This window comes from Mytilus edulis, chromosome 11 (assembly GCF_963676685.1).
Source record: "Mytilus edulis chromosome 11, xbMytEdul2.2, whole genome shotgun sequence".
NCBI classification, from domain to species: domain Eukaryota; kingdom Metazoa; phylum Mollusca; class Bivalvia; order Mytilida; family Mytilidae; genus Mytilus; species Mytilus edulis.
The window spans coordinates 81,327,113-81,395,261 of record NC_092354.1 but is presented as its reverse complement, the minus strand read 5'-3'; the positions used below and the strand labels follow the sequence as shown (position 1 = coordinate 81,395,261).

The 68,149-nt window shown below is 33.2% G+C and overlaps 4 protein-coding genes and 1 long non-coding RNA gene across 5 annotated transcripts in view; 2 read left to right on the top strand and 3 right to left on the bottom strand.

The window, feature by feature from the left end:
• Positions 1-7,744: 7,744 nt before the first annotated feature.
• Positions 7,745-21,327, top strand: LOC139496413 (uncharacterized). The gene is made up of 3 exons (XR_011657651.1): positions 7,745-7,834; positions 8,822-8,911; positions 21,258-21,327. It is a non-coding gene; the product is annotated as an uncharacterized lncRNA (long non-coding RNA).
• Positions 21,328-26,553: 5,226 nt separating this feature from the next.
• On the top strand, positions 26,554-40,270 carry LOC139494650 (uncharacterized). The gene is made up of 9 exons (XM_071282810.1): positions 26,554-26,653; positions 29,288-29,440; positions 30,214-30,750; positions 31,260-31,363; positions 32,437-33,669; positions 34,061-34,091; positions 34,557-34,846; positions 35,287-35,314; positions 39,847-40,270. Exons 1-9 carry the CDS (start codon positions 26,554-26,556, stop codon positions 40,131-40,133), a joined length of 2,763 nt encoding a protein of 920 aa, XP_071138911.1. The 3' UTR covers positions 40,134-40,270.
• Positions 40,271-54,871: 14,601 nt separating this feature from the next.
• On the bottom strand, positions 54,872-58,231 carry LOC139496412 (uncharacterized). Its single transcript, XM_071285005.1, has one exon. It carries the CDS (start codon positions 58,229-58,231, stop codon positions 56,600-56,602), a length of 1,632 nt encoding a protein of 543 aa, XP_071141106.1. The 3' UTR covers positions 54,872-56,599.
• On the bottom strand, positions 55,672-56,517 carry LOC139494648 (uncharacterized). The gene has a single exon (XM_071282809.1). It carries the CDS (start codon positions 56,515-56,517, stop codon positions 55,672-55,674), a length of 846 nt encoding a protein of 281 aa, XP_071138910.1.
• A 9,631-nt stretch (positions 58,232-67,862) lies between the features above and the next one.
• Positions 67,863-68,149, bottom strand: part of LOC139496411 (LDLR chaperone boca-like) — an 11,180-nt gene continuing 10,893 nt past the window's right edge. Inside the window, exon 5 of the mRNA XM_071285003.1 lies at positions 67,863-68,149. This exon is cut by the window's right edge and continues 2,335 nt beyond it. The gene's annotated coding sequence lies outside the window, so the exon portion shown is untranslated.

The window sequence follows — 68,149 nt, the reverse complement described above, 5'->3', positions numbered from 1 at the left end:
GTCAGTTTTTAAGGTTATTTTTCAGGTTTTGATGTCATGGGATGCGCGTGTTACTGTCGTGTCACTCTCACAAAAGCTCTTGAAACATGCCAGGCTCCATTCGCATAAATCCAACGAAATCACCGACAGATTCCCGCTCCAACTCTTGCATCAGTGTACTTTACTGCCTAAACAAAGCGATATTCGATCCATGGCCTAACCCAACAACGTTTGGCGTTTCGCTGGTTCGTATGCTGTTCACGGGCTCGAATTAATGTTAACAGTAAAATTAATAAAATTGAAAATGGAAATGGGGAATGTGTCAAAGAGACAACAACCCGACCACAGAAAAAACAACAGCAGAAGGTCACCAACAAGTCTTCAATGTAGCGAGAAATTCCCGCACCAGGAGGCGTCCTTGACCATATTTTGCTCTTGTTGGAGTCCGGCAAGGCGCATATTTAGCAGGGCCAGGCGTAATCGTTCTGGTGGAATAACCATCCTCTTTAAACGGCAGACTGTATGTTTTTTCCAAACATTGCTTCCCGCCGAATTGTATTTCTCCAAATAAAACGAAAATATGTTGCACGACGAACGTACCACTATCGTACGACAGACAATCAATATTGTGCGAGCATCGGACGACATTTGGTATTCGTGAGACAATCGTATGACTATCACGAGTGTCTTGCGACAGTCCTGAGATTGTCTTACGACCGTCGTGCTACATTCGTATTATTATGTTTTTATTAAAATGGTTTATGTTGGTACCCACGACAATGTGTTTATCGCACGACAGTCCCACGACAGTAGTAAGACACTCTCACGATTGCCACAAGACAGTGACCCGACAAAAAATCGTAGAGCAAAAAAGGTGAATGTCCAATTTTCGTCCCACGACACACGACAGCGCCACGATGCTCAAAATTTCGTGCGACTGTCGTACGACGAAAACAGATCACCCGCGATTTGACAAATGTTTATGTCGTGGAGCTGTATAGATGTGTTGTGAGGTCGTTGTGACCAGGGTTTTAGGGTTTCTTGTCATGGTTATAAAAAACATATAATAACAACATTTCAAACTCAATCGCAAATTTGATATGATTGAACATACATAAATAAATGGTCCGAGACCACAATTATTTCATAGTGCATTTCTTTTAGAACATAAATGAAAATTAAAAAAATCCCACCTGCGCTTTCTCAATGAAATTTTTACGTTTCGTCGTTTGTTTTCTCTTATTTTTGAGTGTAAATTCACATTGCGATAAGACGTGTCACGGTACTTGTCTATTCCAAATTTTGTATTTGGTTTTGATGTTATATTTGTTATTCTCGTGGAATTTTGTCTGATGCTTTGTCCGTTTCTGTGTGTGTTACATTTTAGTGTTGTGTCGTTGTTCTCCTTTTATATTTAATGCGTTTTCCCTCAGTTTTAGTTTGTTACCCCGATTTTGTTTTTTGTCCATGGATTTATGAGTTTTTGACATCGGTATACTACTGTTTCCTTTATTTACAGTGTGTTGTACTACTTTTGGGACAAATTATATCAAAATTTGGGAAAACTTCATCGGCTCTAACTCAAAATATGGACAACTTTATGTTTAGGGTGTCTTGAAATCTTTTGACAGCTTCCGAAGTGCTAATTTTTAACCTTTTTCAGCTGGACCAAATCACTACTTTCATTAAAAATTCGGGACCCAATTTTTTTTACAGTGTAATTTCACCCCCCTTCTTACAATTTGAGGCATGAAACATGGAGAAATAAATTTGGAAGGGGTATGCAAAATTAATGGCAAGTAACCCACTGTCTACACTGGGGACTAGGGACGACAATTGTGGTCTCGGACCAAATAGTATAAAATCTGTGCTGAGTGTTCTTGCGTGGGTTTGTACTGTCTTCCTGTCACGTAGTGTTGTCATTTTAGTGGTACTGTTAACATTGCAATATTGGCGGGACGTTTGGCTAGCCATAAAACCAGGTTCAACCCACTCTCTTTTCTTAAAATGTCCTGTATTAAGTCATGAGTATGGCAGGTGTTAGGAAATAGTCTGTTTTTAGGTAAGTTGGCGTTTGTTTTTGTTGCAGTTCAGTGTTTCTGTTGTTCCGTTGTTTTCCTCTGATATTTGATGTGTTTCCTTCGGTTTTAGTTTGTAATCCGAATTTGTTTTTGTTTAATCAATTTATGACTTTTGAACAGCGGTATAATACTGCTGCCTTTATTTGCTTATATACTTTGTCTATAGAGTGTCTATATGCTATGTGTTTGTTGTTGTTGAAATAGTTATTTGTTTTATAGGGATTAAGATTATATTGACTGCTTCATCCCAGTTTTTGACAATTTTACCTAATATGTCGTTTTTTTCTTCACACAATGTTGTCAATATAATGGAATTCCTTGCAACTGTCATGCACGTGGGAGGTTTAACTAGCTATACCATTTTTTACATACGGAAACTTTATTACCAAATCAGGAATATTAAAGTTGCTTTACTTTTGTTTGTTGTGATTGCGCTTTTGATTTTGCCATTTAATAAAGGACAAAAACTTTCTTGAATATTCATTGGAGTTTTTTATATTTTACTTTTAATTTAAAGCCAAAAAAAGCATTTGGGAAAAAAAAATTTGATGCTTTGAATGATCATCAAAATATACAGAACAAATTTCAAATTAACACATGCAATATATGAATGATGAAATAAGTTAATCATTTAGTTTTGATAAAGATTGAACTAAAAAAAAAGGGTCTGTCTGATTAATGACTTGTAATTGACTTATTCTTTACGGATCGAGGCTTATTTTCTGCAAACAAATATATGCCCCTAAAGGTCCAGTTTTGCCCTCAGCTGTAAAAAAGTAGTTAAATCCCCCGCGAGGTTCAAAAGATATATATAATATTTTAAACAGTAAAAAGTCAAACCTTGAACAGAAATTTGAACAAAAATGATCTTCAATGATCAACATGATTTATACAAAATACAATTGGAAACATTTCAATGTATTGCCCTTTGATATTACCAAGAATTCCAAACTGAAGTGGTTTCAATACAGAATAATACATCGAATGTTAACCACGAATGAACCTCATTTCAAAATAAAGTAAACTATATCAACAAATGTATTGTTTGGTGTGAAAGAGTCGAAACAATAAAACATATATTCTGGACTTATATTATCAAATTATGGGAAAACCTTAACTCCTAGATATTTGAAAAGATAGAAATATAACATACTTTAAATATAGATTTGGTATTATTTTGCATTATAATAAAAACCGATTTCAATGGCCACACGAAACTTAATCATTCTGTTGACAAAATTCTATATTTATAGAAGCAAGTTAGTATTCAAACAAACCAATATGTTAGCGCTAAAATTTAAAAAAAAGTTATTAATAGAAAAATATATATTTTTTAAAAATGAAAGACTTAGTAGGACAGATAAATACTTGAACCCCTTGACTCCTTAATGTCATAACCTGGAAACAAAGATTAACAATAGACACCATTCGTTGTGTAAATGAAGAATATGTGATATCGATCTTAGAAGCCTTTGTCTTGAAATCATCTATGATGTATCAAACTATTTTAGCGGTTTTTATTTAATCTATTGTATATCTCTTCCCTATGTATTATATTATGCATACAATGTTTAGCAAGACATTTCGATTTAAAATGACAACCACTGAACAACACGCTCCTGACTTAGGAAAGGTGCATAAAAATGCAGCGGGTTCAATCATTTTAACAGGCGCCAACCTTCACCCTAACCTGAGACAGTAGTGTAACATTACAAAATAAAAAGACACTCTGTAGATTATCAATTGAAATGGCTTAACGCGATAAAAAAGACATTTAAACAAAAACATAACATACACTGAGCGAATAAGGTTGATCTATAACACAATATAAAGACCATTTTAAAACGAAGTTACCTATATAAAGCATTGTTAACTCTCTTTTCTTCTATGAGTTTAGAATTTTTTTTTTCTATATTTGAAGTCATACATTCAGATTTATTATGTCCAAAAAAAAGACCTAACCTTTTAACAATATCATTGCTCCAGCTTATATTTTCAAAAATATTAAGCGATTGCGTGATTTCATCATTAGATCAGAGAATTAATGCCCTATCGTCGGCTTACTGACTCATTGTAAGGCTTTATGTTTTTCCGTCCTGTCAGGGTTTTTTTTTAACAAGCTAAAAATTTCAGCTGCAAACACAAATTACATGGCACTTAAATGACACCCTTTAACGAACTCCTCTAAAAAATTGATATACATCCATAGCTTGAAATACATGCCTTAATATCTGCAAACAAAGTTTTGACCTATCCAAGCAAAGAATTTGCAATACCAAATTGATACATGAATTCCCACTCTATGCAATCTAAGGCTTTTGAAAAGTCTGGAAATAGTATTATCCATCTATTTTTATTAGTCGCGATAATATAGTCCCTTAAACTTTGTTCACACATAGTTCACCGTTTATTTATTTGTGACAATTTAAACTGTTTAACATAATCGACAATAAAATAACATAAACTAACATTTCAACAAATAATGCATTGTAATTAGAATTACAATTACGGTATAGATGACCTCATCTAATGTGACCGTTGAGGTAAAATATGTATGATCCTAAAGTGAATCAAACCCTGTTAACATGCATATTGGTATTGATTAAACTGTCTGATCACAGTGTCGCTGCTATTTTATTTAATAACAGAATGAAACTCCTCTCAATTTGGCCAGAAACAAAGAAGTTGCTGAAATTTTAATTTATAGTGGTGTCGATGTTAACAGCCGAGATAGCAATGTGAGTATGTACCATGGTGTAAGTTAATGATAGCTTAATGGGACAGTTAACATATCAAATCGTCGTCGACTGATATTACGGGCTTATTCTAAGATATAAGGTAACCATAAACGTTTCCCCAGTTTAAGCAGACCAAACGATTACCAATGTCATTTTTGAAACTTAAATATTTTAGTAGAAAACACGATTTTACCAATGTATCACGCATATTGAATGAGTGTATTGTTCTCTTAGTTTGATTATACTTCTTAGGTGGTAGCGTTGATACTGAAAAAAAAAATCAGTATTTCAATTTAACTATTGTGAGTTTTATTCAAAATTAACAAACAACAAGAGTGCGTCTGTCGACCCTCATCTATAAGAAATACAAAAAAATATAAAGATGAAAAAGAAGATGTGGTATGATTGTAAACAAGAGACCAAAATGACACACACATTAACAACTATAGGTCACCGTACGGCCTTCAACAATGAACAAAGCCCATACTGCATAGTCAGCTATAAAAGGCCCCGAAATGACAATTCAAACGAGAAAACTAACGGCCTTATTGATATAAAAAAAAATGAACGAAAAACAAATATGTGACACAGGTTTAGTCTAACAATATTTTTTTCTGAATAACAGTTCAAACTGGACTATAATATAATATTGTATAATATTGCTGATGGAATATGTATATCATTGTTCAATGTTTAAGTTCTTTTTGCCTGTACTGATTTGGGTGTGACTGTTCTGTGTTGGACTTAGCTTTATTTATTCGGGTTTAGTTTTCTGTAATTAGTTAACACTTCAGTTTCATTATATATATCTGTTTCATATTCATTTGATAAAATTTACTGTTTGCAATAGCATGTATTGTTCTATATAATAAGAATTTTCTGATCCCGGGCATAAAAACGATGCCGTATTTGGCACAACCTTTTCAACTTTTGATCTTCAGTGCTGTACAACTTTGTACTTTTTTCACTTTCGATCTTTTATATCTGGGCGTCAATGGTGAGTCTTGTGTGGACGAGGCACGTTTTTGGCGTATTGAATTTTAAACCTGATGCTTTTTTTATCTATTAATCATGTTTTTCTTTGTCTAATATGTTCTCCTATTTATTTGTATTGTAGTCCTGTAATATTATGTTGTCATTTCAATGTTATATTTAACTTTGCCATTAAAGTGCGAGGTTTGGCAGGCCACAAAACCAGGTATAACCCACCATTTTTATTCCCCTTTAAAAAAGTCCTGTACCAAGTCAGGAAGATGGCCATTGTTATATTATTGTTCGTTTCTGTGTGTGTTGCATTTTAATGTTGTGTCGTTTGTTTTTTTCTTATTTTTGAGATATACAGATAAGACGTGGCACGGTACTTGTCTATCCCAAATTCATGTATTTGGTTTTGATGTTATATTTGTTATTCTCGTGGTATTTTGTCTGATGCTTGGTCCGTTTCTGTGTGTGTTGCGTTTCGGTGTTGTGTCGTTGTTCTTCTCTTATATTTAATGCGATTCCCTCGGTTTCAGCTTGTTGCCCCGATTTTGTTTTTTGTCCATGGATTTATGAGTTTTGAACAGCGGTATACTACTGTTGTCTTTATTTACCACATTCCAATCAAAAAAAGGTTTGGAAATATCGGTTGGTAATTACCTTGGTATCTGGATTGAACGCCATGGTAGCCGGACGAAGTCCCCGTGGAGACTGGTGTACACTCGCTTTTATACATCTGTCCGCCCTACTAAGTCTTGTGCTCCTATAATGATTGTAGGCAAATTATTTAATGCTGATTGGATGCTAATCTCAGGTCATTCGGTCACTGACGTAAAAAAACTTGCTGATGAAGTGTAATTAACATAACTGATAATCAACGGTATCTTTTCATTTTTGTTATTATTAGTCCGACTCGTTTCTCAAAAAGACAAAATAAAAAGTTAATCAATAAAAAGTCGCGTGAATAGTATAAAACATTTTGCGAGCGTGGTAGTTGGCATTGTTAGTATTGAAAAAACACATCATTAGTGCAATGAATTTTCGGTTGGCGTGGATGGGAGGAAAAGGGCATAACGTGAAACAGTAAATTATTATTCTTTATATCAGCAGTTTTCCTTGTCATTTTTCCATCAGCACTTCGCTTAACACTTGACAGATGAAATGTTTACTATTATCATTCAAACTACAGGTGCTCTACTGATGGTAGCTGTTTTTATGACCATTATTTCTCATAATGCACACGTCTTCTTCATGATGTACTGCTCGTCTACAATGCTATTCAGATACTTAAGTAGTTTGGCCTTCCAACTGTTTTGTACAAAATCTAAACCTGGTACAACATGTATGTTGATATCACCGTAGTCCAATGGAAAGTTACAGTAAACATCTTAAACATCTAACTAGTTTGTGATGTCAATTTTTTAATCAAAATATCTAACTTTACCATTGTCTATCTGAACCAAGTTAGGAATATGACAGTTGTTTTCCATTCGTTTGATGGGTTTGATCTTTTCCTTTTGAACTTTCCGTGGAGTTTTTTTTGTTATTTTACTCTTTTCCATGATTTTACATACATCTACTAGTAGGTTTTTAATGAATCTGACACTTTTGGTCGCTGTATTCAACCGATTTAAAACTACAAGCTCATTGTGTTTATGATTATATAGTTCTTACACTGAGTTTTCCGTTTATTTATTCATGACAATTTAAAACGGTTAAAAATAATCAACAAATGTTTGCTATTTACTAATAACTAATCAATTTCCTTTAGTCTAGAATTTAACTGTATTGTAGGACCTTTTGTCTGATTTTAAAAATATACCTTAAATATTCGAATGAACTCTCGCCGCGATATAGCCCTTTTGTACTAATTCGGTGTAAAGCATACATCAATTAATCAATCAATCTACTAAGAACAACATATTGGTACTGAATAGATTGTCTGATAAGGTATTTATTTTCTAACAGAATAAAACTCCTCTTCATTTGGTTAGAAACAAAGAAGTTGCTCAAATTTTAATTCAACATGGAGCCGACATTCACAGTAGAGATAGATATGTGAGTAAATATTACATAGTCATCAATTATCAGTCTAAAAGATAACTTAATAGGACAGGGAACACAATATACACCTTTTGATATATATATAATGATGCTTAGTCTTAAGACAATAACGTCCTCAAAAACATTTTCACTGATTTTAACAGTAGAGATACAAATGACAGTATGTACTACGTAGTAAGGAATGCTAAGTCTAAAAGATAACTTCATGTGACATGGAACACACCTAAAACTCCTTGATATATACTATGGTGCTCGTCTAAAGATAATAACGAACCCCAAAACATGTAATAGGGTGTCAATAGTAGAGGTAGAAAGATGAGTTTGAATTACTTATTTAGTAATGATCTGTCTGAATTAATGATACCTTCATGGCACAGGGAACATATCAAATCCTCGTCGATTGATATTATGTTGCTTAGTCTGAAAGATAAGGTAACTATAAACGTTTCCCTAATATACGCAGACCATACGATTACAATTGTTATTTTTTAAACTTAAAATAAGTTTATACATGTAGATGACATGAATCTATCGATGAATTAAGTATATCATATAATTCATTGTAATTGTTCTTTCCACCAATACATGTATGTGTCTGAATCTTTTGTATTTTCCTAGTAACTTTTGTATCTTACACGTATAAAGCAGAACTATCAGTTTGATTGTACATCTTTTGTTGTAGCGTTGATATTGAAAAAATAAACAATAAATTCAATTCGACTACGCCTTGTATTATTCAAAATCAAAATCTTACAACAGTCCCTTTGTCATTCCTAGTCTATAAGAAATACAAGAACGAACATTTGAAGCTTTATACATATTACCAATCTTTCTCAAATTGCTCGTTCATAAATTTAGCAATGACATAGAAACAAAGATTTTAACTCATGACCCGACAACTATCAAATATTGTTAACCGTCAAATTGGTACTGATTGATTTCATTTAATGCAGTTTGTTTGCTTGTTATATTTTATAATAGAAACAAACTCCGCTCCATGTGTCCCAGGACATAGACATTGCTGAAATATTTATTCAGAATAAAGCCGATGTTAACAGTAGAGATAGCAATGTGAGTATGTATTAGTTTATAAGTTATAGTTGGTTTAAATCAAAGCCTAATGGCTAAGGGAAAATTTAAATAATCATCAATTTATATGTTGGTGCCTAGTCTTAAAATTTGAGGTAAACATAGCATGCTGTTCGGTGTGATCCAAGGCTCCGTGTTGAAGGCCGTACCTTGACCAATAATGGTTTACTTTGATAAATTGTTATTTGAATGGGAGTTGTCTCATTGGCACTCATACCACATCTTCCTATATCTATCAATCTTTCACTTACATACACAGACCAGACCATCTCGAATCTCCTTTTTAATACTTAAATTTGTTACTGGAGAACATTATTTTAGCCATATATCACGTATATCTAATGCGTGTAAAGTTCAACAATGTGTGTCTCAATCCTTTGGTTATTCCCAATTACGCATTGTAACTTACACCTTTTCAATTTGAGCAGAAATTATATTATTACTATACATCTGTTGCTACCACGTTGATATTGAAACATCACTATTTCAATTTCAAAAATGTTTGCATTACTTGAAAAGGGACCTTCTGTCATTCATTGTCCTTCAATATATTTACTGGCCCCATATATACCATATTACCGTAAATTCCATATGGGGTGAGAGCGAAGCTCGAATCCCCATATTGAATATACTGACCCCATATATACCGTATTATGTCACTAGCACACTATGTAACGAATTTATCCTACGACTATCTTAACGTGTACAATTTAGACTTGTGATCTATCAAAATGAGCAAGCCGGTCTTTAAGAAACTACTTCCATTGATCCTACAAGAATAGCCAACGATAACAACTTGTTAGGTTTAAATGTGTTTAATGAATTTATTTCAATCTTAATCATCAATTTCTTCGTCTGTTGAAATCTTCAAAGATTTTTTCTCAGTTCCGTTTTTTTTTTATAAAGGGACGTAACACCACTAACCGTGTATGAAATAAGCCCCGCATCCCTTCTACCTCTTATGGTATATAAAGGGACGTAGCTCCACTACTAACCGTGTATGAAATAAGCCCCGCCTACCTACTAACCTAATATCAAATATACACGGTCTTCACGCGGACGCTTTTAACCAATCACATTCCTAGAAATGTATAGGAGGTAAGATAATAATTCATACGCTCCTATACTATTCTTATATTAATTCATATGCTTTTTAGAATTTCTGTTTTCATCAAATTTGAAAGTTAACTAGTTTCATCTGAAAAGGGACAATACATATACTTGGCGTTGACAACAAGGCCACATTGCAAGCGAAAAGTTTTATATTCCCACGGGCCTTTTAACTGATTGCAAAAAGTGTAAACACAATATTTGTCCATCTCTTTTCCATTGAACGGCATAACACATTTCATTTTATCTGTTGTCTGACTTTTCTTATTCCGTTTGCTTCATTTCCATTTTAACTTTATTGATATTATCTTAATTCTGTGATTTTTTCTATGTGTTTGCTTTGTTCCGGTCTTTCATTTTCGCCACGTTGTCTTCCTTGCTGTTTTATATGTGTTGACTTTCTCTCTCTCTGATTTTGATTTTGATTTGTTTATGTACTTCTATTTTTTTACATTATATCCTTGTTTGCATGTTTATTTTTCCTTAATTCAAATGACGTCATTTTATGTTGAATCTTTAGTTTTATTGGAGCCACCAGTTTTACCTATTTTCAAAGCAGATTCTGACAACATCTGTCCACCAACCAATTGCTTTTCGATGATGTTTCGCAATTCAAATGTGAACATAGATTTATAAGTTTTTTGTTATTGTTCCTCATGAATTGGCGCTTGTAAAACGTATCACTTTACACATTGTTGATTATTTTTTTTCACTCAATATAATTATACAAGTACGTAAAATGAAAAAAGCAACTTGATTCAATCCTGATCGAACCCTACATTCCTGTTATGACTCAATTATGCGTCAGATAGAGGAGCGAAACCAACAATTAAACAAAACGAATATTGATTAAGGAGATGTGGTATGATTGCAAATTGGTCAATTTTCCTCAATAGACCAAATTACGCAGATGTATGCAACTATAAGTTACCATACAGCATTCAACAATGAGGAAAACTCAAACCTTATTTGAAGCTATAAGAGAACAGACATGACACAATGTAAAACAATTCAAACGATTAAACAAGCGGCCTGATTTATTTACAAGTTTCAATGTACGTAATATACCCAACGGTTAAGATTTATTCCAAATATGATATTTACAGTTAATGATATAGATAAACTCATTATAGATAGCAGGATTGAAATTTGATAATAACGCCAGACGCGCGTTTCGTCTACAAAAAACTTATCAGTGACGCTCGATGCAAACAATATTGAAAAGGCCAAATAAAGTACAAAGTTGAAGATCATTGAGGACCAAACGTTCCTAAAAGTAGTCCACATAAACGTATTTCACTGTTGATAACACCTCATCTACAATATAAAATCACATTATAATATTTAAATCTGGAAGGTTTATGACTCTGTTTTTATATACTCATTGCAAACTATGTTTTTTGGGGGTTTTTCCAGTTATATATATTTATTGAAATCTTTACATTTGTTAGTTTAAAAAATCGATTACCGGTACCTTATCCCGGCCTCGTTAACATTAGTAATGACATTTATACCTACAGGAGTTAGTGGTTGTTAGTAATATTTATTAAATATCTATATAATATACCGGTATAAACACATGTAAGTTAAATGCTAACACATAAGATGGTTCAACATACACTGTGTCTAAACCACACCGGCAAAATTTGTTCGGACTCGATGGTATCTAACATCCGGCACAATGACGGAACATTAATAGACAGAAGAAAGCTAGGTTTCTCCTTATTTTCCTATTTTTTTATGATATCGAAGAATATATATACATATACAACTATTTTCTATTGTGATATGCAATATTGTCTACAACCGTTCTATATTAACGGAGAAATAAGTAAAAATGCACGTCAAAATGACGAATTGAGTGAACCTTGCCTCGAAATTGTTTAATTTCTCGTTAAATTGTTCACATTGTACGGAAAGAAAGGTACGGGAAGATAGATACTGACACGGAGATTGCAAAACTTGTTTTTATGAACATCTCAATACTTATATTTCTGAGTATGGAACGAAAGAAATGGGTCATGTCAAAATGGAACTGGCCGGTTTCGTCAATGTTTACCACCCGGTTTGGTCATAGATTTCACAATACATAACCCGGTTTGGTCAAATAAAAAAAATCATAATCGCATTGCATTATTATTGATAATTTAACTTCAGTGTTAAAAAGAAGTTTTGTGACCGGTCGTTGGGAAACAAGTTCTTTCACAGGACAACGGCTTAGTATTTACTAGTATATGATTAATCTCAGATTAAAATAAATAATAACGGCAAACACTAGAATTCCTACTCTTATAGAACACAAATAATTTTTATTTTACTTTGCATTCAAACATTTTTAACAGCAGAATAGATAGAATTGAAGGTTATAACGCAAATTGAGGTTAAAGCTCTCAAATATGCGTTTTCTATATGAATTATGGAAAATATGTTTAAACGTGAAATTAGAGTTAAACTTTGCGGTCTTAAAAAATCGAAACACACAATTGATATGTGATTTTCTCGTACAATAGGATGGACACCTTTATAAGTAATCTAATCATTCTATGTATGGAATCTTTTCTATGATCGTTAAAAATAAATCTTCTTAAGGATAAACGTTGATGATAAGACAAATGTATATATGCATGCATAATCGACATGGGAAATGAATGTTTATAGGAAGAAAAGGATTACAACTACCATGCATCAAAGGTGGGGTCGGGGGGGTGGGGGGTGCAATCTATACGTCTTCTAGATTCGCCACTTATCTTATGAAGTATATACCGAATTAAAATATTGTAAGAAATAAGAAAACAGGGACACCCGCGAAATCGGATTATGTGAGTTTGATTATGTTTATTATAAACATTCTCATTGATATTTTTAAACAAGCGACGACACTAAGTGATTCGAATTCATAGCGTTTTGAACTATTTGTATAAAGCTGCATATGTCAAAAGTTAGAAGGTTTGACTGTAACATATACAAGTATGGAACACAGATCTAACGATTTTTTTCCCAATTTGCCATGTCCATTGCCCTTGCCCTTGACCTCATTTCTATATCATTTTTCCTTTGGCCACAGACTTTCATCATAAATTGAATTTCGACCATTTAAGCATTTGTGACATGTCAGTGCGTACATGTAAATATAAATAATATGTCTTATTTTTTTTATTGAAAAAAAACCGCCAGTGAAGTTGTTTGCTATGTCCGATCCGATTCGAGAAATTTGAAAATTTTCAGTTGTTACACATTTTTTTTTTAAATTCAAGAACGGTGTAATTTTGTTTGGAATTCTTGATTGTTTTTGGCTCACTTGACCCAACAGGAAAAGTTTTTTTTTCATCACTTGACACCGGTCGACCGTCGTTCATTATCTTTCAATACAATTTTTTACATACATGTTCACATCTAAAATTACTAGGCTGCATTTAACAACCTTAATTGAAATCATGTCTTTTTTTAATTATAATTAGGGTATCTAGTTTTAAAAAGTTTACTGTGACACCGCTTGTCAACCACGATGGCCTTCGTGGCTAAGAAATAAACAAAGGGGGGCATGCAAGTGCATGATGTCAATTATTTAAAAAAACAGCCGTAGACATAGACAATTTGAAAGGGCCAGATGATTATCTTCAAAATATTGAGCTCTAACATTTGTCCAATTACTATAAAATTCTCACATTTGTTCTTAAAGGAGTTATTGCACTGCCCATAAATGACGAATTTGAAGTTCTTTTTGTCAATTTCTATCTATTATTTTCAAACATATATATATAAGTCATATAGCAAAAATGACGTAGGAAGTCGAGAAGATATACAAATAAATCGACTTGGCCGATATCCTAATAAAACTTATTGACCTTTAATTAAGAGTTTTTTTTCATTTCATTGCGTTTTAACACGCCCGTCACAATTTTGACAGGACGTATTATTGTATAAATCCGTCCGTCCGTCTGTCCTTCCTTCCATCCGTCCGTTCCTCCATCTATCAGTCATTCTGTCCGTCCGTCCGTCTGTCTATCCGTCTATCCTTCTGTCCAGCGTAAACATGTTGCACCGTAACTTGAGAACAGCTTATTTAGTTTTCATGAAACTTAACAAAGTTATTTCTTCAAATGGTCAAACGATCTGTAAACTTTTTAGTGAAAATCAAATTAAATCTTTTTTAAGTGACAGAACTTTGTAAGTAAAACAGGAGTGAATTTTTTTTTAACATGTCGCGCCATATCTCAAAACGATTTATCATTATTGCATCAAACTTTACACACTACTTAGTTATATAAATCTTAACTTCTGCATACTTTTTGGTGATGTTTTAAATTTTGTTTATTAAGCGTTATTTAAGTTTTCTTTGTAAAAAAAAAGGGGGGGTCACATACTGCGATGTATCTCAAAACCTATATAAAATATCATAATGTTAATGTTAAAAAAATAATTAGATATCAGTGTTTGCTATTGAGTATTTATATTCAGTTTAAAATTAGTTTGAAGATCAGTGAAATAACGGATACGACTTTCATAAGGAAAATGTGTAGTACTATAATTACCTATGTGAATAAATGTAAACACACTAAGTTTACTTTATAATAAATATATATTTTAATTCTTTCGAAAGAAAATGTTCAGATTCGTGTTAACGTTGCTTTTCATAAATTGTTGGTTTTAAAAAAATATAAAAAACCATATTATATATATAGACGAAACCGGGTGTTGTGTAGTAAACAACAATGACGAAACCGGTGTATTTTAATTTGACATGACCCATTTCTTTCGTTTCATACACAGAAATACAAGTATTGAGATGCTCATAATGACTAGTTTTGCAATATTTGTGTCAGTATCTATCTTCCCGTACCTTTCTTTCCGTACAATATGAACAATTTAACGAGAAATTAAACAATTTCGAGGCAAGGTTCACTCAATTCGTCATTTTGACATGCATTTTTACTTATTTCTTCGTTAATATAGAACGGTTGTAGAAAATATTGCATATCACAATAGAAAATAGTTGTATATATATATTTATTCTTCGATATCATTAAAAAAATAAGAAAATAAGGAGAAACCTATCTTTCTTCTATCTATTTATGTTCCGTCATTGTGCCGGATGTTAAATACCATTGAGTCCGATCAAATTTTGCCGGTGTGGTCTAGACACGTAGACATATATGTCTAATATAACAAACAAAAACAAAACTATTTTTCAAAAATGAGCTTTTTAGTTTCGGATTTTTTGGAATCAACGAAGATGATAAGTCAAGAGTAATTTCATTTCTTTTTTTCTTTTTCTTCTCTCTTCCCTCTTTTGTGTTAATGCAATGAATGTTCAAATGATTTTATCAAACTTTAACCCATCCTCCCTCCCAATAAAAAAATTGAAAAAAATAGTAAAGTAAAATAACTAAGACAAACTTTAAAACACACTGAAAGTAATAAAAAAGAAGACAAAAAGGAAAGGGTAAACATTTATGAATAGATAAATAAATATCAGGAAATACCAATGTAAAGAGGTAAAAAGAAAAAAAAGAAATGAGAACCACTTGCATTCACTTTCAGTTTATTTCAGTCTCTCATACACACATACAACTCTTAGTTACATACACACATGCATTACTTACTTATGTACATTATTATTGTTTATAATTATATGCATCAAAATATAAACAAAAATTAATTTAAAAACACAGATTAATATCACACTCTATAGTGGAAATATATATTGTAATGGGGTCCAAAATTTTTCATATACATCATATACATCAACATTAATTTTTTTCTTTGCAACATAATATCCACATGACTGATATTGTTTTATTCTATTTTTAAAACCAAAAATATTAGGAGTAAGTTGCTTAAACTTACATTTGTATATATATTTTTTTGCTACTATAAATAACAGATTTATGAATAAGCTTTCTGAATAGAAACCAAGGAATATCTGCTTTTTACTGATGGCAAAATCCCTGCTAAACAATCTTATTTGCTGAAAAAAATGAGGACCAAAATTGAGACGTTATTGGACAATCATAGAAAAAATGTACAAAAGTTTCGTCATCAAGATTACAAAAAGTACATAAACTAGAATCTTTCTTCTTTATTCTATACAAAGAGTTTGTAGGAATTATTTGGTGCAGTATTTTGTATTGAAAACTTTTTCAGTAGATATATTTGCAAGACTTCCTTAGTAGCATACAATTATTTTGCCAAATTTCAATTTCTGAGTCTATCAGTTGCTCCCATTTCAGATTTTTTTTTAAGGGATTGTTGAAATATATGATCAATTAGACTCTTATACACAAATTTTGGTTTCTCATTATTAATAATCTGATTACAAAAAGGGTCAGAGATGTTGCCGTTTTTTAATCACAGTATTCTTTTATGTCGTCTTTAGTATATTTTGGAATATTGGAGATTAGACTGTAATATTCGAAAAATTATTTGTTAGAATCTTTTGTCTAATTTCTTGAGATGTAAAGAAATCTTTGTTTTAACCATTTACAAGGTCTTCTACATACTGTACACCAAAGTCCTTCCATTGCATATAAATAGTGTAATCTGAAATAGGCACAACATTTAAAATATCTAGCGATGATTTATCATGTGTACAAGCCTTAGTATTAGGCTTTGCAGTATGATAGCAAAAAAAAAAGTTTTCCAAAAAGCATCTTTAACATAGCCGTGAATTTCTAGCAGTTTTTCTTTTTGTAACGAAAAGACTCTGTCACCACAAAATTTGGTTAATTCAGACTGTAATAATGTCTACCATAATCCCTCTAAATTCAAAAGAAGTCTTCTAACCCAGCTTATTTTTAGATATGTACTAAAAGATGACAAATGTACCATGTTCAAACCTCACTGCATAAAATCTCCAATTAGTGTATTGCGTTTCATACGTTCTAATTTCCCATTCCAAATAAAGTAATGAAAGAGTGTCTTGATTTTCTTTGTGAAATTTATATCTAACATAGCTTGTAAATCTAATGAAAAATTTATTTCTAAAAGTTTGAAATTTGACTTAAATGACACTGGTGATAATGTATAAAACACATTAGATTGGTTTCACAGTATTGGCGTAATCTATGAAGAGTATTTAAAAATTCATTTAAAAAATGAAAAAAAAAACACAACCAAAAATGTATCAACGATTATCTTACTTCAAGTAATTTTTTTATGGAATTTAATAGTTAATATAAGCAAAGCAGAGTTTAACTGCAGTGGATGCAGAGATCATATATAGGCAACCGTACAGCCTTCAACACTCCGTATAGTCAGCTACAAAAGACCACCATGCACTATGTGAAAAAAAACGAAAAAACTAACGGACTATTTTACAAAAAAACAAATATGACACATATGTATACAACGACAACAATTAAACTTCATGCTCCTGACTTGGGGCAGGTACATAAAGAAAGTGCACGTGGCGGAGTTTAACATGTATGTGAGCGAACATCGGACTGTAACAGTTATGTAACAGCACAACACGAGAAAAAAATGTAAACTAGACAAAGTGATGCCCCGCACTCCACTCATTTAACCCCAAAAAGGACAATGTTCAATTTTTCTCCCAAAAGAGGAAAAATAATAAAAAGAAAAAACCCTGACCACATGCGCAGCTTCAATACATGTACAAACAGCTAGCAGAGTGATAAACTCCTAGCATTCAAACTGTAGGAGGAGTTATCTGGAAACGCCCTACTTATGCAAGTAAATTTCCCAAAAATGACAAAGTTCAACTTTCTCCCAAAAGACCACATATTCATAAAAATTAAACCCTGACCACAGGCAGAACACCTTCAATATATGTACAAACAGATAGTAAAGAGAAAACTTCCTAGGATTCAAACTGTTGGAGGAGTTATGCGGAATAAATATATACCCAAAATGGGACGGAAAGACGGACGGACGGACAGAGGTTAAACACTATGCCCCCAACTTTCAGTTGCTGTAAAGTTGCGATGGCTTAAAAAACAGTTAAATTAGCTGACTCAATAGATCGGTATGACTGGGTAATTTAAATCCATCGGGGGTGATCTCGGGTTCCCCAGAAAGATAAGGAGATTCTGCTCAACGTGTGGCACCCGTCGTTTTATTCGCGAAATTACAAACCGAGTGATTTGGTTTTATTTGGAAGTTCACATTCGAGTGAAAGATAGAGGTATTATGGTTACGACAACTGTAACATGTTCGTCGTCCCATGTGAAGCAGATATTCTATAAAGTTTATTTTTCAATTAGTGCGAGATAGATCACAGAATTCAATTGATTAAAAATAAAAGATTGATATTCGTATATATGTTCAAATGATCATAAACGCTAAAAAAAAATCGGAGAATTCTTATTTTATAGTATTGATGCTTTTTCGCTAAGTCAGAGCCCCCCTCCCCTGACTTTCCTGTGATTAAAGTGTGAGTTGATTTGAAGTGTCTCATTTGTTAACAAAAAAATATTAGTCTTTTGATTTGTGTCTGCGACATCAATGTAGCGGCAGTGAGATACAATAACGTCGTCGAAAGTGGCGTCATTTCGGGACCCTTTATAACTTACTATAGGGTATGGGTTTTGCTCATTGTTGAAAACCATAGTTTTGTTTTAGTTAAATAAAACCGAATTAAACTGTTTTGACATGATAAATTTATTACCTCCATGAAGTGTTTTAAAACTTGTATAGGAGTTTTTCCTCAATATCAAGAAAAAGCATCTACAGAAAAAAAAATCAAATCTTTTGACCGATGAATGTACAGCCGATCAACATTACGCTTTTACACTGAAAGCAGCAATATCAGGCGAGACACAGCGTTCCGTGGACTATTTAAAAAAATATTATAATACTGCTTCTATTTGAGAACTTCGGATCAAATAACAGAACCAAGTGGTTTGGGGATATCCCAATTATATCCGAAATACTGTAAAAATTATAGGATTTTATTATTTTATTATTGTCTGCCGTTCCCCTTTTTCATACCAAATAACTTTGAACAACCACTCGAACTTTAATTTGAACTTTAAATTTGGCGATACCCATCCAAAGCATATTAAACAAAAGTGTGTGACTCAAACTCGAAGTCCAACTCGAAACTTAATGCTAATTAGAACTTCAATTCTAAGCATGACTTGAATTCGAAAACTAATTCAAAGTTTAACTCAAACAGTAACCCGAACTTTAATTTGAACACTTATTAGATGGATGGCCACATGCATTCAAGGCACATACAACATGGATATCTATCTAAAAATAGAACAGGTTTTTCCGAATTGGTCAAGTGGTTTTACCTCATCAGGTAATGGGGTAACCACATCAAAGAATGACAGGACCACATCAAAGAATGACAAGACCACATCAAATAATGAAACAAACACATCAATTTGTGTAAAATCGTCAAATTTTGCAACATCATTAAGTAATGTTAAAACCATATAAAGAATAGACAAATCATCTTTACGAAATAACAAAACCACATCATGTAATGAAACAACTACATTACGTTGAAATATGTTAAATGTCCTTCGAAGTTAACCAAAGCTACATTAGAGTAAGGAATATTGAGAAATGTGTATTACCATACAAATATATCATGCTTACAAGGGGTATTTGCCCACAATACAGGGTGGAGAGGTACAAATTTCCAGAACCGTTAGTTCATACTTATTCTTTGTTGTGTTACTTATTATGAACTGTTGCAAAATAACAAATATAAAGCTTGGTTGCTGATCTTTGTAATTGATGCAAGAAAATTCATCGGCAAAATATTACTCAAGTGTCGTCTTCAACCATTGTTTGCGTAAATTGGACTTTGATTAAACTCCATATAAGGAATTGTATACAGTTTGTCCACTTGTGAGTTGATGTAGGTCATATCTTGTATTCTCCGGAAACTGATAAGAAGTACAAATTATAATACAAAAATATGTTGACGCCATATTATTGATAATAAATATGTGACGTAAGAGCAAATCAAGAAGAATCATGCTTATAGAAAAGTCAATAAAAAATTTTAAAACAACGAAACAGTACTCGTTACATAGCTGAACGCTTTTTTTTATTTGACAATCTTAATGTATTTCTTATACTGGGGGACGTTCCGTCCCCGGGGGTATCACCAGTTCAGTAGTTAACACTTCGGTGTTGACATGAATATCATTAAATTATGGTCATTTTTATAAATTTCCTGTTTACAAAACTTTGAATTTATCGGAAAACTAAGGATTTTCTTATCCCAGGCATAGATTACCTTAGCAGTATTTGGCACAACTTTTCGGAATTTTAGATCTTCAATGCTCTTCAACTTTGTACTTGTTTGGCTTTATAAATATTTTGATATGAGCGTCACTGATGAGTCTTATGAAGACGAAACGCGCGTCTGGCGTACTAAATTATAATCCTGGTACCTTGGATAACTAATTATATTTGCACTGCAGATGGTTCAAACTCTTTCAACAACATAATTGGAAATATGTAAACCCTCTCAAGGATGTACTTACCAGGTGAAATTTTAAAATCTAGAATTCAAAATTGATACTATAAGTCAGAAGAGCATAAGTTAAGGAACAACATTAGCTAAAAATATTAATAGGTTATAGGGTTTCTTTTCGGGATAAATAAAAAAGAAAACAAAATGGCGGTAATTTTTACCCTATATTTGTATTGGTAGTATTTTGGTCTCAAATTTAAAGAAAAGTCATCTAGAATCTGCTTAAATTTTTGTTAATGACCTTTTGTGATGTATTGAAGTCTTATATCAAAAGAAAAATGGGTGATATGGGGCAAAATAATATACCCTGTATCGAAGAAAAAAGTCAAATTTTTAAGCAGATCGATCATTTCACCAAAATTTCTGAAACTCAGCTAAGTACAGCCTTAATTCATTTTACTATTGTAGTGTTTTTACTTCATTTTGACCTTTAACCTTAGATGTTAAGATACCAATTGTTTCCATGCAGCAGGTTTTTAACATAAGTTGATGAAAAACTAATGCATAATCAATATTTGCCAAACCTGATAATCATGTAAAACCCACGTCTTATGAAATATATGGACGAAAAACATGTGATTTGACAAATCAATCTGTTGATGTTGCAAACACCATTGTAAAAACGGAAGACAGTGTTTGTATATAACATGAACACATCTAACTAGTGACGATTGCTCTTTCAATCAAAATAATCAAGATACAAAAAGGAAGCAAAACGTGGAAGACATATTTACGCTAGCAGTATATATGATTTTATTATAGGGAATTAAACCGTTGGACTGTGTGGAAGAAAACTACAAAAAAAATCATTGGTTCATGGACAAAAAAAAGGTAATTCAACGTTAATGATAAAGTCAATAATTGGTATTTTTTAGTAAGTTTGTTAATTATCAGCAGTTTTTAATTTTCTGTTTAACTTTGCAGAACTATAACACATCTGATATCATGGAATTATCCAAATATATTTTGTTCTTTGTTTTAATGCAAACTTAACAAAAGCCGATACAGATTAGATGTTATCTAACCAACATTCAGATTTATACCAACATTCAGATTTATACCAACATACTTAAAACTTTACAAAATATTTCCTCTTTATGGAAAACCTTGCGTGAAATACCAAAGGGAGAATCGAAATGTATAGGTCGAGAAAAAAACGACCAAATCAGCCAGGTGGTTTAAGATACCAAAGTGATAGGACAGACTGACAAATTCTGGGGAAGATTCCAAAGGAAGAATCAAAACGTATAGTTCAAGGACAGACCAACAAAATCATGAAGAAAAGAAAAACTAAAGATATGAATTTAACTTAATACAGCGAGTATTATAGAAGTTTAAGCATATTCTGTATCACATTTGGAACTCGTCGTCAGGTCCGGTGTTTAATGTCATTATTGGATGTCACATTTGAGGTAAAGGTATTGATTTTGTTGACTTTTATAACGGACGTTTCCTCATTTCTTTTACTTGATAGTTCTTTGTTTTTAATTATTCATAATGAAACATTCTCTTTCTTTAAATGATCAAGGATGTTCCAAGGCTCTGTGTTGAAGATCGTATTTTGACCTATATTTTTTAACAATGTGACTAAAACTGGGGATAATCTCATGTGCTCCGGAGGAGTAGGCAGTGCCTCGCAACATGTCACACCCGTATTGGCATTATAGTCTATTAGTCTGTAATAAGGTTAAACTGATAAGTTTAATAAATATTTAACAACATCGTATTCCCCAAGATTTTTGAGAATACAACAAAAATGGGTATTTAGTACTTCTTAATTAATTACGTCTTCACATATGTGTGAGTCGAGCGTGGACAAATGCATGTCTAGTGTACTAAAGCAGAAGTCTGATATATTTAAAGAAGTTGTACTAGTTTACTCCTGATGATATTTATCATTTTAAGTCTGACTGAAGATATTATTTTTTCGATTGGGAGTTATGCTTTTTTAGGGTGATTCGGCTTTACATCAAGCAGCGAACCGAGGAGACTATCGTGCTGTGAAAACTTTGATTAGTTTAGGTGCCAATGTGTTGGCTCGAAATATTGAGGTAAGCCGTTTTTGACTTTCGTTAAAATATAACATACTATTTAAGATTTGATCTCAGTGTTTCTCCTGCTGCGCAAATATGTATATTTATATGCGTGTGTGGATGTTTTTAGCTTTAGGTTGGATTGTTTAAGTTGGCACCTACTGTAAGACAAACAGCCATCTGTTCGGAAATCAATCACTACCATTAATTGTCATGAAGTTAAAATGACGACGATTACTTTGCTTAGTCATTTGAATGTTGGCATTTTCGGCTTTATTGTCAATTCATATATCATTGTATATAAACTATTGTTTTTTAATATAACCATCTGGGTGCCATCTCTAATCCGTTATGTGTCAGCTTCGTACGGTAAATATACAGGCAACTAAATTACCGATATTTAAATACAATCGTAAGCTTTACCAAATAGAAATCAAACTAACAAACACAATACTGAGAGAATCGCACGAACTACTTAAGGAACGAAACCGGTAGCGTCAACAGTTTGTGTGTTTGCAACATCGATCGAACCGTTTCCATTGCAACACAAATGTATTGCTACCATACTGTTGTGTAGCCTGTAGTGTAAATACAATATGTATCAATACAAATATCATTTTATTACAGGGCATGATACCTTATGATTTGGCAGTAAGAGAAAAAATCAGCTTAAATCAGCAGAATGAGAAATTCAGTAGTTTCAGAGACACAGTACATTATCTAAAGGTATATGATATATTTCGTTCCGAAATTATACTTTCGTGTTTATAGAATCGCTTAAAATCTAAATATGTTCAATTGGATATATATTTCATACTAATTTATGCACAGCAGATACTGGTAGATATGAGATCTAGAATTGTTGTAAACAATCATTGCCTACATATGTATGAATGTCGATAATAAGTTTCCATGTTTACTGATTGTTTATACAAGTACCGCGCCATTTAGGTATCGCATACTACTGTCAACTTACTATTTTTTAAATGACTTCATATGCTAAGGTCGTGTAAATGCGAGTTTTACCATTCAAATATTGAAGAAAAATGAGTTTCGATATTAGACACTTTGAACATCAGATGATTATATAATACTTGTAAGTCAACTTACAAAATATCGATCTTTTGATCATGACATTAACAGAAGGAACCTTTTCCTCGAGTATATAAACACAAGGCAAAAACTCCTTTGTTGATGCAAGAGTTCAACGACCTGATGTAATCATTATTCGCCTTCTCTTTGCGTTTGACTTAGCTGAACAATATTAATGAAATAAAATATAACAACTATGATTTATCCTGTAGTATACTAACAAGGAATATACGACTTTATACATATACTGCTACAGGATATATTCTTTTGCTAACATCCCTTAGCATATATATGAGCAAACGGGACTAGCATAAATCAATGTGATGTCAAATGTTGGAATGTCGTATTTCATATCAATATTGTGCGAATATCATAGGTCTTGTAAAAAACTAAATGTTCCACTACATAGATGACATACTTTACGTGTTGATTAGTTCTTAGTTTAATATGTTGTGTCATGTGTACTTTCATTTGTCTGTTTGTATTTTTCATTTGTCTGTTTGTATTTTTCATTTGTAGCCATTGCGTTGTCAGTTAATTTTTTATCTATGAGTCTGACTCTCCCTCTGGTATCTTTAGCCCCTCTTTTACTGAAAGTTAAGAGACTATTTTTTTACGACATGCATGTATATTCCAATGAAAAAAAAACATAATAAAATAATTCTCCCTCATATCTTTACTAACATCGGGTCGGTTGATAAAAAGACTTAAAGACTAAAGATTGAATTGATTTCATTTTTTTTCAAATTGAGTAATTTCCGTTCATGATTAGCAACATTCCAGCAACATCTGCATCTGGAGTTTACATTTCACAGTTGACAATGATATGTCAGTGCTTACATTTTCTTTCAGTTCCTTGATAAAAGAGGGACGAAAGATACCAAAGGGACAGTAAAACTCATAAATTTAAAATATACTGACAACGCCATGGCTAAAAAGGAAAAAGACACACAGACAAACAATAGTACATATGACACAACATAGAAAATTAAAGAACAAGCAACACGAACCCCACCAAAAACAAGGGGTGATCTCAAGTGCTCCGGAAGGGTAAGCAGATCTTGCTCAACATGTGGCACCCGTCGTGTTGTTTATGTGATAACAAATCCGGTAAATAGTCTAAAAAGGTAGGTCACATTCATGAAAGGGAAGGGAGTTGTAGTTACGACGTAATGAACATATCCGATATCATTTGTGAAACGGTTATTCCATAACGGACAACCAACTCGTGATGGCGTCCGTAATTTTTACGAAGGGATGATTTCAACTTCGCCATTTGGAACTCTTGATTTAATAGCTTCCTTGTGAGCAGCAACACTCTATCAAGAAAATCATGATAGGGAATACCGTATCAATTGGGAAATATATACCCTGTATGCAGGTGCTGCTGGAATGTTGCTCCTTAGAAATGGAAAATTCACAATTGGAAAGGTGAAATTATATCGTTTGTCGTAAGGTTTTGTTTTCAATCGACCCTCATTGTCAATTTCTAGATGTAAGTCAAGATATGAGGCCGACTTAACTGTATCTGTAGTATCCTTTATCTATAGTTCGATAGGATAGATAGGTTCCACATAGTCACCAAATTTTGAATTATTTAGTGAAAGAACATCATCTATCTAGCGGAAAGTAGAGTTAAATGATACTTGTATCTACGTTGGTCATTCTTTTTTATGAAGCAATGCAATACCAACTCTTTAAATTTGTCTTTTAGTTTGGAATGTTGAATACTTGTGTAAAGAGTAGAAAAGTCAAATGTGTTAATACTATTACAAGATGAATGAGAGTTAGATTGTATGTATTCGAAAACATCTTTGGAATTTTTAAGTACCTACATCTGATTTACGCAACCTCTAGAATAGGCAGTTTCACAATAACTTTGAAGCCCGTCTTTGATTGCTGATAAAACAGATGTTAATAATTTAGAAAGGGGTTTCATGGAGCACTTGGAAACCCAGCAATATATCGTTGTTTGTAAGGACACTTATGTAGTTTTGGTATCCAATACAGTGATGGAAGATCCAGTTCTTCATCTTTGGTTGATATTTCAAAGGAAAATAGAACAGACCTATGATTATCCAGGATTTCCCCTTTGGCAAGTGTCGTGAGGGTATATGTTGAGTTTCCAAGTGAATTGTCAATACCTAATTCGTATATCAAGCAGTTAGTGTAATGAGTTTTACACACAAAAACGATGTTGTTTGGGGTTTTATCTGCGGGGACAACAACATATTTGTCATGGAGGTAGGATAGTTTTTTTGCAACATTTGGGTCTTTAAAGATTGACGTAGCATGGGCATTGATAGACCCATTCAGTTTCTTAATTATGATTTGTCTCAACGACCTCACTGCCGTACTCCATTCGGAAAGAGTGTCTACGTCTTCCTTCTCGCGCTTAGTCCATTGCCTGGCAAAATCCTCGACTGAATCCATCAAGAGACGTGTTATCAAAAATGTTGAGGCCATAAAGGGGGTTACTTATTTAAACGTGGACTTTTCATCAAATGTTCTTTATGAATAAACTGTTGATAGTTGTACGGAATCCATAATTATTTAGATGTTTGCAATTTCTTCCTTCTTCCATTGATTCTGATATTACGCTATGCAAAATGATGTTTACTTCCATAAAAAAAAATACGACAGGAGAAGCTAGGGACATATGTACTGTTGATCCTTTCGGGACACCTCTATTTTGGTGGGGTTAGATCTGCTGATTTTTTTTATATATTCCTATTTTAGGTTTTGTTATCATTCTGGCCAATGTCTTATTATTTTTTTTTCGGGAGGCATATTTCATATTAATCCATACTGTGCAGTCTCGTGAACAAATTAATATTTGGTTTTTGACTAAATTTGATTATAACATTTGGTTGGTTATATGTATTATCTTGAAACATAATTTGAAGGATATAATCAAATATATATAGGACAAAATGAATGCGTTAGATAAAAAGAGTGTAACTAAGAAGAAACCAACAGATTCTAGTGAGAAGTCCAACTTGTCATATACAGGACAGCCCGAATCAGAAATTGGTAAGTAAAGTGAGTAACTATGGTCTGTTCTCAAAACATCACATAAGTTATGTAGACGAAACGCGCGTCTGGCGTACTAAATATAATCCTGGTACCTTTGATAACTATTAAAAGAAGACTCTGTATCAATTAACTCATCATAGATACCAGGACTAAAGTTTGTATACACGCCAGACGCGCGTTTCGTCTACAAAAGACTCATCAGTGACCGTCGAATCCAAAAAAGTTAAAAGTCACAATAAAGTACGAAGTTGAAGAGCATTGAGGACCAAAATTCCTAAAAGTTTTGCCAAATTCAGGTCATCTATGCCTGAGGTAGAAAAGCCTTAGTATTTCAAAAAATCAATATTTTGTAAACAGTTAATTTATAAATGTAACCATATCAATAATAATTCATGTCAGCACAAAAAGTGCTGACTACTGGGCTGGTGATACCCTCGGGGAAATAAATCTCCACCAGCAGTGGCATCGACCCAGTGGTTGTAAATAATTTCATCATAGATACCATGACTAAATTTGCCAGACTCGCGTTTCGTCTACAAAAGACTCACCAGTGACGCTCGATCAAAAGATTCCAAATTTTCCGAATGCATCTAATTAACACTTTATTTTTTTGGCTTTGAATGAAAAGGAACGATTAAATATAGATTGTGCGTATCGTTATTATAACATATATTATTCATTTTGATTTGACTTCGTTTTATTTCTTTTCGTTTCGTTGAATCCTATTTCGTTTCATTTGGTTTTTTTCTGGCTGCTTTCGTTTGTTTGCGTTCCGCTTTGTTTCTTTTCCTCTCGTTTTCATTTCGTTTCTTTTCTATTTCGATTTGCACCAGAACTATTATCCCTTTTTAAATTGACGATTGCTTTATTTCAATGTTTATTTGTATTATGAAATTGGTGAATGCATTTTTATTTTGTCTATACTCGATAATCATTCGACCTTTTTTTTCAATTCATTTTTTGTCAGACAAGAATATTCAACTTCCTTGGTTGGTTGATGGTGGAGAGTTCCATGCTATGCTGTCACGTGGAGAATTTCAATCTTACGAGCACCGTTTGAGTTTAGGTAGAAAAATCATCATCATCATCATCATCATCATCATCATCATCATCATCATCATCATCATCATCATCATCATCATCATCATCATCATCATCATCATCATCATCATCATCATCATCATCATCATCATCATCATCATCATCATCATCATCATCATCATCATCATCATCATCATCATCATCATCATCATCATCATCATCATCATCATCATCATCATCATCATCATCATCATCATCATCATCATCATCATCATCATCATCATCATCATCATCATCATCATCATCATCATCATCATCATCATCATCATCATCATCATCATCATCATCATCATCATCATCATCATCATCATCATCATCATCATCATCATCATCATCATCATCATCATCATCATCATCATCATCATCATCATCATCATCATCATCATCATCATCATCATCATCATCATCATCATCATCATCATCATCATCATCATCATCATCATCATCATCATCATCATCATCATCATCATCATCATCATCATCATCATCATCATCATCATCATCATCATCATCATCATCATCATCATCATCATCGTTATGGTTGGCTATGCAAGGCCTCGACATGTCTAATGTAGGCTAGTTCAAAGCCATATAAAACTAATATATACGACATGTTTCTTAAACAGAACACATACAAAGGGTGTGTTAGTGTAAAGGCATCCCCCTTTTGTACGAGTAATGCTTTTAATTGTTATCACATGGTGAGAACCCCCTTTGTCATGGGTTGGACCCCCTCTTAGAAATGGCCGAATCCGCCTCTGGGTGACATCATTTGTCTTTAACAATACAAACATTAATATTTATCTTATGAATAATACTTAGTCAAAATGAATACGATATATGTTTAATGTAGATTACAAATAAATTAACATGTATGTTATTTGGACAAGTTTTAAAAAAAATATATAGATGCTAAATATTCTTTTTCCCTTTTTGGAATTTCCTGAAATATGTTTTTTATTTCATGTCTTGAAACAACTTGTAGTGAACACTATTAGTAATCTCTTGTGCTCATGCTATTAAAAACAAAAATTTCTAAAGTTATGAATAACAACTGACTTGTGTTTTGGGATATAGAAACCCCGCTCGTCGCACTCTGTGGTCAACATCCATAGCTATGTGTTAAAAAAGGTCTATTCAATTAACACTTGTTGCAGAAATAGAAACTATGAAGTAAACCAATAGAACTGGGGTGTAAGTGAAGAGTCATTGATGTAAAAACATTTTGTTTTTATATAAGCTTGTTTTATTTATCTTTTAATTGCACTGGTTACAAATTTCACGGAAGTTCACCGCGAACCAGTTAACAAATGTTAAAGATAACTAGTAAGGACCCAAAAACCAAATGCGTACTCAAAATGAACCAGAAGGTATTATAAATAAAATTTCGAAAGATCAACATTTACTTGTCGTGGAATATTAGTGTGTAATATTGACTGAAGATTGCGAACCTGCTGACATATTCTTTTTATACATATCTTTAATATATTCATTGGTACTATTATAACTGGTAATTTATTTCATAAATAGGTGGTCCCTGTAAAGCAGGAAAAAGTACTCTAGCAAGTGTTCTTATCGGCGAAGAAATTCCTCTTAAGTGGAATTCGACAGATGGACTAGTCATCTACTTTGGCAGGAATGGTATTGATATTGAAAGGAAGAAAATGGTTCCACTTCAAGAGGGTGTGTTTGACATAAGATTCATCAAGTTTATTTGTTGACCTTTTTTTGTAATTGCGTCACGTAGATTTGTCAATGTTTTAATTCCATTTTATTATACACCTACATAGAGAAATAATACTGTAAGCGTCTCCAGGTATCTATACATTCCAATAGTCGAAATATCACAACAAAAGATAAAGTGGTAAACATGATAACGAATGACACTCAAACTAATAATTTATCACTCAATGGTTAGCCTTACATGATCAACAACAAGAATTCACTGTGCGCCCTTCAACAATGACAAAAACTGATATCGTACAATAAGTCAACGGAATGACAAAATCTCACACATTTTAAAATCCAAGGACCGGATCTTTATACTACTGATTCATCTCCCTTATACTACAACAATACGCAGGAACAAGGTTATTGCGAGGAGATTAATTCATTTTGATACTAAGTCTAGACAGATTTCAAAATGGTAGTATTGAGAAGACGTTATCGACACGCAACTACACAAGCAATGTTATAATCGCATTGTTTTAACGCGTTACTAAAACAACAAATGTGACTGTTAGCAGCGTTTATGTTAGAGGGGATAATATCTAATGGACTTCAAATGGTATATTATTATAAGGGCTTTACAATCCAGATTGTTTTCACAGTTTACAAATGTAGATTGATGATCAAAGAAACTTACCAGTAAAAAACATGATGACTGTATCTGTGTTGTATGATTTGAAATTTGGTCTTTGTTTTTTCGATTTATTTAAATTGAACAACTGCTTTAGGTGAACGGGGACATGAGATTTTGGCAAAAATTCTTCGAGGTGAGCCTAATGTCAGTACGACATACGAGCAGATTACTAGACAGGAAACAGCAAGCATTGTGAGAAAGGTCAACACAGATGTTGAAACAGAATTAACATCTAAATCATCAACCAAATATACACAAGACGACAACGAGACAACTAAATTTTCGAATGACCCGTGTGCAACTAAAACTTATGTTTCCATGACTAAATCTCACCTGGAACATCATAGTTCAGACATGTGGAGCAAAAGTATACCACCAGCGGTCGACGAGATTCAAATTTTGGATTTTCAGAAACTGCAACTTCAATCGGAAATTCTAGAAGAAGTGAGAAACGGGCAATACAGAATTAAAATAGCACCATCTGACCTTATCGATTTCGGTGGACAAAAATCATATGATATGACTCATCAACTGTTCATACAACACCGGGGATCTTTTTTACTGATGTTTGATGGTAGATTTGGTTTACATAAACACCTGCACGAATATCCAGAGGGGGTTACGGCTGCATGTAAGTAAAACCTATCAGTAGCTAATACTTAATATAATCATACATCTGAAGATTGATATAAAGTATATATTACTCTTGTTGTTAATGAGGCTTTTTAAATGTTCTCCAATATTATACTCTTAGAAGAATATAAAGCTGACATATATCCAACAATGTTCTTGCATGGGTTTTGTTTCAGAATTAAAATTTTCATAAATGAAATCATGCGAACAAGGTTAACTGGTTTTTGAGAACAGTTTTGTTTTCAGAAAAGAGTCGTTGTAAACAGAAAAGCGAACAAGGAACATGGTAAATGCTGAGTCATTCAAATACGGATTTCAGTTCGGTCAATATACAATACGTTGGTGTATTCATATGTTCTTTAGTGATTCATTTTATAAATTTTCGAAGTTTTATTGGATTATCTATCTATTCATTTATTTATAAATTGTAATCCTCGCTTTTAAGTGTGGCAATATTATGACTTGAAGTCATTTGAGGTCGGTTATTAGTTTCACATTTCATTTCAGCAATACTTAAACACTGGGTTGATTCCATTTTATCCTACACTGAAGAGACTGAAGACATTATGCCAATGATTATGTTTGCAGCAACACATCGGGACCAGTGTAAGGTAAAATAAAATAACAGTCTATAGATTATTCCTAGCGTGAACACCATGTAATATTGGTATTTTAAAACGTTCACACATATATCTATCAAGTATCAAAGTATAAGTTGGCAACAGGTTTATGTATACTAGCTATAGGTCTATATATATACTGGTTATATATCTACATTAGCAGTGCTGACATTACATCACCTTAACCAAAAGTAATGTATGATAACAATAAGAAAATTTGAGACAAGAATTGATATTCAACTAAAGGATTAAAGTAAAATCACGTAAATAAATAGTTTCTAATGTAAGTGATATAGGTCTACTTAAATGTTTGTAATGATAAGTAGGTTGACTATTATTACTCTCGAGATACGGTCAAATATCTTAATATAAATGAATAGTAAATTAACAGACTTTCCTTTCGTGACCATTTTGACTGTGTCTGTATTCGCATGACATCTGATTGATTCACAACCTTTTAGCCGTATTTGGCACACTTTTTTTTTAATTTTGGGTCCTCGATGCTCTTCAACTTTATACTTTTTTGGCTTTATAACTATTTTCATTTGAGCGTCACTGATGAGTCTTATGTAGACGAAACGCGCGTCTGACGTATTAAATTATAATCCTGGTATCTTTGATAACTATTATCCTGTACACCCATCTGCTATTTTTCGTGTTCGAGTTTCATTGAATGTCTCAGTCGTTTTCACTAGGATTGTTTATCTTAAATTGATCTGCGAAATTTAAAAGCCAGTAAAATGTTGTTGCTTCTTATTTATACTTAGTTATTACTATACAATGTGGTAATCTACTGTATTTACAGAATACATTTGGATAAACATATGTAGTTCTATCGTGCATTCATTTAATAGCGTTTAACCTGCAAAATTGTCATATTATTTTATTCATCATACTGTAAGAAAACTTTCCAAAAGAGAACAACAGTTATTAACTCTTAATTCTATGACATTTCTTCAAACACATGGCAATTCCCTTGTTCAAACAGCCACGCTAAAGCCAGTTGGTACTGGTGCACTGGTAACAATGTTTGCTATTCGAATTGGTTTTCATTGTCCTTTCAGAAAGACGTTGAAAAGATGAAAGAAGATTTCATCTGTGAGATTAAACATATGTTCTGCAATCACGAGAAAATACATCACATACACCTGGATACTGTGTATTTTATCAATGGAATTGATAAAAATGACCCCGAAATACAACACATGACAGATCAAGTTGTCCTGTTTGCAATGCAGCAATCGTCTTGGGGCCAGCGACGACCTATGCAATGGGTACCTTTGGAGTTGCAAATCTCCAATATGAGAATGAAAAATGTAAACATCATTACAAAGGAAGACCTACGAAATGTCAATAAGCTGAATGACGACTTGGCCTTAGAAGAAGATCAGCTGAACGACTTCCTTTTAGTCCAACACTCCCTTGGTAAACTGATGTATTACAATCTCCATGGCTTAGACAACTGCATCATCATTCACCCTCCTGCACTGGTTAACATTTTGAGGTCATTTGTGACGGATGAGAAGTTCTTTCCAGCAGACCAAAATCTTAAATTCATACTGGAATCATTGGCACAGACAGGTAAGATCTATCGAACAGACCTTCTGAAGCTATGGCAACAAGAGCATTTCCATCAATACATGCAAGATGATTCCATTAAAGAATTTGTCATACAGCTTCTAGTCCATTTGGATATTCTGATAGTCCCTAAGGCGTTAACAATTTCGTCTACTTGTGTGTACCTTGTACCATGCATGATCAAGACCCCGCGACCAGACTTCAATAACCTTCAACATCATGGAGAACGAACAATTTGTCTGGAATATGCATTAGCCCAAAACTCCATTCCAAGTGCTCTTGCTTACAAAGTAATTGGGGCAGCAATAATAAATTGGCCATTGAAAGAAGAAAATGGAAAACCGTGTCTATACCACAAGGCTGCGGTGATGAACGTCAGTGAGGATGATGAACTCAGTATATGGTTAGAAGACAATCGAGTAATGGTATCCTTGACAAACCAGAAATCATTACTCTATATCTCACCGGATGTTGCTGCAAGCATACAGGAATGTTTGACCAAGAACATGGAGTCTGCTCTTCTCTTCTATTTTAACAGTTTCGGTAAGAAAATCAAACCAACAAAAGTATCAGAACTATACACATTGGTGCTAGGTGTTCCATGTGGCACAGGTGTATGTTTCAAATCTGTAGAAGAGGTCAATGAAGCAGATTATTGGACATGTGACAAGGAAAAAAAGCATGAAACAAAATATTTACTATACTGGATCTTTGATAAGGTAGGACAATACAAGTACCATAACACACTGTAAGGCTTCATGTTTATATCAATTACGTCTAATGTAATGAAATTAAACTTTAATGACGCAAGTATTCATATTAAGGTCAAATATATTCAATCAAAATTAAAACGTGTATAAAAGTTTATCATACTAGTTACAGGCTCTACATATTGCTTTGATACTAGAAGATCTATTAGTTGAGCCCTCGGAATTAACATTATATCATTCGGGAAATAAGATTATCTGCTGTATACCTTTCACTAAACGTCTACCTCGATTTCGTTATATACATGTTTTTTCACATCTTTTCTGTAATAGTAACACTACACAAAAGTGTGCACATGTTTTTTAATTTATTACAACTAGATAATGATCTTATTTTTTTCAGTCCCAAAAGACGTGTGCATTTGAATGTAAAGGTAAGTATAGAAAACACAATTGCATCCGGTTATACATAACTAAACGATAAATATATAAGAACAAACAAAACAAATGTGAATGCCGGAGAAAAGTTTAAAAAATCCTGCTTACTTAAAACACCAATCACAATTGTTATAGCTAAATTGTTGTTCTTAAGTTCTCTCTTTGACACATTCCCCATTGCCATTTTCAATTTTATGAGTAATTGAAAATAATAATGAAGATGTTATTTGAATAAGTCATAATCTTTCTAAATTGACTTTCTACATTCAGATTTTATGCTTTCATTTTTATAACTTCAATGATACAAACACTTTGACAACTAGAAATGTTGCTATGCACTGCTTGTAAAGCTTATAATTACTTCAAACTTGTTATTCATATAACCGGTTGAGTAAGTTCATTGTGTTGAATCAATATGTGCCCTTCCTACCACTGTCTACAACACATGTTACATTTTGCAGGTCTGAGTTACAGTGAATTGAGAACAGAACCAAGTGATAAGCATCTGGTAAGACTCGGAGGTCAGATTGGAATAAAGTCATTTCAAGAATTGTATTTACAATTGGGAATGACAACAAGGCAATGGGAAAACACTTTAGACATGTATGGAAGTCATAGTCGTGAAGGGATAATAGTAATGGCACTTGTGAAATGGAAGGAAACTAAGTTATCGGACCTTGAAGACCCTTCCTTGAAAGATCTTGCCAATGCATTGGAAAAAGTGAATTTGGATAACCATGTTATTTGTCAGGTACAGGATATGTGTGTTGATTTTTTTCAATTATATTTCATTTGTTTACACGTTTTTATACTTATGGAACGTTAACTATGTCGAAGCACCTGCTGACATGCCTAAATGTAGTTTCCACAGAAATCTAAACATTGTATATTGATAACATTACTGCTTGGTAATCATTGACACACTGGTGAAATGTCAACATTGAATGTTAGTCCAAACTTACCACAAACCATCAATATAGTAAAGATAAGTTAAACAGCTTAAGTTTTTTACAAGTCAACAAGTGAGATGGATTGAACCACCCTGCAATTCTCCAACGATGTTTTATGAGTGTAAATATGCGGCGAAAATTTTAACAAATTGACATATCTGTATTCAAATGATTGAAATGATACGTATCACTCAGCTACATAGTGTCTGTCGTTATTAATATATCTATTGTATTTTGTCAGGTTTTCAGAGAAGAAACTAAGTTACTAGGTGAGAACTTTTTAGAAAAACAAAATAAAAGTTGGCTTTTTTTCTGGGCTAAATCGTTGGTTTTTTATTCGCAAATATATCAGTAACTGTTGTACTTTTTTCTTATTTATGTTAAGTAAAATAATAAGACGTCTTAAACACTTGTATTATAATTATTAAGTTTCCCAAACAAAGTTTGGAGACTTATTGTTTTTGCTCAGTTCTTATTATTTTTATTCTTCTTCTTCTTCCTCTTCTTCCTCCGCCACTTTAAAAATGAACTTGCCAGCAGCATTTCTCCAAAACCGCTTGTCAGATTGACTTAGGATTTCATAAAATGGTAAACTAATATGTCTAGGTGAGTCATCAATCTTTCGTTTGTGCATTGGGGTCAATTAAAGGGTATTTTCTAAAATTTTGAAATGAACATAACTTGAAAAATGTAAGTGATAGATACATGCAGTCTTCAGAAATGATTACAGCACAATAAAACAAATCACATGAAATATAGGGGAAGTCCCTGGGGGTTCATCCCCACTCCCTTCAATTTGAAAATATGCTTTTATCTTGTAAACGGTCCAGATCCCCACCCCTAAACCATATATATTCTTCAATGGGACGATAAAACAAATCAAATGAAATGAAAGTGAGGTCCCCGGGGGTCATCCCCACCCTGTTCAATTTGAAAATGTGCTATTATCTTGTAAATGGTCCAGATCCCAACCCCTAAACCCTATATATTCTTGTCGGGGACAATAAAACAAATGAAATGAAATAAAAGGGAAGTCCCTAGGGGGTCACCCCACCCCCTCTTGTTTGAAAACTTGTAAATAGTCAACATCCCCACCCCTAAACCATATATACCCTTGTATGGGACAATAAAACTAATCAAATGAAATTAAAGGGAAGTTCCTGGGGGTCGCCCCACCTAGTTCAATTTGAGAATGTCCTACCATCTTGTAAACGGTCTAGATCCCCACCCCTAAACCATATATATTCTTGTATGGGACAATAAAGCTAATCAAATGAAATTAAAGGGAAGTTCCTGGGGGTCGCCCCACCCTGTTCAATTTGAGAATGTGCTATTATCTTGTAAACGGTGCAGATCCCCACCCCTAAACCATATATATTCTTGTAGGGGACAATAAAACAAATCAAATGAAATGTAGGTAAAGTCCCTGGGGTCACCACCACCCCTCCTGTTTGAATACTTGTAAATGGTGGAGATCCCTACTCGTAAGCCATATATATTCTTGTATGGGACAAAATATCAAATCAAATGAACATGGGACCATATGAATGGCGAGTTATGGGAGCTTTGTTTGGGAGACTTCGTAACAGCATCCTGTTACAATTACTTCTTGTTTGTCTCAGCGTTCTTATTTTTAAAAAAATATGCTTACTTATACGTAAAGGAACACATTCAAGATGAAGACACAATGAAAGTACATTTTTTGCAGTATATTTTATCATCGACATATCTTTCGATTAACGCATCATGCCATTGTAAGAGACAGATAACTCATATTCTAAGTAGCAATTAAATATACCGACAATGCATGATATTTCATAACCTATCATGATATCAGTTCAAATATAGCCTCTCGTTTTCATTCATGAAAATAGATTATTCATCGAAACACTTACTTTAATGAAATAAGATTGGAACTTTTAACATTTAGTTAAGGTAGCACAATACAAAAGCAAGTAAATTTTATCAAAATTTCATTTTCAGCTGTTTTTGTTACTTTTTTATATCCCAAAACCACAGAAGAAAAACTTACTTACATATCATTTGCGTATTTTGCACTGTTAATGATTTTTGGTGATAATTAGTTTTATAAACAAGTGCATGTGTCTGACTAATACAAAATAAGAGCATGTAAATAAGGCCGTTAGTTTTCTCGTTTGAATTGTTTTACATTGTCTTATCTGGGCCTTTTATAGCTGACTATGCGGTATGGACTTTTCTCATTGTTGAAGGCCGTACGGTGACCTATAGTTGTTAATGTTTGTGTCATTTTGGTCTTTTGTAGATAGTTGTCTCATTGGCAATCATACCACATCTTCTTTTTTTATATGTAAGCAGTACTTTGTGTTTAATCAATATAATCATTTGATAACTTTATGACCACTGACCAACAATAAAAATAACAGTTATGAAAAAAGAGGTGGATTATGAATTTATGGAAAAAATGAAGATATTGATTTCCAAATAAAAATAAATTTCCAAATTGGAGCTGCCAGGAGAAAAAAAATCTATTTGGAGATATAGCGGGAATCAAAATGTAAATGTACAGATATTAAACAAATATAATTGCACAACAATTAATGTTTCTGATGTTTAAACTAGAATTTCCCGAGGTAAATGTTTAAATATTAAATCTTTTAAAAAAGAAAATACAAATTAAATAATTCATTATCACACTGAAAAACTGAAAACAAAAATCTACTTTGCGTAAGACACAAAATTGTCATTGTATACAATCATAGATATAATAGTCACTATTATATCTATGATACAATAATAAATCTAAAAATCCCCCATAATGATCCTCTAGACTGACCAACTGATAATTGTGCATGTTTTGTGTACACATGCATAACTTACTTTGTGTACCAACGCAAAAAACAAAATATGTTATTTTGTTTGCTAAATGAATAAAATCCATATTGAAAAAATTAAATGCAATGTGTAATTAAACTTCAGAGATCATTAATAGTAAAGGTTTATCATGGTTGGCGGAGTTATGACAATATCAGTAGCAACTGACTTACAGCAAGGTCAATAATGATATAACATCTCCCGCCAGATCTGATTTTTGATGCATAGAGTGTGCATTTTCTTTATATATTTAGAATTGCTGAAATGAAATGCTTTCTTACTGGTCAAAACATTATTGATTTATGATTAGAAGCCAATCCTGAAGTATCCGTATGGTGCATGTGTGATCTTTTTTGAAATGAGGTTGCAAACTTCATTGAAGGTTTATGAGAAAATGAAATACAATAGGAAAAATCTAAGCCACGGTTTTGGAGGTCAAACTGTGTTGTTCGTGAATCTATAAAATATTTTGGGATGCTATGAATAACAAAGGAGCAAGTTTCATTCAAGTGTGGACATCACAATATAGCAACTAATTAAATGATAAATAATAATGTAATAATTATGTCATAATGAGATTATCAGCATTTGAAAGATTAATCTTTTTTCTGTCTTACCTCTGGATGAATGAAATTACATGAGGTTAAAGTTGTCTTATTGGGGATGAAAAAAATCTTTGTATTGTGCTACCTTAATAACACAACATCATTTCATGTTATATTTGTGTATATTTGTTTACTGACACAACTTCGCCGTGCATTTTTTACTTTGCAGCATTCTAGTATGGCACGCCGTTATTATATTTATTCAATTTCGAGATATCTTATTTAGTTAAATAAGATATCTCATAATGACAAAATGAGATATCTTATATATTAATTGAGATATCTGATTTATTAAATAAGATATCTTATATATTAAATAAGATATCTTATTAAAATGTTTATAAAGATATCTTATTAAATATATAAGATATCTTATTTAAAATATAAGATATCTCTATTAATTTATAAGATATCTTATTAACTATATTAGATATCTTTTATATACTTAATAATAAAGATATCTTATTTACTTAATAAGATATCTCCATAAGTTAATAAGATATCTCTATTAGTTTATAAGATATCTCTATTAATTAATAAGATATCTCTATTAATTAATAAGATATCTCTATTAGTTTATAAGATATCTCTATTAATTAATAAGATATCTTATAAAGTATGTATTTAAAAGATATCTTTATAAAGAAGTAAGATATCTTAAATACTTTATAAGATATCTTATTAATTAATAGAGATATCTTATTAACTTATAGAGATATATTATAGACTAATAGAGATATATTATAAACTTTTAGAGATATATTATTAACTTATAGAGATATCTTATTAACTTATAGAGATATCTTATAAACTAATAGAGATATCTTATAAACTTTTAGAGATATCTTATTAACTTATAGAGATATCTTATTTAATTGGTTATAAAGATATCTTATTTAATATATAAGATATCTCCATAAGTTAATAAGATATCTCTATTAGTTTATAAGATATCTCTATTAATTAATAAGATATCTTATAAAGTATGTATTTAAAAGATATATTTATAAAGAAGTAAGATATCTTATATACTTTATAAGATATCTTATATACTTTATAAGATATCTTATATACTTTATAAGATATCTTATATACTTTATAAGATATCTTATTAATTAATAGAGATATCTTATTAACTTATAGAGATATCTTATAACCTAATAGAGATATCTTATAAACTAATAGAGATATCTTATTTACTTTCAAATTAAATAAGATATCTTATAAAAATTAAAGATTTCTTAATACTTAATAAGATATCTTGTTAGATACTAATAGCTTAATAAAAGTGAAGTGAATGTATTAATGCGGTTCTATAAATTAATTTGATTCAATTTTGTCAGACATTGCAGACTTCGCTCTCCAGCAAACCCCAAGTGACGGAGTTTTGAAAGAGTTATCATACAAGGTAGGAAACTGTGCGCTTCAGTTAGGAATAGAACTGGGAGTGAGCTTTGATGAAATTGAGAACAGTTTATTCAAATTTCCAAAAGATTTACCTGGTTTAATAGAAGATGTATTAATGAAATGGAAGGCAACTTCAAAAATAAAGACATTCCATAGTTTGATGCTGGCACTTAAACGCGTACACGGAAGAGGGGTGAATTATTTACAGAAAATGTCAAAGTAACATAAACAACACATGTCCAGCATGAGGTTTCTGTAGAATTAAGACAACATATTAGACTTTGCTTTGCTTTCTAATTTTGAATTATTATTTCAATTATAATATATATAAAGTTTTATAATGTATTTTATATATATAACTGTAATATGTTCTCTTTATTGCCCTACTCATTCTGATTCTTATATTATTCATAACTAGTATACGTCTTCAGAACGACTCTAACATCAAGCTATACTCGTGAAAAAATATAGGGTCGACATGTGTGTAATTCATATTACCTAACATATCAACAGAAAAATGTTTTGGTATTTTCTTCGAAAAAATGCCTGTATCAAGTCAGGAATCTGACAGGTTTTTCCAGTCGTTCCATTGGTTTATATATTGCTTATGTAAGTTTTTATGGACTTTCGCTTTTGGAACTTTTTTTTGGAGGTTTGTTTTTGTTTGTTAACTTGAAATCGTGTTGCTTATACAAGCAGATGAAATGTTGCCATTAGATTAAGTTGTTGCTAACGTATCTTTTCGTCCGACAAATATGTTGTTCTTTCAGCAAACAAGCGTAAACACTATTGTTTCATATGCAAACAACATTCTTATTTTGATAAATGACAAATGAACTTGGAATTCACGTGCAAATAAAAGGAATCCAACTTATACACAAACTTCATGCATGAGAATTTTAAATTTGGACATCATAATCGCTTTTCTTGAGTAATCTTCATCAGAAAAGCCCAAATTTTAAAATCTTAAAATGTAAACAGTAAATACTTCAAAGTATATATATGACCAACATATACGTTTAAAGATCAGTTCTATACGTATAGTCAACTTTACATGGGCAGTGTTCCAGCTAGGCCGTTTTCAGAGGGCGCGGCGCCCGCCCTTTTCCGAGTGGCGCCCTGTGCCCTTTTTACAGTTTCCAGGGCGCCCTGCCTTTTTTGAAGATCGATTGCATATTAATTTGCGTATTGATATGATACGCTAATTACTAAATTTTACCTGGGGAAAAGATTATGACTTTGTTTACCACCCCAAGCTAATCAATGGTTACAACTGGTGTCATAATCTGTTGTTATAGGTAATCCGTTGATCGGATGGGTCATTATGATCATCAACATTAATTCGTTCAAATAGAATCGGTCAGTCGGCAATTATCTTTGAAGAAATGTGCATACAACAACTTGGGCACAATTTGCGATGTTTACCGTAGTTTCATGGAAGAAACGTAATGACAGAAAGTTGGAAAACCATTATAAACTCGTTGAAGACATTGTTTTACTTGTTTTCTGTAAAATAAACAGAAAATTCAGACGTATTTGTCATTGACTGCCTTCATTTTTGATACGAAAATAACAAATTCATCCGCCATATTGTGATCATATTTACATCATATTTACGTACTGTTTATAATCCTCCAAAGAAGGAGCACACCCGAATAAAGAAAGATAACTCAATCTGATTTTTTTTCCTAGCATTAAGTAACCCATTTACATATTCTAAAATGTGTCTCCATACTTCTTGCTTAAGAATATATATGTTTAGGTATTTATTTTGAGTTATGGGAAAAGTTAAAGAGGGTCTTAGTAGCAGTGTTGGTAGGGTGCCTTGGTCATCTTTTTCTGTAGTCTTTATTTTTGATACTATTTTTCACTGTTGCTTTATATCCTAAAATTGTGAATTTACTGAGCACAGCTGTTTTGTGCTGTATTGCCATCAAGCACAGCAGGGGTAGAAAGGTGAAACTGGTAAAATGTGGTAGACCATAGAAACAGTATGAAACAGATCTCCTTTCAAAACATACTGCATATAAAGTTCAACTGTGCCAAGCAATGATAAAAAAACTTGTGTGACAAGCTGCTTGACAAGTTTTTCAGCCTTAAAAGTAGAAAGATAGAGTTCTATATGGGCTAAAGATGTTGTTCTTGTATAACCTGTGATTCAACGAATAAACACAAATGTTTGATTAACATCTTTTATTAAAATATGCCCTTTTCATATTATCATATCGCGCGTTAAATGCCCTTTTTCAGGATTGGCACCCTGCCCTTTTGAAAACCTAGCTGGAACACTGATGGGGGCGTTCGAAACTTTGAAATCACTTCTTATTCTATTAACGGAGTATTTCACAAATGAGGAGATGTACAAAATATTACATCTGTCCTTAAAACATAAACATAAAATATTCATAAATGTTTCCTAAAAACAATGTATATCGTCTTCGATTGTTGCTGTCAATGTTAATATGTAATGTTGACTGCCAAACCTGAGGCCAGTTATCAGTGAAATACATAACAACGTTAGATTAATCCCGCTTCATTTTCATGTTTTCGTCTTAGATCCTCGTCTGTTGTCTATTTTTCTTAACATTTTCGGAGTTTTCAAAGTATTTCTTTTTTCACAAAAAATCAAATAATATAAATTGTTTTTAGTATTTGTCACTCATGTAGCGACAATGTGATAGTATTCATTTCAATTTCTGTTTAAGACAGAAGTCGATTGTTTTCCTTAACCTGACTCATAATTTTAAACCACAACAAAAATATATAAATAACAAAGTATCTTTAAAACAAACTTCAGCTTTAGACCTGTCATACTTGTCTTTTTCAGCGGAACTTTATTATTTGTAAAAACCCGTATTATCATAATGACAATAAAACATAGTTCACACTCAAAATCATGGAAAGAGAACGTCACGTTTTGTGTAAATTCCATGCGGTGTGCATATCTGTAATGTGTTTATCCAAAGTGTCAGTTGTTTTACAGTATCCATTGCATCCGGCGTGTATGTCCATATTTTATTTATCTAAAGTATATTACAGTATCCATTGCATCCGGCGTGTATGTCCATATTTTATTTATCTAAAGTATATTACAGTATCCATTGCATCCGGCGTGTATGTCCATATTTTATTTATCTAAAGTATATTACAGTATCCATTGCATCCGGCGTGTATGTCCATATTTTATTTATCCAAAGTATATTACAGTATCCATTGCATCCGGCGTGTATGTCCATATTTTATTTATCCAAAGTATATTACAGTATGCATCGCATCAAAATCTAAATCATGGCAAGAAATGCAGATATTTCGTAAACAAAAACTCGAAACTGGAATCTGTATAATCAAAATACAGGTGTTGATGTGATGTTTCTAGATAGAAGTGGGTGAAAATGAAATCAACTCTTTTGTCGTAACGTTTTGTTCTTAGGGATGTATTCTTCCGACGTTTCAGTCTCGTTGAAATTTCGTTCTGGAAGTATTTCAAAAACATGTGATACAAGTGGAAAATATCAAACATAACTCTGTGAAAAAATTGTGTATTTACAATGAATATTTTTTGAGTAATCCAGTTTTCAAATTTTACGACCAATCAAGTTGGTATGTTTAGCCAAAATTTTGAGAAAATGGGTGAGGGATACACCAAATGATTTTACAATACTCATGTACATCCCATATCATTCTTGTTGTTTCAAATTTCTTAGATTTGTATTTTTCTCAATCATTTATAACAAAAAAGTTGAAATAATATGCATTTTGTTCTTCAACATTTAAAACTGAGAAAAATCACAAATTTACAAAATTGAGAATATGGTAGATTCGACACAAAAAAAGCATCAAAATATGATAAAACTTTCTTATATTAACACCTACCTATAGGTTTTTTTAAGTTAGATTTATTCAGATTGGTCCACTTCATCTTTATTAAAAGTATGAAAAAAAGTTTAATTGTGGAACTGTGATTTTTTTCACGATAGTAGCCCAAAAAAAGGTAACAATTGATGAAAAGGGGAAAATTATCAAAATCGGGTATTTTCAAAGAGTCGTAGCAAAAAAAAAGTGCACCACCATATGATATTTTCTTCACCAATTATTATCAAAAACAAAATAGATATTTTTACCGATGAATACAATACTCTACGGTGTTAAATGTATATCCTCATTCGTTTTATACTGAAATATCTGTTTATTTCCTTAACTATGTTAACAAGTACTTTGTATTCATTGCATCATAATGCATTGGCACACATATTTGCCTTACTTATCTAATGTGATTTATTCATTGATGTCCAGTGGGGTTTTTTGCTAGAATATTATACAATTACTGTCTTTTGATGAGGTAAATATTATACAATTACTGTCTTTTGATGAGGTAAATATTATACAATTACTGTCTTTTGATGAGGTAAATATTATACAATTACTGTCTTTTGATGAGGTAAATATGTAGTTTTATTGCCAACGGCGGAAGTGAATATCAATGTTTCAAAAGTCAATTAAACCACATATTTACCGAAACAAAAGACAGTAATTGTTTTATTCCATCTTCCGAGAGAAATTTATGTAATGGCAATTATTTACGAAACCAAATTGTACATCAAACGTTATTTACCAAAATTATGCACGTAAAAGCACGCGACGTTTTGCACGGTGAATATACTTTTTCCGCAGGTGAATATTATACAATTACTGTCTTTTGATTCGGTAAATATGCAGTTTTATCATATGTTTAGTAGTAAATACAGTAGTTTTGCATATGTGATAAATAGCCTGCTGTTTAATCCATATCGCGCAACTTTGATGCGCACCCTTTATCGCATACCCTTTATCACACCCCTACCCTTTATCGCATACCCTTTATCACACCCCTACCCTTTATCACACCCCTACTTTTTTTTTTTTTTTTTTTTTTTTTTACATAAAGTCAGTTTTGGTTTTTTTTTTGCTTCAGAAAAATTTTCCTCAAAATAGGTAAATTTTTTGAATGACGTCATTGTTTGGTATGGGACGTCACAAACGTCGAGTTTTCATATTGTATGTGACGTCACGAACGTCAAGTTTTCATATTTTTGGCACACTAAAATGCAACTATGAAAAATACATCACACACAAATTAATACAATAATTATAAACAAAATATTTTTAAAACAACAGCACGCAAATTGTAAGGTAACCCAGGTGCTTCGGATAAGTAATTGAGCAGTTCTTTTAAGGCCTTTGAAACAAGACAAAAGTAGAACTGAAGGTAATCCAGTGCTATGGATCAGAAAACAGTTCATATAATATAATACTCTTCTGTTGAAATATATGATAAAGTGTATAATACATGGCAAAATCCGTATCACATGCCGTATCACCCTCGACCAATATCATCCCTCGGGCCTAAAGGCCCTTGGGCTGATATTGATGTCTCGGGATGATACGACATATGATACGGATTTTGCCATGTATTATTCTCTATATAATAATAATAATTAAAGGAGTAGTGGTATGATTTTTTGGTAAATTATATTATCCTTTGCAAAAATAAATAAATATAAATAATAATTTATTTTATTAAAGTGTCACATACTCGTCTACTGATGTTTATACATACAGATAATATATAATATACATTTCACAATAGTAAACATCATTCTGTTCCTTTATAATCAATAGAAACTTTATAAAAAGTAAGAAGAAAAAACAACAGTTAAAGGATACAGATAAATGTACTTACGTTGGATCTTAGTTTTATTTACTTGGATGTCTTCTCCTGCAAACGGAACTCGTCAGAAACATAGCAGAATCTTCAGTTTGTTGAAGGAGGCTATTATCCGACAGAAACAGAAAGGTGCAGTGGCGTTTACTTTGAATATGACGTCATCACTTAAATAGCGTCACAACTAAAAGCCCTAACAACGGAACCAAAATCGGAAACGTTACGGTATTTCCGTATCTTTTTTTAACATGAATAAATTCGTACAGACTTCGTCCCCTTTCAAAGGTAATGCCTGCCTCATATCAAATATTGCACATTAGTTCTACCAATACAAACAAGACAAATTAAATCTAGTACATAATAAAAGAAGAAATTTTGCTATTGTAAATTTTAGGGATGTCGACAATTACGTTGCTACAACGTTTTAATTACGTGATATATTTGATCGATGTACAGTACATATATTGCAATTATTTTTTTATTATTTTTTTTTATTATAACGATGTATTATTGATGACAAAAACATGGTTCCTCTTTTATAATAGCGTAAAAATCAACTTAATATTTTATCGACCAAAAATATGACGACGTTGCTATAACGTCACAGATACGTGACAGATGCGTCGCAATATGACATTGCAACAACGTAATATAAACGTTATTAAAAACAATAATAACGTTGTCCTGACGTCGGTTCTACGTCGTATCTGACGTGACGTAAAATTACATTCTCACAACGTTGCAACAACGTCGCACTAACGTAACGTCAGTCATGACCTTCTAGCGACCAATACATAACGTCGCAAGGACGTCATGTGTTTCCTGGGAACCCAGTGCTATGGATCAGAAAACAGTTCATATAATATAATACTCTTTTGTTGAAATATATGATAAAGTGTATAATACATGGCAAAATCCGTATCACATGCCGTATCACCCTCGACCAATATCATCCCTCGGGCCTAAAGGCCCTTGGGCTGATATTGATGTCTCGGGATGATACGACATATGATACGGATTTTGCCATGTATTATTCTCTATTTATTGACTTTTGAAAAATGATATTCACTGAGGCCGACGGTCAATTAAACCCCATATTCACCGAAACAAAAGACAGTAATTGTTTTATTCCATATTCCGAGAGAAGAAAATGTATTTGATGACAAACATGTACCAAAACAAATTGTACATGAAAATTTTTACCATAACGTTGCATTTTAATGCGCGTGACGTTTAACTCGGTGAATAACACTTTCTCAGGTGAATATGCTGTTTTATTCAAAATCCTATTCATATAGAAAAACCTACTAAAATTTAATCAATATGGAATAATATACTTTGTTATTTTATTAGTTTTGCTTTTGCTTATGCATTTTTGTACTATTTCCGTAAATAAAAAGATTGCATACAATCATATGATGCTGTATTGTTGGGTTTTCTTTTATAATTTTTACACTTTTTTTTGTTTACCAATCGGACAACTTTGGGTTCAAGTATGGCTAATGTGTTGATTCTACTTACAAACGCTACAGTTACCAGAGTTGTTTGCAAACAACAGTTACAAGATGTTTAAAAAATATATTCGGAAACTCAAGGAAAAAGATGAAACAATATCTATTTGAGATACATCTTACAAGAAAACTAATAAACCATTGTTTCCTAATACATGTAAAAGGACGTTTGAAATCATCCCTGGCAAGTCTACACAGACTACCTTGATCTCTTTGACCATTATGACATATTTGTGCTACGGGTGACCATGGATAGCTTGAATTCGCTCTTGTTTCCCATTCCAGACTTATAACCGCATTAGACATACAAATGTTACCAATTGTGCAGTTATACTCTTCCGACTCATTTGAGATCACTCCATCTTTGTAGTTATTGCCAACCTTTTGAATTTTTCTGTTGTTATTTGTTTGTTTGGTTGGTGTTTCTCGCTTATTCTATCTTAAGTAATGGTGAGCACCACACCAGACTAACTTTTCATATAGTGCCATCTGTAAATAGAATACAAACTTGATAAATGTGTTGCCTGCGGAGCTTATTTGTGAACTGTTCTCCATCGTGAACACCTAAAAAATGAAAGACAACGGTGTATAAATACTTGAATACTTATAGCCTTTATGAACAAATGACACCTTATTGGTTACTTAAAGGCCTGTATGAACAAATGAGACTGTATGAACAAATGAGACCTACTTGAATACTTAAAGACGTGAATGAACAAATGAGAGCTATAATAAATTGTCAAATCCACTTAAGGTAAATAATATGAATCAATAGTTTATCGATATTCATATCTAGTGCATATATATACTGATCATACAAACCAAGGTATAAAAAATGAAGGATTCGAACAGGTACGCGTCTCTTGCTATGCTTGTATTACCCACATTCCGATTCCACACTTGATACGGTGCTTTTTGTCCGCGATTTGCTTTTTGTCCGCTTTTGCTTTTTGTCCGATTATTTTGCTTTTTGTCCGATACTTTTGCTTTTTGTCCGTTGCTTTTTGTCCGTTTTGCTTTTTGTCCGATAATTTTGCTTTTTGTCCGATACTTTTGCTTTTTGTCCGTTGCTTTTTGTCCGTTTTGCTTTTTGTCCGATAATTTTGCTTTTTGTCCGACACTTTTGCTTTTTGTCCGTTGCTTTTTGTCCGTTTTGCTTTTTAGCTCACCTGGACCATAGGACTAAGTGAGCTTTTCTCATTTTCTCATTATTCGTCGTCGTCATTAATTTTTACACAAATCTTCTCTTCTGAAACTACTGGCAAAATTAAAGCAAACATGGCCAAAATCATCCTTAGGGTATTTAGTTTCAAAAAAGTATCCGATGACCCCGCCCAATAATTAAGATGGCCGCAATGTCTAAAAGAAGAGCATCGCATAAAATGTAGATTTTGGCTTATATATCTGAAACAAAACCATAGAGACAATCTAACAAGGGATAAGAACACTTCGCCTCATAAAATAATGTGGACCAGTCAGAACTTTTCATGTGGAACAATATGAGCTCTTAATTTTAAAAAAAGTGGGACAATCGGGAATAAGCCCTACAGACTTGAGCAATTCTAAAATAAACACTGTTGATGTATTTCTTTTAAATTTTCTATTAAAAAGTGTTTTACATTTACGAATGCACTATATTGTATCTGTATCTAAAATATTAAACGCATTTATTTCGTGATAGAAATTAAGTAAATGCCATTTTATTACTTTTCCCCCTCTTTTCGAGTTTGTCAAACAAAAATAAACTACTTTGTTGAAAATGCTGTTGTGTTAACCAAAGTTTCCTTAATCTTATTACTTGAATAACCTCGAACTTCCTCGTCATTTGGATATAGTTGCTAAATAATTCCGAAATGTATGGATTAATACAGTTTATCTAAATAAATAGCTACACATGTATAACGTAAACTTTGTGATAGTGTTCCAAAAATGAAGTTTGTTTGTTTGTTATATTTGTAATATTTGTAATGTTTAAGAAAAATAAAGTTGTTGGAAATATGACGAAAATATTACCAGACTTAAAAAAGTTTTTTTTTAACTGAAATGTTGCAAAATATTTTGGAGCGACTGTCAATCGGCCATTCGCATATAAGTGCAAATGGTGACTATATATTATTAGCGGGAAGAAGAAACTGTGCGTTTAAGCAATAACATGTCGTAAATGTGTGCACTTCCACATGTAGCAAACGCCGACACCATTTAACATAATGATAAAACTATTCAAACGAGAAAACCATTGATTTACAAAACACTATACGACAAACAAATACAGAAACAAACAACAACTATTGAATTACAGATTGAAACTCCGTTCCTGACTTATTCGTATGATTATCATATATAATATTTAGCGCGGTTAAACATCAATTTAGAATTTCAATAACGAAACCATCACTCAAGGATTATTTGATTTGATAAATTTCTAAACTATTCTAAAGTTTCGAGCATCTGATGAGTTAAGCCTTTTTCAACTGATTTTTATAGTTCGTTCTTATGTTGTACTGTTATACCACTGTCCCAGGTTAGGGGGAGGGTTGGGATCCCGCTAATATGTTTAACTCCGGCACATTATTTAAATCTGTGCCTGTCCCAAGTCAGGAGCCTGTATATTCAGTGGTTGTCGTTTGTTTATGTGTTACATATTTGTTTTTTCATTTATTTTTTTGACATAAATAAGGCCGTTAGTTTTCTCGTTTGAATTGTTTTACATTGTCTTATCGGGGCCTTTTATAGCTGACTATGCTGTATGGGCTTTCCTCATTGTTGAAGGCCGTACGGTGACCTAATGCTGTTAATGTCTGTGTCATTTTGGTCTTTTGTGGATAGTTGTCTCATTTGCAATAATACCACATCTTCTTTTTTATAAGAATGCCAACTCCTCACACGTACAATTATTACTTCATTTTGTTTTTTTCACTCATCTAATTATTATATTTATTTTAATTCAATATTGTATCCATATAAATGTATATGAACGCTTACATATATATAATTATTGCGATATCATATATAAGAGAGAGGCAAAGTGTACCAAATGATAATCACACTAAAAAGGGTTGAAACAAACCAACAAAGCCGCAGCTGAATGAAAAACAACAAGATACACAACAGTCCACAAAACAAATGGTCCGAGAACACAATTAATTCTTAGTGCATTTCTTTTAGAACATAAATGAAAATTAAAAAAATCCCACCTGCGCTTTCTCAATGACACTTTTACAGTGTGTTGTACTAATTTTGGGACAAATTATATCAAAATTATAGAAAACTTCATCGCGTCTAACTCAAAATATGGACAATTTTGTGTTTAGGGTGTCTTGAAATCTTTTGACAGCTTCCGAAGTGCTAATTTTTAACGTTTTTGAGCTGGACCAAATCACTACTTTCCTGTAAAATTCTGGACCCAAATTTTTTTACAGTGTAATTTCACCCCCCCCCCCCCTCCCCCTACTTACAATGTGAGGCATTAAACAAGGAGAAATAAATTTGGAAGGGGTATAAAAATTATTGGCAAGTAACCCACTGTTATCACTAGGGACTAATAACGAAAATCAAGGGACGACAATTGTGGTCTCGGACGAAATCATTGAAATTTAAAATCTGAGCAACAAGAACCAATGCAACTGTGATGATGTATGGTTAATTGGAAGATAATCCTGCTCCGTCCATTAAGTTAAAGTCATGTATTAAACTCAAACTCTCGAACACGTTGTCTTGGAAGATCTTTATTCCAAGGGGGTCCTTAATAGTTGCTTTTTGATAATCCTATAAGGAGTTTATAATTTAACTCCTTGCGAACACTTTCATAAGGAACGAAAATTCCCATCTGCATCTTTTTGAAAAGATTGCAAATATTGTTTAAATTAAATAGGGTATCCAATTTCAAACCCAGCGTCTCGGAAAATCTCATTTTAGGGCACTAGACAATGATTAAATGTAGTAATTCGATAATAATACATGGATTTCTCGCGAAAACATCGTTAAGGCGAAATTTAAAGTTTGTCTTGGCTGATTGAAGAAATTTCACAATAGAAACTGAAACGCAAAAACGCAAAAACGCATAAAGATGTTTATTCAGGACAATAACTTATATAAAACAACAGCAGAAATACATATAATGTATCACCAATGGAGGTTGTAAAATACTGTAGGTGATACTTAAACGTAATGTTCTATTTATTTTTTTTGTCGTTAAGGGGACTGGAGGGTCTTAATCCATTATTTTTTAAATATACATGTAGGATTTTGCTTGTTTTTCTATAGATGAACTTTTATCATATACTAAATAGAAAAATCAAATAAAAACATGGGGTTATCGTTCACTTAAGCTCACAATCTGCCCTCGAAAGAAGCAACCATTTTGTTAAGGTACTTTTTTTAAGTTGAACTAATAGGAGAAATAGAGATATATATATATATCGAAATAAAAAAAGAACTAAATTACAGAAATCGATTTAATTTTACAACTGTTTAGTTTACGTAAAGCATATTTGAAAAATATCTATAGGTCACCGATGAGTTGAAAAAGACATTTTAATTCTAATGCCAAAACAAAATGTCATTATTGCACTAAAGGGAGACAATTTGGAGCTTTTACAGTGATATAAACATTTGAAAAATAAATCTGAGGCCAAAATCATTCGATTTTTTGGGTTGATTTTTGAGCCAATTCATCAAGTTATAACTAATAGTGTCATAAATAAAATTTGAAATGAAAACAAAAATGATAAAATTTTTGCTGAAATTACCCTCGAGCCTCCGAAAGAGCAAGTATTGCACCAAAAAAAAGGAATCATCCTTTAACGGAAACAACTCTTGAAATCATCGGCTATTCGTCGATGACTAAAGGCTATTTATTTCTGAAATCTAAATTTTGTTTTGCTGTTCTGAGTGTTCAAGATGTTACATGCAGCTAAAATATTGGTAAAACATTTGAAAAAATACTGATCTGTATAAAATTTACACAAAAGTAAACGAATGAAAGCCACTGGAATGCAGTCCAGGACTCGGATAAATAAGCACATTTAAACAAGAGTGCACACACTGAAATGTCTCGCCTACTTTACTCATCATTAACATTATGTTGATAGCCCTAAGTATAAAGATTTATTACAACTGCCACATAAACTTAACATTAACCAAGATAGCTAAACAAAGACCAAATGAATTATGAAAATGAGGTAAAGGTCAGACGAACCATACCAGGCAGACACGAACAGCTAACAATTCTTCGATACAACAAATATACTTGACCTATTACTTATAGTTTAAGAAAAACAGACCAAAACACAAAAACTTAACACTGTGCAATGAACCGTGAAATTGAGGTCATGGTCAAATAAAACCTGGGAGACATATATATAGATCATAAGATATTTTCATGCACCAAATATAGTGACCTTTGGCATATAATATTAGATAAAAAGACCAAAACTCAAAAACTGAACTTTGACCACTGAACCATGAAAATGAGGTCAAGGTCAGATGATATCTTCCCGCTAGACATGTACACCTTACAATCATTCCATACAACAAATATTGTAGACTCATTGCATAAAGTATGAGAAAAACAGACCAAGACAGAAAAATTTAACTATAACCACTGAACCGTGAAAATGAGGTCAAGGTCAGATGAAACCTGCCAGTTGGACATGTGCACCTTACAGTCCTTCCATACACCGAATATACTAGCCCTGTTGCTTATAGTATCTGAGATGTGGACTTGACCACCAAAACTTATTCTAACCTTTGTTTACTGATCCACGAAATGAAGTCGAGGTCAAGTGAAAACTGTCAAGGTACGCACATACCAAATACAGTTATCCTATTACTTATAATAAGAGAGAATTCAACATTACAAAAATTCTGAACTTTTTTTTCAAGTGATCACTGAACCATGAAAATGAGGTCAAGGACATTGGACATGTGACTGACAGAAACTTCGTAACATGAGGCATCTATATACAGAGTATGAAGCATCCAATTCTTCCACCTTCTAAAATATTAAGCTTTTCAGAAGTTAACTTACGCCGCCGCCGCCGCCGCCGCCGCCGCCGGATCACTATTCATATGTCGAGCTTTCTGCAACAAAAGTTACAGGCTCGACTAAAATGACAGGTTATATGAACTGAGTGGCAATAAAAGCACAAGTCTAACACTTGCTTTTTAAAAAATTAAAATCTTTATTTAAAATGGTCATCTTTAAACAAACAAAAATTGAATATGAAAATTTACAATTCCAACAATAGATCGATATTAAACAGAAATGTTTCATTATCATTTTTCGGCTACAATTGGTATATAAACCATCCAAATGTCAAAATATCAACATAGAGTATTTACAAAGAATGTTTCTGTTATGTTGTGCAACTAAATCTCTACAGCAAATGGTAGTGACAACACTAGATGTTAATTAGGATCCAGCGAAAAGCCAGGCTTTTGTCCACGAAGGTAGCAAATTGTCGGTGTGACTATCGCTAACGGCTTTTGGTAACACACGATATGGTTGTTGGTCATGTTGTTATCACCAAGGGAAAGTCATCGTGCTCTTAATTTCCACACAAACTGATATAGCTCCAAAGGTTTAACAATGAACACCAATGGACACTCATGTCAATTGGAATGCCACGCGGAATCAATATCGGAGATGTTAAAGACAAATGCATCGGTCATGCTGGGCTTTTGTTGCTTAATGTCTAAATGGACATGGCCTATATTTAAAAGATCCTTTTGCGGAATTTGTGGATTATTTGGTCAACTGTATACAGTCTACGAGCAATTGCATCCTGGGAAAAGCCTCATTAGATAAACCCCAATTTGTTTGTAATTTTTGTAATTGGTTGTCAGAAAGACCTGGCATATAGTCTTATATTTATTGAACTTACTTACTTACAATAAGGGATAAGCCAGCGAGTAAGTCAGCAAAGGGTTAGGGAAGTACCTTGGTATATAAAAAAGTCGAAATAAACAATTGCCGGCTGGCCAAGAGATTCTCCACGTGGGGTATGATGCCAGAGGTAGAAGTTATGGCAAGCCGTTCTCGTCAAAACTATGTTTAAACCATTTTTCGAAAAATTTACACACTGAGAATTACAACAAAGCACACTGAGATTTAAAAACTTTAAAACGCACACTGAGAATTGAAAATTACACACTGAGAATTAAAAATTACACACTGAGATTTCATAAAGACGCACTGAGATTACAAAAATGAAAAACGCACACTGAGAATTGAAAATTACACACTGAGAATTGAAAATTACACACTGAGATTTCAAAAAGACACACTGAGAATAAATAAACTGAAAACACACACTGAGACTTTGAAATTACACACTGAGAATTTAAAATTACACACTGAGATTTGTGCGCACTTTTTATGCGCACATATCTAATTAGCATACTTAATCTGAATCTATTACAAGCTTAAAGCAACAAGGGGACAGTACTCGTTAGTCCTTCGATTTGGTTCCAAATTATTAATAAAAAAAACTTTAGAAATATAAGAACAAGAAAAATACCCACTTACTCTTATTACAAAATATAATCAAATGCGGAAAAACTTTATTAAAATTATAAGAAAACATTGGAACCATCTGCAAAATAATGCAGTGAAATTTTGACTCAAGTGTCTATTATAGCATTTAAACGTAACAAAAATATAAAAGATTAACCATCGAAATCAGGGAAACAGTTGGAAGACTTTTGAAAAGGGACCCATTTTACTATGAACTTCATATAAAACGAGTACTGGGTGCAACAATTTATTACAAGTATCAAATAAACACAATTACACATATAACATTAGAGCAATGAATATAAAGCATGTCTTAAAAAGCAAAAAGGCATAATATAAGCTAACTGCTATAAGTAGAATATGAAAACTACTACCCCATATGAGCTGTTATAGAGCTCTGCTTAGTAAATAATCACATGAAAACATTACTGTTTAAAAAATACATTAAGCAATATAATATTACTACAAAGAAAATTGAAGCTTCCCAAATATAAGGCATGAGCTAATTCAGCTCAGAACTGGTCAAAACGCACTATTAAAGCTAAGAAGAAGCAAAGCAAGCTACCAGCCAATAATACTATTGGTGTGGGTGGGAGGGTTATAAAAATTGCTTTGAATTTTGCCATCCAAAATAAGGCCTGGACGCAGCCATGCTACATTTTAACAATTAAACAACAACCCAAAGCTGGAATGGACCCGACTCGATCTCCGTAAAAGCGAATTTACCCAAAATTCTACTTTACTATGAACTTCATATAAAACGAGTACTGGGTGCAACAATTTATTACAAGTATCAAATAAACACAATTACACATATAACATTAGAGCAATGAATATAAAGCATGTCTTAAAAAGCAAAAAGGCATAATATAAGCTAACTGCTATAAGTAGAATATGAAAACTACTACCCCAGGATCCAAAGGGAAAGATAGAAAAAAAAAATATATATATATATAAAAATAAAAATAAGAATAAAAGTATAAAAATTGTCAAAAATCTTCCTTCTTACAAGATCAATTGTAATATTAACACATTAAAAAGGTAAAGCTGCCCCAAATTTCTGCAAAGCTTCAGATTTGCTAGATAAGCCCTGTTCAATGTATCTCAAATAAGCATTGCTTTTCCACATACCAATATCTTGTATGCATTCCCCTGACAAACCTGCCTGGAAGGCAAAGGTGGCTCCCCCCCTTCGAAATGAATGTCCTGTTAACTTATCACCACAACCTACATTGGCAAGAATGTCATTTACAAATGATATAAAGTTCACATAGGATAATGATTTAATTACACTTTCACACAATAAAGGTGTCTGACCATTAGACCCTAATATTTGATGGAGGCTGAGTAGGCGGTATAATGCAGAGGCTGGACAGAGAGGATGACCTGGAATCTGTGGTATCACAACATTTAGCTGTTTCTCACGGAACTGAATAGTTTTTGTTTTATGAAAAGTTATAATAAATCCATCATCAATACTCCCAATCTGCTCAATCCGTAGGATAGGATTATGCTTATCCTTGAATAGAAAATTGCCGGGTCTGAGTAAACCAAAGAAACCAATTAAGCATGCTACGTATACGGACAGGTCATAAAGCCTACACAAGTTCAGTTCCTTCTTTATCATAAGTAGCATATTTGGAGTAACAGCTGTGGCTCCAACCTGTGCATCACCTATATCTCGTTTAACACCAAGCAATAAATGCTTAATATGCCAGTTATCGGTTATGGGATCCTTGAGACCATTAGCTTTATGCAGGTGCTTAACTACTGCTAAATAATTTTGGATTGTACAAAAACGAAATTTCTTGTAATGAGCCAAATATGCTATATATAGAGAAAAATCATCAGTCGAGACTGGCACTGGTTGAATAGACATAGTCTCACAAAAAGAAAGGTAGCATTTTAACTGGAATCTGTACAGTCGCTTTGTGCTCTCTGCCCAACCCCTGGATCTGTACTCAGCCGCAACCCTTACGAGGGTGTCTTCCACACATCCACCTGTACATAAAAAAATTAAAAGACATATGATTTAGCAATTCATGCACTGATAAAATACCTTTAGGATTAAATGGTAACAAATCATACACTAGACTAAGTTTGTCTTTTTCATGTAATCTAGAACATGCATCTGCTAATGTATTAAATTTACCAGGTATATGAATGGCAAAAATGGAAAAATTATACACAGCTTGCATATAAAACAAGAATCTTATGTAAACCATCACAACTGGATTCCTACTAGTCATTTTATTTATAACACTTTTTGCTGTGACATTGTCAGTATAAATAATAACTCTTTTGTTTTCCAAAAATGATGCCCATTTAAAAATTGCAATAACAATAATGATTGTTTCTTTTAAATTAATGTGCAGAGGGGCCACATCCGGCATATCAAGTGTCCAGTTTATGTAGAAAAAATCACCTAAAAAAGTGGCTCCCCCACCTTCAGAGCAAGCGTCGCACTGAAGGGATGAAATTGGCTTATTGTCTAAAATACAAGTCCTTCCATTAAAAGTTTTCATGAACTTAAGCCACCACTCTAGGTCTGCAGAAAAATCAGAGTTCAGTAAAGCTTTGTCCGAATGGTTCTTGAGTGTATTCTTCAGATCAATCATCCTACGCATGAAAGAGCGACCCCCCTGTATGACTTGAGACGCCCAGTTTAAACTACCAATAAGCGACTCAAGTTGTCTTTTTGTAGCTCGACGTTTATTCTGAAACGTTTGCAATAAACCATGAAAATCTGCTAATTTTCTATCTGGCAAAGAAAGTGTCATTTCACCTGTGTCAATTAAAACTCCTAAAAATATCAATTTTTGTGCAGGTCCATCAATCTTACTGTAGTTTATATGAAAACCAAGCTGACGCAAAATGAAGAGAAGCTTTTGAAGTGCACTTTTGCATTCATTATATGAGTTGCTAATAATTAAAAAATCATCAAGGTATGATATAACCAGTATATTAAATTTTGCTTTCATTATCCTGCACACTGCACTAGAAAGACATTGAAAAATACTTGGTGATTTAGAAGCGCCAAAAGGTAATTTTGTATCATAAAAATAGGTATCCTCAGCGTCACCCTCAAATTTCCAATGAAGACCAGTAAGATTATAATTAGATTCATGAAGGCTTACACATCTGTATGCATTTTTAAGATCAACTTTGCAAAGATAATTATTATGTTGAATTAATTTGCATGCATAATTAAGATCCATGTAAGAACAAGCTTTTTCCTCAACTAAACTATTCAAACAAAATTTATTTGGCATACTAGCATCATGGATTAAACGCACAGATCCATTATCTTTCGGAACAGAACCAATAGCACTAGTAATTAAGGGTTTCACCTTTGTCACCACATAATTTCCATTATCAATTTCATTTTTGATTTGTTTTTCAACTAAACTTTTTTGTGACATTGCAGATCTGTAATTATCGCACAGAACTTGAGTATTAAAATCAGGCATTTTATCCACAATCGAAAAACCATTTTTAACTCCAGATAAGATAAAGTCATAATCCTTGTCATCGCAAGGGAGTAGGCTACACCATGAATCAAAATGAAGACGATAAGTTTTGACGCAAGGCATATTTCGGAAAAAATTTATGCGGTTGAATTCGTTTGTGGTTTCCTGACTTCGTTTTTTGAATTGTGCTCCACTGCTTTGTGATCTCGAGAGTAGCAAATGGCACAGTTATGCGCCATGCGGCACCTTTGAAACTCACAAGTTCCTGAATTGAATTTACGACAGATTTCTCTGCCATCTGGCATAAATGGACCTCTCTTCCTTGAATTTTGTTTCGAACCTGGGTTCTCCCTCAAATTTTCAGACGGACTTGATTTATTCATTGCACTTAAAGTACGCATTGTTAAGCTGTTATTCTTGGGAACTAAATGGAAATCTCGCAAATCCTTCTGTGGATCCCCCCACTTAAAGCCTTCCTTGGCCTGAAGGTCCCTGTATTCCTTATCGTACAACAGAACACTATGCCAAATATGATTGGCTACTAGTCTAAAAATGCTTTGAGTATAACTTAGGTAACCTTTAGTCTCCAGGGGGGACAATTCATCAGTACGAATGAGTTCTGTGAGTATACCAAGGCTTGCAAAACCCCATTGTTCTAAGGTGACGTGACTCAGAGGCGTTTTCTTACGATCAATTTCAATACGAGCTCCACCCCCTATCTCGACTATATGGCCCTCTTCTTCAATCGAATCAAGAGACGTAAGAAACAAATAATCAGTGATCTGCTTAGCTTTTTTAATTTGTATACATGTACCTGAGATTGGGGTTTGTTCTGCCTCCTTCGATGGGAGTGCCTGTAGTTCTACGACCAGAGCTTTGGTGAGGTTTGACTGTTCTTTTTCTAGCTTAGCTTTACGTAGCTCTAGGTTCAAATGTTCACATTGGGCTTCTAACTGTTCAATTTCGGACTGAATACTTGTAGTACTTTTAGGGTGTCTAGACGGCTTGACCGAGAGGGGGGTTTCTCGACGTACATGTACTCGCTGGTCACTTATAGGAGGAGGAGATGGATCGTGTAACATAGGGCTGACATGAGCTTCCTCAGCAGTAGCTAATAAAGGGGAACTGAAAGTCAACGTTTGCTTGTTCATTGTGCGGTCACTACCTCCTGTCAGGGATCGAAGAACATCCTTGTATCTATTGCCTGCATTTGATCTAGGTGTTCGCTGCATAGTATGTGATTTTATCACAGTAAATTGTCCATATTTTTATAAAAATTGCTTTGAATTTTGCCATCCAAAATAAGGCCTGGACGCAGCCATGCTACATTTTAACAATTAAACAACAACCCAAAGCTGGAATGGACCCGACTCGATCTCCGTAAAAGCGAATTTACCCAAAATTCTACGTTTAATTACTGGTAGTTATGATCTGATTTATAGGCAACAAACTTATGAATATGAGCGATGTTAAGTCTTGAAATTTATTACGAATGTTGGTTTAAGGAATCGCATTTCATTATAATGACAAGAGTTCTTGAGATCAAGATATTAATCTGTTGAATTATTCATCTCATGAATATTCATTAGTAATTTGCATATTAATCTCAGTGTGTATTTTTGAAATCTGAGTGTGTAATTAACAATTCTCAGTGTGTGTTTTTCAATTTATTCCATCTCAGTGTGTCTTTTTAAAATCTCAGTGTGTAATTTTGAATTCTCAGTGTGTGTTTTTTTTATTTTTTTAAATCTCAGTGTGTAATTTCGACTTCTCAGTGTGTTATTTTAGGTTTTTAAATCTCAGTGTGTATTTTTTTTTCGAAAAAAGGGTTTAAACATAGTTTTGACGAGAACGGCTTGCCATAAGAAGTAGGCATTGCCTTAAAAAAGGCACAGATCACTTAGGCCCAAGACCCGTACGAGTTTGACAACAATGAATTAAAAGGGTAAGGTGGTACCTCTGTTTGCAACGAAGTCGAAATACACTTTAATAATTGCCGGCTGGCCAAACTAAAAGATTCTCCACGTAGGCCATTTTACCAGAGATAGAGGAGGGCATTGCCATACAAATTTCTTATAGCACTTATGCCCTAGACCCGTACGAGTTTGACAATAATGAATCAAAAGGGGGAGATGGTACCTCTGTTTACAACAAAGTCGAAATAAAGTATTGCCGGCTGGCCAAACTAAGAGGTTCTCCACGTAGGCCATTTTACCAGAGATAGATATGGTAATTGCCTTTAAAATGGCATATAACACTAATTCCAAAGACCTGTACGATTTTGCCTGCAAGGGGTTAAAAATAAAAGGTGTTACCTTTGTTTACAACGAAGTCGAAATAAACCACTACCTCTGGTATAATGATCCACGTAGAGAATCCCGGAGTTTGGCCTACCGGCTACAGTTATTTTGACTTTAATGTGAACAGAGGTACCACCTCCTCATTTTAGCTCTTTACTGACAAACTCGTATGGGTATATGCCATATAAGTGCTATAGGCTATTTTAAAGGCAATGACCACCTACACCTCTGGTAGCATGGCCCATGTGGTGAATCTCGTAGTTTGAACAGCCGGCAATATTTCATAACGACTTTGCGATATACTAGAATACCCTCCTTTCCTTTTGCTGGCATAAGTGCTATAAACCATTTTAAAGGCAAGGCCCACCTCTACCTCTGGTATCATGATAAACGTGGATCATCTTTTATTTTTGGCCATCCGGCAATAGTTTATTTCGACTTTGTTATATACCAGGGTACCCTCCTTACCCTTTGCTGACAAACTCGTACAGATCAATGGAATAAGAAGTATGGGCCATTTTAGATGTAATGTCCACCACTACCTTTGTTATAATGGCCTATGTGGAGAATTTCTTTGTTTGGCCAGCCGGCAATAATTCATTTCGACTTCGTTGTAAACATAGATACCACCTCCCTCTTTTAACACTTTGCTGAAGCACTGGTACGGGTCTACGGCATAAGTGGCCATTTTTGAGGCTATGGCCACTTCTACCTCTGGTATCATGGCCCATGTGGAGAATATCTTCGTTTAGACGGCCAGCAATAGTTTATTTCGACTTTGTGATATACTTAGGTACCCCCCTTACCCTTTGCTGATTAACTTACAAGGGTCTGGGACATACGTGTTATGGCTATGTTAGAGGTAATGCCTACCTCATCCTCTGATATAATACCCCGCGTATAGAATCTCTTAGTTAGGCCAGTCGGCTTAATTTATATTTTCGTTGTAAAAAGAGGCATCGCATCCCCCCTTTAACCTTTTGCTGACAAACTCGTACAGGTCTAGGGCGTTAGTTTTATCAGCCATTTAAAAGGCAATGCACACATTTAACCTAGGATTAATGACCAACTTGGAGAATCTCGTACTTAAGCAAGCCGGCAATAATTTATTTCGACTTCTTTGTAAACAGAGGTTCCAACTCCCTTTTAAACCCTTTGATGATACCGCGTACTTCTCTAGGGAATAAGTGTTTTAGGCCATTTTAGAAGCAATGACAACCTCTGCCTCTGGTATCATGGCCCACGCGGAGAATCTCTAAGCCATCCAGCAATAGTTTAGTTCGACTTTATTATATACTAGGGTACCAACCTTACACTTTGCTGACTAACTCGTACGGGTCTAGGTCATACGTGCTCATGGTCATTTTATAGAGGCAATCCCTTCCTCTACCTCTCATATTATGGCGCGCGTGGATAATTTCTTAGTTTAGCCAGCGGGCAACAGTTTATTTCAACTTCGTTATATACCGGGGTAATTCATCCCCCTTTGAACTCATTGTTGACAAACTCGTTCGGGTTTATAGCATAAGTGCTATGAGCCATTTTTAAGAGAATGACTACTCCAACATCTAGTATAAGGGCGCACCTAAAAATGTTTTAGTTTGGGCAGCCGTCACTATTTTTGGTGGACTGTGTGATATACTAGAGTATTCCCCTTACCCTCTTCTGACCAACTCGTACGGCTCGAGGACACAAGTGCCATGGCCCATGGACCATTTAAGAGGCACTGCCTACCTATACCTCTGGTATAATGGCCAACGTGGAGAATCTCTTAGTTTGAAGAGCTGGCAATAATGAGGTTTATTTTTACTTCGTGATATACCGGCGAAACTCATGCCCCTTTTAATTCGTTGCTGATAAACTCGTGTAGATCCAGGACATAAGTGCTATAAGCCATTTATAAGGGTTTGACTACCTCTTCTTCTGGTATAATGGCCTACCTGGAGTATGTCTTAGTTTAGCCAGCTTTCAATAGTTGTTTTTTAGACTTAGGGATATACAAGAGTATTCCCCTTGCCCTCTGTTGACCAACACCTACGGGTCTAGGATATTAGTGCTTCGAGCCATTTTAGAGGTAATGCGATATATTGTAAAAGACATGAAATTTCATGTACAAATCATTTATAATGTGAGTATGGTCTGTATTTAACTCCTAAAAGGACATGGTATTTTGAAGTTCAAAATGAAACCTGCCAAAAATATACACATTTTATATCGGACATAAAGCAAAATTATCGGACAAAAAGCAAAACGGACAAAAAGCAACGGACAAAAAGCAAAAGTTTCGGACAAAAAGCAAAATAATCGGACAAAAGGCAAAACGGACAAAAAGCAACGGACAAAAAGCAAAAGTTTCGGACAAAAAGCAAAATAATCGGACAAAAGGCAAAACGGACAAAAAGCAACGGACAAAAAGCAAAAGTTTCGGACAAAAAGCAAAATTATCGGACAAAAAGCAAAAGCGGACAAAAAGCGAATTGCGGACAAAAAGCACCGTATCACACACTCTAAAGTGTTACACTAGATTAACAGAGCAGACGACTTTTCGAGTGAGCTTAGACACAGATATCTTATATCCATCAACCAATTCGTTGAAGATACAAAATTAAAATAATAGTGTGTAAATATCGTGCATCCAAATCGCTTTTCTGTATTCATATTCAACAGGAACGCTGAAACCCAACTATTTGAAAGCCAATGAAACATAAATCATAAATACCTGAAAACATAAATAGCTGTATCACAACCAATGAAGAGTATCAAAACTAAAATACAAACTCGAAGAGAGACGGACTTAATCATGCTACAAAATCTAAACGACAAAATACAAGCTGCAGTCTACAAACCGTTTATAAAAGAAGGTTTTTACATTAAGTATGTGTCTTACGAGTACAAACAAGTCAGCAAGTATGGTTCTAAATAAGTACCAAACGAATAAATTATAATATCAATTCATATTATATTTGTTTAGTTTATCAACGGCCAGTGCAAATGAGGCATGCAATGAATCGTGTCCGTTCCGAAATTCTGCCTTCTGAGCTGAGCTGGCTATTGGATGTTCTGTCAACGAGGGACATCATCAGAAAGCACTTTAAGGATTTGTTTTAAATTGCAATATGTTTTATATCGTAACAGACTTTGCTTTCCAACTATAAGATAACAACGCCTGTGGTATGTATTATGTGAAAGATTTGCCGGGAATGTTTGACGGCTTGCCATAAATGCATCAAAAGACGAAAGCAAAATTACCCCTCTCGACAATATAACTTGGTTTCAACCTACTTTCTGCAAAATGAGTAAAAAAACGAGCACAAACATTTAACTTATTTATTCGACTGGAAAAAAGTTACCTCTGCCAGTATCAACTAGTACCACTTCGAACTCGATCGTGGTCAACCTGTACCATGTCTAATGACACTGTCCAGAATTACACCTCTCCACTGAGTCAAGGGGGGGTTGAACCCTCGAGAAATGTTAAATATCGGCATTTTCTGCATATGCTTGTTCAACAAAGACGTGATGAAGCCTAAGTGGTTGTCGTCGTTTCCTCTTGACATTTTTTTTTGTTTTTCATTTCAAGTCGGCCCTTTAGTTTACACTTAATAAACGTTTCATATGTCATAGATCCAGGAATCTCTTATAATTTATACGGTATGGTTTGTGTTCATTGTTGACGGTTATACAGTGGTTTAAATTCTTGTCCCGTTGTTTATGGTAAAATTGAGAATGGAAATGGGGAATGTGTCAAAGAGACAACAACCCGACCAAATAAAAAACAACAGCAGAGGGTCACCAACAGGTCTTCAATGTAGCGAGAAATTCCCGCACCCGGAGGCGTCCTTCAGCTGGCCCCTAAACAAATATATACTAGTCCAGTGATAATGAACGCCATACTAATTTCCAAATTGTACACAAGAAACTAAAATTAAAATAATACAAGACTAACAAAGGCCAGAGGCTCCTGACTTGGGACAGGCGCAAAAATGCGGCGGGGTTAAACATGTTTGTGAGATCTCAACCCTCCCCCTATACCTCTAACCAATGTAGTAAAGTAAACAATGGTAAATAGTTGTTCGTTGTATGCAATACCTATTCTGCCTGTTTTCTCATGATGTGAGGTTTCATGATTTTTTTATCTTCGAAAATCTAGTAATGACTATAGAATAATGCTTACAGTTATATTGGTTTCTGTATTTAAGTAACGGGATTTTCCTTTCCCTTTTTTCATGATGTTGACTATTTAGTAAGGTCGTGCTTTGCTTACACATGAAATGAAATCATTCAGGCATGTGTAGATAACTATAACATGTTCAAACCAGGTGCTCCGCAGGGCGCAGCTTTATACGACCGCAGAGGTCGAACCCTGAACAGTTGGGGCAAGTATGGACAAAACATTCAAGCGTGATACAGCTCTGAATTTGGATTGTGATCAAATTTTTGACATTACATGGGTTTTTTTTACACAAAACAAATGTCAAGATTTTACAAATCAATTAAAAATTTCTTCTTCAAACTTTTTAAATCTAAAATTAAATAGTTGACACAGCATAGGTTTCTGACACAGAATGAATGTGGTTTAATGAACTTAAAAGTTTTTTTTGCCTTTGAGCAATTCACTATGCTGTTGAATATTAATCCTCTCAAAAAAATGTTTGAAGAAATTTTCTTTTTATTTATGAAATCTGAAATGACAAAAATTAAACCCCCCCTCCTTTTTTTCACATCCCCGTTTCCCTTTTTCCAAAACTGATATCAATTCAAATTTCTAATGGAGTTTGCAACAATAACTACTCTTTTAAATACATCATAAAATATTAAAATGTAAAATAAAGTGCTTGTTATCACTGAATGGTAAAGATTGGTTGGTAGTAAAAGTGAATATACATTGTTTATTGTATAAAACAATAAAAAAAACTTCATCAGCAACATTTTATATTGGCAAATTTCCAATGAAGTTATTTACATAAAGTTATTGGCAAATAAAAATAGAAAATGACATCATAGTCATGTCTGGCAAATGTCCAACATACATTATCTAAAAACATTTTAGATAAGATAAGGAAAAAAAGCTTCATCAGCAACATTTTATATTGGCAAATTTCCAATGAAGTTATTTACATAAAGTTATTGGCAAATGAAAATATAAAATGACATCATAGTCATGTCTGGCAAATTTCCAACATATATTATCAACTACTATTCTATACAAAGAAAGATAACTCCAATTGAAAATTAATTGCTATTGCACAATATTGTGCAATTAGATATTTCTTGCTATTGTGCAATACTGTGCAATTGAAAATTTCTTGCTATTGCACAATACTTGATATGGAATCCTGATTTTGACCAACTTGAAAACTGGGCCCATAATCAAAAATCAAAGTACATATTTAGATAAAGCATATCAAATAAGCCCAAGAATTTAATTTTTGTTAAAATCAAACTTAGTTTAATTTTGGACCCTTTGGACCTTAATGTAGACCAATTTGAAAACTGGACCAAAAATTAAGAATCTACATACACAGTTAGATTTGGCATATCAAAGAACCCATTTATTCAATTTTTGATGAAATCAAACAAAGTTTAATTTTGGACCCCCATTTGGACCAACTTGAAAACTAGGCCAATAATTAAAAATCTAAGTACATTTTTAGATTCAGCATATCAAAGAACCTAACTGATTCATTTTTTGTCAAAATCAAACTAAGTTTAATTTTGGACCCTTTGGACCTTAATGTAGACCAATTTGAAAACGGGACCAAAAGTTAAGAATCTACATACACAGTCATGACAGTTAGATTCGGCATATCAAAGAACCCCAATTATTCAATTTGGATGAAATCAAACAAAGTTTAATTTTGGACCCTTTGGGCCCCTTATTCTGTTGGTGCCAAAACTCCCAAAATCAATACCAACATTCCTTTTATGGTCATAAACCTTGTGTTTAAATTTCATAGATTTCTATTTACTTATACTAACGTTATGGTGCGAAAACCAAGAAAAATGCTTATTTGGGTCCCTTTTTGGCCCCTAATTCCTAAACTGTTGGGACCTAAACTCCCAAAATCAATACCAACCTTCCTTTTGTAGTCATTAACATTGTGTTTAAATTTCATTGATTTCTATTTACTTAAACTAAAGTTATTGTGCGAAAACCAAGAATAATGCTAATTTGGGCCCTTTTTTGGCCCCTAATTCCTAAACTGTTGAAACCAAAACTCCCAAAATCAATCCCAACCGTTCTTTTGTGGTCATAAACCTTGTGTCAAAATTTCATAGATTTCTATTAACTTAAACTAAAGTTATAGTGCGAAAACCAAGAAAATGCTTATTTGGGCCCTTTTTGGCCCCTAATTCCTAAAATGTTGGGACCAAAACTCCCAAAATCAATACCAATCTTCTTTTTGTGGTCATAAACCTTGTGTTAAAATTTCATAGATTTCCATTCACTTTTACTAAAGTTAGAGTGCGAAAACTAAAAGTATTCGGACGCAGGACGACGACGACGACGACGACGACGACGACGACGACGACGACGACGACGCCGACGCCAACGTGATAGCAATATACGACGAAAAATTTTTCAAATTTTGCGGTCGTATAAAAATTAGATGTAGCTAATAATAATATTTGGTATGTGGTTCTTTGATGTTTTTAAATTGTGAACTAATGTCCTAATTCCCATAAGAAAAGTCTACAGATTTTTGCTGATTATTTTTTACCCTTTTGGTGTTCAATCTCTTAAAACATTATTATTTTTTTTCTTCAGAAACGTTTTGTATGATGTGCATGGAATGTAGATCATTACCCTGTTGACACACCCGATCATGCTCCTATCAGAAGTCATGAGATGTGTTTGGTCTTTATCTGCTAAATTGATTTGTCTCTCTTTTATCAATAAATGAGATTTGAACATTAATAAACTAATACCCCCTTAATTCATTATAAATGTTCTTGTGTGCACACTAAAATCAACCTATCTTTCCATCAGGATAAGGTTATTATGCAGGATCATATGTGGGTTTTCAATTTAGAAGAGTACAAGTTGTTCCATTTTCAGACTGGTATGTACAGCTAGAGCAACATGACGGGTGCCACATGTGGAGCAGGATTTGCTTACCCCCAGTATTTGGTGGGGTTCGTGTTGCTTAGTCTTTAGCTTTGTATGGTGTTTCTTGTGTACTATTTTTTTGACCTTCGTGTTGTCTGTTTATTTTCGATCTATGAGTTTGACTATCCCTCTGGTATCTTTCACCCTTCTTTAATTATCTGTTGTTCCATGGGATGAGCTCTAGATTTCGTTTTTTATGTCCACAACAGTTGCTCCTCATTCATGTTTCTCTTTCATTCAAATTAGATAATGTGATACTTTAACATAATTGTGTTATTACTAGTATGTTATCTAAAAACATAAAGACTCTATGCTAATCCATATAAATCAATCAGTGATGCCATTTAAAGATTTATAACTTTATTGAAAAAATATATTCTTCTGCAACATTACATACTTTATACATGTTTATAAAATCACTTTTCTGATGGTTATATATATGTCACCAACCTTCTTTAGTCTCTTTGACATTTCTCGCTACTCTGTGGTAAATTAGTCACATGACACAAGGCATTTACATCTTATATATTAATGCTCTTGGTAATGTAATGATGTCAGATTATTAAAGTTAAACACAAAGTCAAGGCATACATATCAGACAATTAACATAACACACAAACATGAGTAAAC

Excerpts from the sequence above, each read along its gene's own strand:
- LOC139494650 (XM_071282810.1), top strand. The coding sequence starts at position 26,554 with ATGAATGCGTTAGATAAAAAGAGTGTAACTAAGAAGAAACCAACAGAT. Across the intron at positions 29,441-30,213 it reads AATGGTTCCACTTCAAGAGG|GTGAACGGGGACATGAGATT; the intron begins GTGTGTTTGACA and ends CAACTGCTTTAG. Across the intron at positions 30,751-31,259 it reads AGAGGGGGTTACGGCTGCAT|CAATACTTAAACACTGGGTT; the intron begins GTAAGTAAAACC and ends ATTTCATTTCAG.
- LOC139494648 (XM_071282809.1), bottom strand. The coding sequence starts at position 56,517 with ATGTCTATTCAACCAGTGCCAGTCTCGACTGATGATTTTTCTCTATAT.
- LOC139496412 (XM_071285005.1), bottom strand. The coding sequence starts at position 58,231 with ATGCCTTGCGTCAAAACTTATCGTCTTCATTTTGATTCATGGTGTAGC.